This window comes from Vicia villosa, linkage group LG6 (assembly GCF_029867415.1).
Source record: "Vicia villosa cultivar HV-30 ecotype Madison, WI linkage group LG6, Vvil1.0, whole genome shotgun sequence".
In the NCBI taxonomy this organism is placed as follows: Eukaryota; Viridiplantae; Streptophyta; class Magnoliopsida; order Fabales; family Fabaceae; genus Vicia; species Vicia villosa.
This window is the reverse complement of record NC_081185.1, coordinates 76,958,521-77,030,609: the sequence shown is the minus strand read 5'-3', so window position 1 is coordinate 77,030,609 and position 72,089 is coordinate 76,958,521. Positions and strand designations below refer to the sequence as shown.

General features: G+C 37.1%; 2 protein-coding genes and 2 long non-coding RNA genes across 5 annotated transcripts; 2 read left to right on the top strand and 2 right to left on the bottom strand.

Moving 5' to 3' along the window:
* Positions 1-26,050: 26,050 nt before the first annotated feature.
* On the top strand, positions 26,051-31,467 carry LOC131613913 (G-type lectin S-receptor-like serine/threonine-protein kinase At1g11330). The gene is made up of 8 exons (XM_058885550.1): positions 26,051-26,192; positions 28,103-29,341; positions 29,424-29,528; positions 29,613-29,818; positions 29,894-30,107; positions 30,314-30,551; positions 30,924-31,074; positions 31,159-31,467. Exons 1-8 carry the CDS (start codon positions 26,051-26,053, stop codon positions 31,465-31,467), a joined length of 2,604 nt encoding a protein of 867 aa, XP_058741533.1.
* Positions 31,468-49,086: 17,619 nt separating this feature from the next.
* Positions 49,087-62,022, top strand: LOC131609254 (uncharacterized; the record flags this gene model as incomplete). The annotated part of the gene is made up of 3 exons (XM_058880936.1): positions 49,087-49,912; positions 49,991-50,337; positions 61,840-62,022. Coding segments are annotated over exons 1-3 (1,317 nt in total), but the record flags the coding sequence as incomplete, so codon positions are not given.
* Positions 50,797-52,819, bottom strand: LOC131609258 (uncharacterized). Its single transcript, XR_009286043.1, has 2 exons — positions 52,474-52,819; positions 50,797-52,388 (listed from the first exon to the last, which is right to left on the bottom strand). It is a non-coding gene; the product is annotated as an uncharacterized LOC131609258 (long non-coding RNA).
* LOC131609257 (uncharacterized) lies at positions 58,664-60,686 on the bottom strand. Of its 2 annotated transcripts, XR_009286042.1 has the most exons (3): positions 60,341-60,561; positions 59,752-60,255; positions 58,664-59,053 (listed from the first exon to the last, which is right to left on the bottom strand). It is a non-coding gene; the product is annotated as an uncharacterized LOC131609257 (long non-coding RNA). The 2 variants fall into 2 exon arrangements; XR_009286041.1 differs by having other exon boundaries at positions 58,664-60,255; positions 60,341-60,686.
* Positions 62,023-72,089: the final 10,067 nt, after the last annotated feature.

Below are 72,089 nucleotides of genomic sequence, written 5' to 3'. Positions count from 1 at the left end.
AAGAGAAGAAGGAAAACCTAAGAGAATAGAGTGCAGGAAGCCATGGTGATCAGTGCATTTTGATGCACGTTCTTCCATGTTTGTACTCAAGCATTTCTTCGGTTTATTTTATTTATTTTTATGATTTAATATGTTTTTATATTTTATTTTATTTTTGCACTTATTTGTTTTTCGTATTAATTTTTCAGCTTTAGCAGTCTGCACGGAAACGATCATAACTGGAGCTCCGGGAATCCGATTGAGACGTTCTAATAATCGCCGGAAAGCTAAGAGAAAGAGCTACAACTTTCGTGTTGGAGTCAAAGTCAGATTCGGAGCACATTTTTCCAGAATTTTGTTTGAAGCTGCAGGCACTAGTTTTATAAGTTTTGGGTCGTTAGTTTTGGGTCTGGGTGATGTTTGTTTGACCCAGTTGGGTTATGACCCGAATTCCCTTTTGTCTTCTCTTTAGTCTAGGTCTGGCCGTACAACGGAATATCACCATACACTATTCACGATTCATTTTTTGAAACTTTTGGCTTTTACGAACCGTATGGATAGCAAAGTTCTTCAGAGTCAATCTGGTGTAATCGTGTTCCAACGCTTTGGGGTTTATACTTTATCAATTTAATTCGTTTCTCTTTCAATACTAATCTATGAATTGCATTTGCTTAATTTGTATATACATGGAATTGTGTTGATTAAATTCGTAAGATTGCATCCCTAACTTTTATTCGCCGTTACGTCGCTTTGTCGTTAATTCGCGTTTGTAATTCGTGTTTGCTTAATTCACGAGGGCTTAATCCGTTTGCTTAATTCGGAATATAGGAATGTCAATCTAGTTTATGTCTTTTGCGCTTGCCAATTGATATAGAAATCGAATAGAGATCAAAGCCGCTTAGGGATTTGGTAAGTTAGAAACCTATGATAAGCCGGAACCGAAAATAGTAGATTGACTTAATTTTATAATCACTTATTTTTAATCTCTTAATTCTTTGTTCCTTAAAATCGATCCTAAAACCAAACCCCCCATTAATTGTTACTGTTAGTTAATATAATACAAGAATCCTTGTGAGAACGATATTCGAGTTGTCGTTACAAGCTAAATTACCGTTTTACAAAATACTCGTTTTTGATGCGTGCGCGACAGTGGATCACATGGCAAGAGCTTGAGGATTCCGAAAACATAAGGTTAGGGGTGACTATTCTTTATTAAATAGTATTATAGTTTTGATGATGGTAGAATAGATTAAGAGTTGAACCTCTATTTAGGATGTTAAGGTTTATGAGATTCTGACACTGACATGCCCAATTTGATGAATATGATGCAATTGGTTTGTTATAATTGATGGATGATAGGTATATTGCATTGTTGATGTATTAGAATCATGAAAACTGATGAAAATTGGTCACTATAATATGTGGGTTCGTATTTGATGTTGATAGTGGAAGTAGGAATGAAGAAAAGTCATAAAATTGGAGTTTTCTGCTACAGCAGCGTCAGGAACCGGTTCCCAGGTGGGAGGAACCGGGTTCCCATTGTAAAAACCCGAAACGAGGAGATTTTGTTCAGCAGGAACCGGTTCCCAGATGGGGAGGAACCGGGTTTTATAGTTTTTTTCTTAAATTTCACTTAACTTTAAAAGCTCCTAATTTTCAAATCGTAAGTCCGTTTTAGACGCCGTTTTGGACGTTGTTTCTTAAATTAAATACTCTACGATATAAAGTAAAGAAAACAGCAATAACTTGATTTTATTTTGAAAATCTTGATTTATTTTGTCTATGGCGTGTTTTGGACATTGTGTGCATGATTTGGTTAATGTGACAATGTGGTGATGTTGTAATGATATAACTGTAATTTTGACATTATATGTGGTGTGAATTATATATGATATAATTGCAGATGGTGTTGAAACCGAATATATCATTCGGTGTTGCTTTTGCTGAGTTATTGGTGATGACATTGTTCATTTTGATCCAGTGGTGATGTTGTGACAACATGATTATAATGTTGATAAAGTGTGTATAACGTGATCATCTGGTGATTGTTTTGATCGTATGATGATGATTGATTTGTTTTGAATGATGCATGATACATGTACATACTTGTTGGTGATAACTATGTTGAGTTATGTGAGACTATGTTGTTCATCGGATCGGTGATGTTGTAAGTATGACATATGTGTGCATTCATTCATACGCATTTTGGTGATGGATCCCGGTGATGTTAAGGATCAAATGGTGGGCATAATTCCCATTGTGTGTGTGAGATATTGGATCGAACTCTAGTATGGTCGAAAGGTAGCTTCTTGGTTCGACAGGATTAAGCATGAAGTCGAAGGTTGTTCACATGCTTGTGTCGAAGATGCTAGGGTTGTTAGCATGTTAAATTAGGTTTTAGTGTAAACCCTAATTTGTTAAGTTAGCTTGTTTATTAAGTTGGCTTGTATAATCGGCCTTGTGGAAAAAGCCCATTAGTTAGTATGTTAGGTTTTATTATAAATAGCATACTAGTCTCTCATCATTGCTAAGCTGCAAATCCTAATTTGGGGTGAGAGAGGTTATTTGTTATTCTTGTAAACTTGTAATCTTGTTTTAAGAGAAAGTAAAAGAATAGCAGTTATAACCAATCTTGTGTTCCTCTTCTTCCTTGTCCTTTATTCATCCCTTATTTTATACTTTGTTCGTGGCATTGAATTCACAACAAATTGGTGCGGTGAGCGTGGAGAAGATGCCTTCAACAAAGTATGAGATTGAAAAGTTCACCAGAGTGAATGATTTCTGTCTGTGGCGCTTGAAGATGAAAGCCCTATTGGTTCAACAGGGTTGTTTGGAAGCGTTGAAGGGAGAGGCAGCCATGAATGCAGAATTGACGGCAGCGGAGAAGACGAATATGATCGAGAAAGCACACAGCACAATTTTGTTGAGCCTTGGTGATAAGGTTCTCCGGCAGGTATCAAATGAGACGACGGCATCAGGGTTATGGGTGAAACTTGAAAGTTTGTATATGACCAAATCGCTGGTAAATCGACTCTACCTGAAGCAAGCTTTGTATTCATTCAAGATGATTGAAGACAAAGTATTGGCTAGGCAGTTGGATATGTTCAACATGCTGATTCTTGATCTTGAAAATATTAATGTGAAGATCGATGATGAAGATCAAGCGCTGTTACTATTGTGTTCTTTGCCTCGATCACATGCTCACTTTAAAGAAACTCTCTTGTATGGAAGGGAGTCCCTGACGTTTGAAGAAGTTCAATCAGCCTTGTACTCTAAGGACTTGAATGAACGAAAGGAGCATAAACCTTCGACTGTTGGCGAAGGTTTGGCCGTTAAAGGAAAACTCTTACGAAAGGATGGTAAGTTCGACAAGAAGAAAGGAAAAAGCCAGTCGAAGTCTTACAGTGGCGAAGCATCTGGCATTCGATGCTACCATTGTAAGACGGAGGGTCACACAAGAAAGGTGTGCCCTGAACGCCTGAAATATCATAGAGGTAAGGATAATGGCAACGCTGCCATTGTTCAAGATGATTTCGAATCATCTGATGTTCTTGTGGTTTCAAGCACTGACTCTAAGAAGGAGTAGATTATGGATTCAGGTTGCACTTGGCACATGACTCCAAACAAAGACTTGTTCGAGGAATTATGTGATCAAGATGGTGGATCAGTATTGCTGGGAAACAACAAGGCTTGCAAGATTGCAGGTGTTGGATCTGTGAGATTCAAGCTTCATGATGAGTCAATAAGGTTGTTGACTGAAGTCAGGTATGTTCCTGATTTGAAGAGAAATCTGCTTTCTCTTAGTGAATTCGACAAGAAAGGATATGTTTTCCAAGGAGAGAAAAGTATCCTAAGAGTCATGAAGGGTTCGAAGGAAGTCTTGAGAGGCGTGAAGAAACAAGGCTTGTATACCCTTGAGGCTGAAGTTGTAAGTGGTTCGACAAATGTTGCATCCACAAAACCTTTGTCGAAAACAGAAATCTGGCACATGAGATTGGGCCATGTCAGTGAAAGGGGTCTGGTCGAATTAGGGAAACAAAATCTGCTTGGTGGAGATAAAGTCGAAAAGCTGAAGTTTTGTGAACCCTGTGTACTTGGAAAATCTTGCAGAGTGAAGTTCAACAAAGGCAAACAAAGAACACATGGATCCCTTGATTACATCCACGCTGATCTTTGGGGGCCTGCAAGGTGTCCATCACATTCAGGAGCAAGGTATTTTCTATCCATAGTAGATGATTATTCCAGAAAATTATGGGTATTCATCCAGAAGACTAAGGATGAAACTTTTGAGAATTTCAAAAGTTGGAAGACTCTGGTTGAAAATCAGCCTGGCAGAAAGGTCAAGAGGTTGAGAACTGACAATGACCTTGAATTTTGCAATGAGGCATTCGACAGTTTTTGTGCTGCCTCTGGTATTGCAAGGCATAGAACTACTGCAGGTACTCCACAGCAAAATGGTTTGGCTGATAGGTTTAATCGAACTATTTTGGAGAGAGTCAGATGCATGTTGACTAGTGCGGGGTTAACGAAGGTGTTCTGGGCTGAGGCTGTTTCGACAGCAACATATCTGATAAACAGATGTCCTTCGACAGTGTTAGATATGAAGACACCTGAAGAAGTTTGGTCGGGACATCCACCAGATCTCGACATATTGAGAGTATTTGGCTGCGTAGCCTATGCTCACATTAGGCAAGACAAGGTCGAACCTAGAGCTCTGAAATGCATGTTCATGGGATACCCAGAAGGAGTCAAAGCTTATAGGCTATGGTGCCTAGAGCCAGGTCATAGGAGGTGTATCACCAGTCGAGATGTAGTTTTCAATGAAGCTGAAATGGCTTTTAAGAAAACTGATGATGTTGGTCGAAGTACAGAAACATCTGACGAAGAGCTGGAACAGGTAGAGATTCCTGTTGAGGTGGAGCATGTTGATGCTGAATCGCATATCCCTGATGAAGTCGAAGAAGAAGCAGAAGATGCTGAGGAAGTTGAGGAAACTGACGATGACTACCTATTGTCGAGAGATATGTCGAGAAGAGTCATAAAGGCACCTCAGAGGCTTGGGTATGCAGATCTTATAGCTTATGCCTTAATCTCTGCAAGTGAGGTTCTAGACGAAGAACCTAGAGACTACAAGGAAGTTATGAGGAGTCGAAATAAGACTGAATGGCTGAAGGCCATGGATGATGAGATGAAATCTCTTCATGATAATCATACTTGGGAACTGATCAAGAAACCTGTTGGGGCAAGGTTAGTTAGCTGTAAATGGATTTTCAAAGTTAAGGAAGGAATTAAAGGAGTAACGTCGAAAAGATACAAGGCAAGGTTAGTTGCAAGGGGTTTCACTCAGAAAGAAGGTGTCGACTTCAATGATGTGTTTTCTCCTGTTGTGAAGCATAGGTCCATTCGAATGTTACTTGCCATGGTAGCACAGTTCGATCTTGAATTGGAACAGATGGATGTGAAGACTGTGTTCTTGTATGGTAATCTAGATGAAACGATCCTGATGAGGCAACCTGAAGGGTATGTCGAAAAGGGGAAGGAAGACTATGTGTGCAAGTTAAAGAGATCTTTGTATGGGCTGAAACAATCTCCTCGACAGTGGAATAGGAGATTCGACAAGTTCATGGCACGCATAAGTTTCATTAGAAGTCAGTTCGACCACTGCGTTTACTTCAGATTTCGACCTGGTAATTCATTTGTTATTTTGTTGCTTTATGTGGATGATATTCTCATAGCAAGCAACAATGTTGAAGATGTGACGAAGGTGAAGGCTGAACTCAATAAGGAGTTCGATATGAAGGATCTGGGAGTTGCTTCCAGAATTCTTGGAATTGACATTCGAAGAGATAGAAAGAAGTCTAAGTTATGTTTATCTCAAGAGGCATACCTACGGAAGATTCTTGAAAAGTTTGGTATGTCGAATTCGAAGCCAGTTGTGACTCCAACAAACCCTCAATTCAAGCTGAGTATTGATCAGTGTCCCAGTACTGATGTGGAAAGAGCCTATATGAATAGCATCCCATATGCTAATATAGTTGGTTCTTTGATGTATGCTATGGTCTGTACTAGACCCGACATAACATATGCAGTAAGTCTTGTAAGCAGGTACATGGCGAATCCTGGAAAGGCTCACTGGCAAGCATTGAAGTGGATTTTAAGGTACATAAATGGGTCTCTTAAAAGAGTCCTAATTTATGGTGGAGCCTTAGGTGAAGATGGTAAAGCAGCAATTGGAGGATATGTCGACTCTGATTATGCAGGTTGTATGGATTCCAGAAAATCTATTTCTGGATATGTTTTCACTATGTTTGGCACAACAATTAGTTGGAAAGCAACACTTCAAAAGGTTGTTGCTCTATCAACCACTGAAGCTGTGAAAGAAGCATTGTGGCTTGAAGGTTTTGCGAAGCAGCTGAAACTTCAAGGTCGAGGTATCACTGTTAAATGTGATAGTCAAAGTGCAATACACCTGTCGAAGAATTCAGCCTATCATGAGCAAACTAAGCACATTGACGTGAGGCTGCATTTCGTCAGAGGAGTAATCGAGCGTGGAGAAGTCCAAGTGCTGAAGGTTTCGACTGAAGACAATGCTGCTGATATGATCACCAAGACATTACCGAGTTGCAAGTTTTTCCACTGTATGCAGTTGCTAAAGCTGCATGAAGAAAGCTAGTTTGTTTCCTTGACATTGTAGAGTTAGGTCCAAGGTGGAGATTTGTGAGATATTGGATCGAACTCTAGTATGGTCGAAAGGTAGCTTCTTGGTTCAACAGGATTAAGCATGAAGTCGAAGGTTGTTCACATGCTTGTGTCGAAGATGCTAGGGTTGTTAGCATGTTAAATTAGGTTTTAGTGTAAACCCTAATTTGTTAAGTTAGCTTGTTTATTAAGTTGGCTTGTGTAATGGGCCTTGTGAAAAAAGCCCATTAGTTAGTATGTTAGGTTTTATTATAAATAGCATACTAGTCTCTCATCATTGCTAAGCTGCAAATCCTAATTTGGGGTGAGAGAGGTTATTTGTTATTCTTATAAACTTGTAATCTTGTTTTAAGAGAAAGTAAAAGAATAACAGTTATAATCAATCTTGTGTTCCTCTTCTTCCTTGTCCTTTATTCATCCCTTATTTTATACTTTGTTCGTGGCATTGAATTCACAACAGTGTGGAATTTGAGCCGGTTGGGCTGTATCTCGGTGATGAATAGATCAGTCGGATGGGTTTAGCCCATGTTTGGTACCACATGCATAAGAGTCTGCATGGTCTTTGTATAAATTGTGACATGTGAGGATGAAATCCGGTGTTATGATTGTGTTGTGTTATTGGTGCATACTTTTGACTTGTGCTTGTGATTGGTATGAATTGATAAATCTGAATATGCTAAGTAGGGTGGATAATTGCTTATGAATTCTATATCTGACGATTTATAATGCTATTTAATTTATGATGTAGTCTCACCCTTACTTTGATGATTTCAGATTGAAGTAGCGGCGTAATCGATCGGTGAGGATGACTTGTAAAGTCATGTCTTTAGTTTTAATAAATAGGTGTCGGTGTCATGCTCTGAGACTTGTAACAATGGGGAACGCTTGATTGAGAGTTATTTATGCTCTATTATTTCATTTTGATTGTTTGGATAATAATTTATTTGAAACTAAGGCATGTGACCTTACGAATATTATTTTATGTGGTTTTAAGAATTATCTAAAGTTTGTTTAATTTCCGCTGTGATAAACATGAATTCTATTCCAATCAAATGCTGTTTCTCAGTAGAGAATGACCATGAATGTAGAATTTAATTGTAAATGAATTTGTGACGCCCTTTTATTCATGTTAAACTCTGATTATTTTATTATTTATGCGGGGAAATTAGAAGGGTGTTACAATAGTGGTATCAGAGCAGGTCGGTCCGTCCGACCAAGTGTCGAGTCAGTTGAGTTACGCGACAGTTGAATACTGTCGGCGTATTATCCCTTGGTACGTGACATGTGAGTGAATCACTGTCGATACTTGTTTTTGTGTTGTAGGAGTTGGTTGGAGCGAAGTGGGGGGAGAAGCCTTGCTTCTCGAAAGAGATTCAGTTGCAAGTTTGCAAAGAGAGTTGCTGTCGTGATGTTTCAGAAATCGAACTTCGGCGATGAAATGTATTGTTCAAGTTATAAGAAGTTTGGAAGTGAAGAGATATGATAAGGGGATGTTAAGAATGTGATTGATTTGAAGAGGATGAGTTTTGGAGCGGAATTTCCGTAAGCAAAACGCAGGAAAATTGCTGAATCGTTATGAAACTTCGAAAATTAATAACTGGAGTTCTGGACATCCGATTTGAGTTTCGTTTGAAGCGTCGGAAAGCTAATGAGATGAACTTTGTTATAAAAATGGTTGCAGCGGCTGTAACATATTTAATTGTGACATGATAATGTTGGAAAGAGGTGAAGTTGCGGTTACACTTGTTCTTAGAACTAGACTTGTTTGTTGTTACTGCACGGGATGTTAGTGTCAGAGTTGAACGAATGGAAGAAATAATTGAAAGGTTTGTCTCTCGGATGTGTTGTTAGTATGTAGAATTTGGTTCAAGGTGATATTTATGGTAAGAGTGCAAACATTATTGAAGCGACGTTGTTGCGAAACGGCGAGAGTATGGACTCATGAATTCGTATCGGTCGAGTTTCAGATGTGCATGGATTATGGACGGTGAATTGATTGAGAATGAGGAATTATTCCAATGGAAATGATAGTTGATGGATTAATTATGTAGATGGTATGTCTTGAGTATATTTGGATTATAGGCAGGTGATTTCTGTAGTTGGATGAAAAGAAAGGATGTTGGTAGATCTTGGAAGCAAGGGGAGAGATGGAACTTATGTTCATCAATCTCAAGTTCTGATTTTTGCAATCATGGAGCAGCTGTCAGTATAAGGGGCATAACGTTTTACTTGTGATTCAGATTGAAGCGATTATGGAATTTTTGGAAAGCTTACAAATTCCCCTACAGTTTGCATATAAGATTTGTCATTAAGAATTTCGTAAAGAGGGAGAAAAGTGCGTTTTAATATTTGGGTCTGATGCTTACTTTTTGGAAAATTCCGCATACGAGAATTTTAAACCAGTCCCATTGCAAGGATGATAACTTTTTACTCGTAACTCGGATTTGAGCGATTCTTGATGTTCTGGAATCTACACGAATTTCCCTTCATTTTGGAATATAATTTTGTTCTTGTGGGTCTGTATTGGAAGAGATAATTGTATTTGAAGTTGGGTGATTCTTGCTGAAAATTGAAAAGGTGAAGAAGAATGTAAAATATTGATGAAATATTGGTATCTGTAGGAATACGACGGTATTGAAAAATGCATTGAGATGCAATTTATGTTGAATGAAAATGATTATAGTAACGATGTTATGAGATGGTAATGTTGAGAGGAGAACAAGTTCAAGAGAGATCGCGATAATAATGTTGAGTTGTGAATTGAATGAGGCCAAGTGTGAAATTAGGTGGATTATAAAGGTTATGAGAATAAAAGAAAGACTATTGGTTGGTTAGCATGGTTGAAATTCTTAACTTGGATGAAAGTTGCAATTGGAGCGAACCGAATTGGATTGTACTTGATGTAGTAGCAACTCCCGATGTTAGAAGGATGTTTAATTGATAATTGTGTGGTGCTACGAGCGTGTATAAGAATGTGTATTGGATTTTGAATGTTTTTGTATCATTGGCGAGGTTGGAATTGAGGAAACTAAGAAGACGTTGATAGGTCTTATAGAATTGGCGGAACATTATGCTTACGGACTTGGGCACAAGTTGAAGTATGCTATTGTCGTTGGGTAATGATTATTTATGCCACTGTTATGGTTATCGGCTGTCTATTGGCAAATTGAGGAACTGATCACCCTTAATCTATTGTTGATAGTAGACGGAATCATAATTGATGGATAGATATGTCATGACAACTAGTATAGTATGTATGTCGAATTGGTTGAAGTCAAGCCAAGCGCTTGTGTATTATTTGATTTGTCAGTGCTTGTTTTTAAAGAATTGTGTGTGTTGATATACGATATGTTGTGGGTAGCCTCATGGAGGGAATCCTAGATTGTGGAATCCATTGTGAATTGTGGCCTTTTGGAAAATAAATGCATTGTCTAAATTAAAGGTAAATGCATGTTAATTGTGAATGAGTTCGTTGCAGTTTGGCGTAATTGATGTGAATGTATGTGGATTATATGTGAGAGCATGAGATGAATGCATGAATATATATTGTGAATATGTATGCATTTCAAGAGTGTCTTGAGTCATTTTGCATGTGAAGCATCATGATGTACATTCTTGTGTTGTGTGATTCTAATGAGAATCTGGCGTAACATCGTGTGCCCATGTGGGGTGTGAGCGATGATTACAAACAATTGTGTGCCCATGTGGGGTGTGAGCAATCGGATTGTGTGCCCGTGTGGGTGTGAGCAATGGGTGAACATCGTATGCTCGACGGGGAGTTACATTAAGTAACGAACGATGGTTCCAATAAGTTCTTGAGTGAACTTGAGATGATTGAGTCGGTACCGCATTGCATTTGCATAGATTTGTGAGTCGGTCTCTATGATTTGCATTTATCACCTTTGTATTCGTGCATTGATGAATGAACATGAATATGTATGTTTATGTTGAATGTTCCGAGGTGTTGTCTTACGGATCTAAGTTTGAAGTATTTGGTAATTACGAGAGCGTAGAATACCTGTTGGAACAGAACTTTCGAAGAGTTAAGTCGAAAATCTTTGTTATGTCTGTTTTGGTGATTGGAAGTTGGAGTAAACCTGGCAGAGTTGTTACTTTACAAGTAATCAGAGTGCGCAGCGAATGCATGGTGTATTGGAGTTGTTCAAACGTGAGTAAAATGATGTTGGTAGGTTGGTTGCGTTGATGTCATGTTTAAGTTGTGTGTTCTTATGTTGCTGTGCTCTAGATCTTAAACTGGAGAATTCCTAAGTTGGTTACTCTTTGTGTTGTGATGTTAAGTTGTAAAATGTGTTACTTGTGTAGCAGTCGTGTTGTTTTCGCAATGGATGTTATGAATTGTTATATCATACGTGGGGTTGCCTTTCGGAGATGATAGTTGATTAGTTGGATGGAATAAGTAGTTAGAGTAGTTGCATCAGATAAATTTTTTAGGACGAAAATATTCTAAGTGGGGGAGAGTTGTAACACCCCAAATTCTAGACTAATTATTTTAGCGTGATGCTTATGTGTTAGTGTTAGTGTTATCTGTGATTTCGTGATATTTTGAATACCTGGGATAAGGGTAGTTACCTTAGAATTTATAAGGAATGAATTTAGATGCTTTGGTGTGGGGTGGTGTCTTAAGATTTATAATAATTAAGGTCTTGTGAAAGATTAGTTGGACTTGAGGTGTGTTGAGAATATGAAGTGTAGTTGGAGAATAATTACTTTATATTAATTATTATTAGCAAAATAATAGAATGAATATTATTATAATAATTATTTAATTTATTTTAATTAGAGAAGGGCATTGTTGGTATTTTGATTTAAGGGTATGTTGGATAAAAGAAGAAAAATAGAGAGAATAGGTTTTATTTTTGATGGATCGTGAAAACAAGAGGAAGAGGCAAGAGAAGAAGGAAAACCTAAGGGAAGAGAGTGCAGGAAGCCATGGCAAGAGCTTGAGGAATCCGAAAACATAAGGTAAGGGGTGACTATTCTTTATTAAATAGTATTATAGTTTTGATGATGGTAGAATAGATTAAGAGTTAAACCTCTATTTAGGATGTTAAGGTTTATGAGATTCTGACACTGACATGCCCAATTTGATGAATATGATGCAATTGGTTTGTTATAATTGATGGATGATAGTTATATTGCATTGTTGTTGTGTTAGAATCATGAAAACTGATGAAAATTGGTCACTATAATGTGTGGGTTCGTATTTGATGTTGATAGTGGAAGTAGGAATGAAGAAAAGTCATAAAATTGGAGTTTTCTGCTACAACAGCGTCAGGAATCGGTTCCCAGGTAGGAGGAACCAGGTTCCCATTGTAAAAACCCAAAACGAGGAGATTTTGTTCAGCAGGAACCGGTTCCTAAATGGGGAGGAACCGGGTTCCACAGACTTTTTTCTTAAATTTCACTTAACTTTAAAAGCTCCTAATTTTCAAACCGTAAGTCCGTTTTAGACGCCATTTTGGACTTTGTTTCTTAAATTAAATACTCTACGATATAAAGTAAAGAAAACAGCAATAACTTGATTTTATTTTGAAAATCTTGATTTATTTTGTCTATGGCGTGTTTTGGACATTGTGTGCATGATTTGGTTAATGTGACAATGTGGTGATGTTGTAATGATATAACTGTGATTTTGACATTATATGTGGTGTGAATTATATATGATATAATTGCAGATGGTGTTGAAACCGAATATATCATTCGATGTTGCTTTTGGTGAGTTATTGGTGATGACATTGTTCATTTTGATCCAGTGGTGATGTTGTGACAACATGATTATAATGTTGATAAAGTGTGTATAACGTGATCATGTGGTGATTGTTTTGATCGTATGATGATGATTGATTTGTTTTGAATGATGCATGATACATGTACATACTTGTTGGTGATAACTATGTTGAGTTATGTGAGACGATGTTGTTCATCGGATCGGTGATGTTGTAAGTATGACATATGTGTGCATTCATTTATACGCATTTTGGTGATGGATCCCGGTGATGTTGAGGATCAAATGGTGGACATAATTCCCATTATGTGGAATTTGTGCCAGTTGGGCTGTATCTCGGTGATGATTAGATCAGTTGGATGGGTTTATCCCATGTTTGGTACCACATACATAAGAGTCTGCATGGTCTTTGTATAAATTGTGACATGTCAGGATGAAATCCGGTGTTATGATTATGTTGTGTTATTGGTGCATACTTTTGACTTGTGCTTGTGATTGGTATGAATTGACAAATCTGAATATGCTAAGTAGGGTGGATAATTGCTTATGAATTCTATATCTGACGATTTATAATGCTATTTAATTTATGATGTAGTCTCACCCTTACTTTGATGATTTCAGATTGAAGTAGCGGCGTAATCGATCGGTGAGGATGACTTGTAAAGTCATGTCTTTAGTTTTAATAAATAGGTGTCGGTGTCATGCTCTGAGACTTGTAACACTGGGGAACGCTTGATTGAGATTTGTTTATGCTCTATTATTTCATTTTGATTGTTTGGATATTATTTTATGAGGTTTTAAGAATTATCCAAAGTTTGTTTAATTTCTGCTGTGATAAACATGAATTCTATTCCAATCAAATGCTATTTCTCAGTAGAGAATGACCATGAATGTAGAATTTTATTTTAAATGAATTGTGACGCCCTTTTATTCATATTAAACTCTGATTGCTTTATAATTTTTGCGGGGAAATTAGAAGGGTGTTACACATAACACACCAACACAGTTCCATTATTATGACCACCCAACACCTTAAAATCACTTTTTAATAAACCCCCCTTTTTGTTCACATTCCCCTCCATATTGACATTTTTCAACTTCCTGCCTCTAATATTCGCCTTCTCTCCTATATGAGTTGCACCAACTTTTTTGCTATTATTTTTACCTACACCTCCCATCTCACTAAGCTTCTTCCACCTAATTTTTTTCGCCCTTGTATCGCCTAGACCTGCCACCGAATTAATCAATGAACATCCCACCACCGAACCTGCTACAGATTAAGTACTCCCAGAAAACCCTCCCACCGATACAACATTTTTACAACCCAAGCCAGGATCCACACGTACCCTAGAAAGGGCCTCGTCGAAGTTTCCTTCTGCTGCCTCTGTTGCAATACATCTCTTGCTAAACCAGAGAAATAATCCACAACAACCCCTGCATTAACGAAATCGTTTTTTGTTATTCCCTTATGTTCCACATTACAGCAATCAGTTCTCCTATTGAATTCCCCCACTGAAGTATGAACTAAAAACTGCTCAATACTATCATCAGAGCAAACGGTCCTAAAATCATCACCCCTTTCCAAACTAACACCACAAGCTAATGCATCCGATTTGGAAGATACAAAAGAAAGAGACTTGGTATTACCTGCACCAAGACGAAACTGGCCCATAGCGCCTCCCTCACCGTTAGAGTGAAAAGCTTGTTATTGATACACGCCGTCACTGAGTCTGGATTAATAAATGCTAATGTCATTTTCACCATTAACCGAGCCACATCATACGCTTGACCCCTAACAGTGTTATCATCTACGCAAATAAAGGATCCACACACCTTTGCCAATGCTACAAAGAAATTTGAACGCCACGCGTGAGCCGGAATGCCATATACTCTAAGCCACACATCCCTATATCCATCAACTATCCCTTCTTCCAACTTTTTGACCTCACTGAACCATGTTTTCCACCATGTTTCCTCCTCCTCGATGAAGTTCTCGATGAATCTCTCCTCCAACTCTTCCATTAAGCACATATTGCCCCCCTAACGAAATGATTTTTATAGAGTATATTCCCTCCATCTCCATACGAGTTTAAATGTCATAAGCGACGCCCGGTATTAAAGCAGTACCCACTTACGCCTTCTGCAGCTTCTGAATTCGTTCAATATTCGAATTAAAAACAAAATGAAGTTGTTTTAAATTGGCTGTATTTTGTGGTAAAACATTCTTGATGTTTGTATGTGGAATTATGCAGGATTGTGTGTCTGAGCCAATACAACTGTTCAAATGGATGTCTTGCCTGATGTCTTGATATTGGAATCTAACAGAAGTAGTTGTCATCTTTTAGTTGTGAAGTTTCCTTTTTTTTATCTCAAGATCTCTTTTTAGGAAACTATATATTGTGCGATGCTTGTTTTGTGCTAAAATCTATTGAATCACAACATATGTGATCATCTTGATGATGTGGAAATTAGGTTTACATGGGTAACCCTAATTTATGTATGAAAGGCCCATGGCCCAAGTCCTTCTGCCAGCTGACTATGTATCGACTGCAAATCCTACTTTCAGAGGCAGAGTTTTTCAGCATGAAAGATTATTAAACTCTCTGTGTTTCCTTCGTGTGTGTTTCTTGTGATCCAAATAATTATCATGTTGATAATTGTTGTGGAGTAGTTTATCTTTGACTGTGTGTTGTGAAGAACTGTTGTTCTGTTTTTTGTCTTGTGTGATCCACGCTATTGTCTTTGATGATCGTGTTAAAATTAGTTTGTGTTTTTGTAATGTCACTCTAAGATTTTAAGCACGAGTGTGTGTCTCTTGATTGAAGCTTTTAAGCAGATCAAGGTGTGTTTTTGAAGAGTGTCTTCTATCTGTAATTGTTTATTGTTTATGTGTAATCACTACTGTGATTGAGGGGGAGTGCAATGGAGATATTCCATATCTAGGTAGAACCTAGGTAGAAGGGTCATTGGGTAGTGATTAAGTGAGAAGTTGTAAACTGAGGAGTTTAGCTTTTAATTGATACTACTGATAGTGGACTTCATCCCTGGCTTGGTAGCCCCCAGAGTAGGTTGTTTGAACCGAACTGGGTAAACAATTCTGTGTGTTCTTTACTGTTTTATGTTGTTTTGTTATTACTGTCTGTGCTGCATAATTGTGGATGTCATAACATCCAGTTTGACATCGAGCGTGTGTTACTAGAATTTACACGAAAGACTACCTTCGCCCACATCTTTGTTCTCTGCTACCTTGGATTTATCCCCCACCACAGACGCAAATGATCTCCTATCTCTTCCCGCCTCCGTTCCACCTCTTAGACCCCCACCCCCTGTTTGAATTCTCTAGTTCCACTCTTGTTGTCGAAATTGCTGGACACCCCAATCCACCTTCCTTGCCTCCTGTCCCCTCTGAAACCGAGGGAGGTTCACATGAAGTTTCTTCCCCCCGATGATAATGTTATCTAATCGGACACCGAGCATTCTGCCGTCGTCAACATCAACGAAACGCACAAATCCGAACCTTTTGCCTACCTTATTCCTCCATGGCGTGATTGAGACCTCTATAACTTTCCCAACACAACCAAAAATATCGAACAGATCCTTAGTTGAAGAAAACTCTAGGAACTCCGAGACGTAGAAAGACGTTACCTCTGTGCTTTAAACTAGTTGATTTCGGCTTCTTCCCCCTAGTGGAAAGGAGTCCCACCGCTGATAGACAATCCTAGGCTTGCGATTGTGAGAAACCCGCTTCCAACCATCCCTTAGCTCTTCCAATTGATGATTACTCATGGGTTGAGGCTAAAAAACCCTAACCCACTTATAGAGAGGTTAGAGAGAAACAACTAGAGAAAAATTGGTATTTTGTTAAAATTTTGATTTGATAACTTAGTTTTACAATTTGTTTTTTGAAAAGCATCTTTTATTTATGAATTTTCAAAATAAAGAAAAGTAGTAAATTTTATTAATGACGAATTTATAATATTTTAAAATTTATTTTTTAAGATGAAGAATCATATTGTTGTAAGAAAACACATGTGTTAAAATTGCAAATAAATTGATAAATAATATTTCAATTTTTTTTATATTTATTATTTTTATATTTTTATTCATCTTTATAAAAAAATATATTTTATATTTTAATTTTATTAATTAATATTATTTTTGTGTTATTCAACTTGAAGATTTTTTATAAAAAAATGTTTACAGTTTCAAACCAAAAACAATAAGAGCAATGTTATTTAAATTAAAAAAACTAATACAAATTCACCACCGTAGAAAATATACAAAAAAAAATCATTTATAACCAAATGAAATTGAAATACAAATTAAATTTTTTGACTTATTTGTATCTTTATATCTGTTGAATATTTTTAAATATTGAACTATTATACATACTTATTAAATGAACGATGACATTAAACTCATATTTATTTGATATTTATAAATATAGTGTATTTGCTCAATACACTACAAGAAAAGTGTGATATAGCCACCTAATTTTGCGACGTGATTATCACGTGGCTCAAAAAAGTGAGTTGCGACGTGATAATCACGTCACTATAAGTTTTTAATATTAAAAAATTAAAATAAACGTTAGCACATGGGGTGTCAGAAATATTATTTTAAAAAAATATTTGCGAAGTGAAAAACACGTCGCAACCACTAAATAAAATAAAATAAATTCAAAACAGGTAAAGTAGACTGACAAATAGGGGAATTTCAAAGGGGGGAATTTCAAATTTTCATTTTTTTTGTTGCGGAGTGTATATCACGTCGCAAGCATTTTTAGAATACCACGCCAAGTCATGTGTGCAGTCATGTGTGTAGTTGACTGACACATTTATTACTGTTAGGATGTTGCGACGTGATTTTCACTTCGCAACCTAGACACTTGAAAATCACGTCGCTAAAATTAATATACCCATTCGCGTACAGCTCCTCTTCCTAGAACCCCCATTTCTGTTTCAATCTTCATCTTCCCCTAAACCCTCTTCCTCTCCTCCCTCTTCAACCCTCCTCCCTCTTCAATCCACCATTTTCAGTCTCAAATTTTTCATACAATCCCCCATTTCCAGGTATGCAATCAATCTTCACTTGTTCTTGTCCATTTTTTTTTTAATTTTTTGCTAATAATCTGATTTTGATTTAATATGTGTAGGTGAAGAATTTCTGATTTTGATTCAACTATAAGAGCTCACTAAATATTGTTCAATTTCATTGAGGTATTATTTTTCAATTTTATTTATCTAATTTTTTAGATTTTTTGATGTGATTATATATATATATATATATATATATATATATATATATATATATATATATATATATATATATATATATATATATATATATATATATATATATATATATATATATATATATATATAGATTAATTTGATATATAATTTATTTTTTGATGTGATTATATGTTATAGGTTAATTTGATATATAATTTATTTTTTGATGTGATTATATGTTATAGGTTAATTTGATATATAATTTATTTTTTGACGTGATTATATGTTATAGTATGTATTATTTATATGTTATAGTATGTAATATTTATATGTTATAGTATGTATTATTTATTTTTTAATGTGATTATAGGTTAATTTGATATATAATTTATTTTTTGATATATAGTTATTTTTATATGTGATTATTAGTTAATATATCTAATTAGAAACATATATAGATTTAATAAAAATAGATTTTATGTTATAATTTTTAGAATATATATATATATATATATATAAACAGAATATTAGGATGTTATTATAATTATAGAATATTAGGATGTTATAATTTTTAGAATGTTATAATTATAGATTTTATATAAACGAAAATATTTTATATAATATGTATTATTTTTATAGAATGTATATAATATTGTTAGAATGTTATAGAATGTATATATTGGTAGAATGTATATATTGTTTAATTATTGTTACGAAAAAGAGAATGATTGGATGTATGTGCAGTATGGAATATTATTTGTATTATCGTAGTTGGATGTACGATATAGTGGAACTAGGAAGACATGCACTTAAACCCAATTTTATAGAAGGAGTTAACGGGTTTATCACGTGGGCGTTTGCTCAAGAATGTTGTCGAAGCGAAGGAGGAGTTAGGTGTCCCTATCTTAAATGTGAATGTAGACCTATAATTAGTGACCTAGATGAAGTGGTCAGGCATTTGTATAGAAGGGGTTTCATGGGAAATTATTGGGTTTGGACGTTTAATGGTGAAAAATTGCCGAGTAACGTACCAGAGACTAGCAGTACGCATGCTTCAAGTAGTCGTCCGTCAATGGAATATGAGGAAAGACCGCCTATTAAATATGAGGAAAACTTTAATCAGATCGGTGACATGGTTGAGGATGCTTTTGGTGTGAACGTGACCTATGATCAACCTGAAGATTGTGATGAGGAAGAGAAGCCGAACGAAGAAGCGCAGAGATTTTATCAGTTGTTGAATGAGATGAATACGCCGTTGTTTGACGGTTCGTCTGACTCCAAGTTATCAATGTGTGTGAGATTATTGGCCTCCAAGTCAAATTGAAATGTTCCTGATCAGTGTTTGGAATTCTTTGTAAAAATGATGTTGGACTCAACTGCAATGAAAGACGACTTACCTACAATATTTTATGAAGCAAAGAAGTTGGTGTCGAAGTTGGGCTTAAGAGTAAGAAAGATTGATTGTTGCATTAATGGTTGTTTGTTGTTTTATGACAATGAGTTTGGTACTCAAGATGGATTGTTGGAGGAATGCAAATTTTGTATGAGTCCAAGATATAAAGTTCGCAGTAGAGCCATTAACACTAATCAAGACCGTGTAGCAGAAAAGTCCATGTTTTATCTTCCGATAATTCCAAGGTTAAAAAGAATGTTTACTTCAATGCACAGTGCAAGTCAAATGACATGGCATCATACAAAACAAAACAAGTCCAGGCACTATGCGGCATCCATCTGATGGCGAGGCATGGAAACACTTTGATCGAATACATCCTGATTTTGCCGCAGAACCTAGAAATGTCAAGCTTGGATTATGCTCAGATGGTTTTGCTCCTTATGTTCAAGCGTCGGGAAGTGCGTATTCTTGTTGGCCAGTTATTATAACCCCTTAAAACCTCCATCCCTAGATGTGCATGACAAAACCATATATGTTTTTGACGTGAGTCATTCCAGGACCTTCGAGTCCAAAAGCCGGAATTGATGTCTATTTACAACCTTTAATTGATGATTTGAAGAGGTTGTGTATTAGTGGAGAATGGACTTATGACATATCACGTAAACAAAATTTTATTCTGTGAGCTGCCTTGATGTGGATCATCAACGACTTTCCAGCATATGGCATGTTGTCTGGTTGGGGTACACATGGTAGAATGGGTTGTCCGCATCGTATGAAAGAGACCAAGGCGTTTACGTTGGATAAAGGGGGGAAAAGCTCGTGGTTTGACTGTCACCGCATATTTCTACCAAAAAATTATCCGTATAGAAAGAACAAGACAAATTTCATAAAAGACAAACAGGTAACAGATATGCCTCCGCCCCGATTGTCACCAGGTGCTGTATGGGACAAAGTTTGTGGGCTAACAAAAATTACAGATACTGGAAAGGCATGTAGAATTGAAGGATATGGGGTCGATCACAATTGGACAAAGAGAAGTATATTTTGGGACCTTCCATATTGGAAAGATAATTTGTTGCGCCATAATCTAAATGTTATGCATATTGAGAAGAATTTTTTTGATAATGTATATAACACCGTGATGGATGTTAAAGACAAGACGAAAGATAATGAGAAGGCTAGACATGACATGGAAAAATGGTGCAATCGAAAAGAGTTGGAGTTGAAGCCTCAACCAAATGGGAAATTATTGAAACCGAAGCCTTGTTTTAGTCTGACCTCCCAAGAAGGTAAAGCGGTTTGTCGATGGTTAAAAGAATTGAGAATGCCCGACGACTATTCTTCAAATTTAGCAAGGTGTGCTGACGCCAACACTAGGAAGTTGCATGGTATGAAAAGTCATGATTGCCATGTTTTTATGGAACAATTGCTACCAATTGCGTTTGGTTCTCTACCTAAACATGTGCTTAATCCACTGACTGAAATTAGTCAATTTTTCAGAGATATTTGTGCTTCAGCTTTAAAAGTAGATGACTTCATTAAGTTGGATCGAAATATTCCAGTCATTCTATGCATGTTGGAACAAGTATTTCCGCCTGGTTTTTTTGACTCCATGGAACATCTACCTGTGCATATCGCCTATGAAGCTTATCTTGGATGACCTGTTCAATATAGGTGGATGTATCTGTTTGAAAGGTTCATAGGTGATTCAAAACGATCAGTGAAAAATAAGGCTAGAGTTGAAGGATCGATATGTGCACATTACTTGCATCGAGAAACATCACATTTTTGCAGTCACTATTTCAAGCATTTGATGTTAACTCCAAGAATCATTCGAAATCCTGTCAATGTTAGTGAAAGGAGTCAATTCACTTTATTGGTCTTCGGGCTTCCAGGCCGTCCATCTGGAAAAAAGGGTGTGCATTGGTTGACCCAACAAGAAATGCAATCTGCCCATGTTCATGTCTTAATCAACTGCGTTGAAGTTAAACCATTTCTTTAGTAAGTATACATACCCCTAACTTTTAATTTTCTTTACAATCATAAAACTCATTACTCTGAAACTTATAATGTGTTTCTTTTTAGGGAATTCAACAACACCTATTTTCATACTACCGGTGTACAATCAACATCTGGTGTCATCCATGCTCAATTTCCAACATGGTTTAAGGAGAGATTGTATAGCATTGTTGCATCGACTCCCGAAATACTCCATTTGAGACACTTGTCTCAAAGCCCTATTCAAAGCGCAAATGAATGGCACACATACTTCGTGAATGGATATAAATTTCACACTCATACATGGACTGAAGGGAAAAAGACCATAAACAGTGGTGTTTTTGTGAAAGGAGTTACAGATGGTGGTGAAGATGACTTCTAAGGTTTTGTCAAACATATCTACGAGTTGGTGTACACTTACTTGGACTCGGAAAACAAAGTTGTCTTGTTTTATTGTGAATGGTATGATCCAACTAGAGGCACAAAAATATATAAGACATATGGTACTGTTGAGATTCAAATGGACCGGAGGTACAAAGAGTATGACCATTTCATAATGTCACATATTGTTACGCAAGTTTACTATGTTCCTTATCCTTCATTTGTGCCACGTAAACGAGGGTGGTGTGTTGTCATAAAAACAAAACCAATGGGTCATGTTGAATCTGACGATCTAGTGGAAGAAGATCTTGCTTTCCAAGTTGATGAAGTGGAACAAATTAATGATGTGATTGCAGATGAACAAATTATAAGTTTGTCTGATATAATGGTTGAGGGGCATCTAGTTGATTCGTCTATATTGGATGAAGAGCATGAAGATATTGCATCTGAGGACAATATCACATCAAATGATGAGAATGATGTGGATGACGAGCACGAAGATTTAGAATAATGAATATGTGTTGTTGAAAATGTATTTTTATAATTTCACTTAATGAACTATGTATTGAATGTGTTAATGACAACCAGTTGTTGAGATTATATTTTTATAATTTTACTTAGTGAACCATTTGTTGAATATATTTATATTAATTGTGTAATCTGTATAAATAGGTAAAATGCCACCCCGATCTGATAAAGGTAAGGGTGTAGCTGATAGTGGTAAGAAGAAGCACCAACGCCCACGAGTAGTAATATGTCAGTCACCTCAGTTGGCCACATGTCCTCCCCCGTAGAGTCAGGTTAATCATATGTCCATGGCCAGTACTCAGGGTTTTCTGCCACTACTCTCCTCTCCGTATCCATATGACAGTCCGTCTTTTATTACCACACCACCACCTGGTTACCCATCCTTCCAGCAGACACAGATGCCCCCTTCCTTCCAGCAGACACATGTGCCCCCATCCTTCCGGCAGACCGGAGGATTTGGTTTTCCACCTCCCACACAGATTAGTCCCTCATCTTTCCAGCAGACTGGAGGATCTAGTTTTCCACCTCCCACACAGACTAGTCCCTCATCTTTCTAGCAGACTGGAGGATCTAGTTTTCCACCTCCCACACAGACTGCTCCCACCCCACCATCTTTCCAACAGACTGGTCGCACCCCACATCCCCCACATGTGCCCCCACAGGATGATGATCAGGCGGAGGATGAGACTGCGGATGATCAGTTGGATGGGAGCGATCTTCGAGGGGATGATGATACGAGTCAGATTCATATCATTGACGGGAGATTTTTTATTAGGCCCGAAGGAAGCTCATAAGTTTCTTATTTATCAATTTTTATTTAAGTATACGTTTCCATTTTTTATAACTTTATAATTAATGTTAATTCAATTAATGTTGTTTAAATTCATGCCGAGTCGGACTGCTGCCAAAGTTATAAGTTATATAATTCAGCAGAATTATAAAAAACTTATAAAGACTTTTAAAGATGTTAAGGGCGATGATAGAGAACATTGGTTTACGCATTTTCAGGTGTACTTAATTTATTGTTTAAGTTATTGTTATTTAAATGACTTTTTCACTACAGTTATCTAACTTTTATTTTATCTACTTTTATTGCAGTAAAAATGTGTGTGGGAACCAATGAAAGAGAGACAAATTAAAAAAAATTATTATGGCAGAACTGCAAGACGACTTTCTGACATGCTACGACGTGTTAGAAAGCGTTGGGAACTTCATGGCATCCGTCCCAGTTGGATATGAGAAGAAATCTTTCGGGAACTTCTTAAATATTGGGAGAGTGATGAGTTTGCGGCCAAATCTGCAAATGCAAAGAAGATGAGAGCATCTGAAAAGGGTGGTTCCCTTAATGCTGTTGGAAGTATAAGCACTGCTGAGCATGTTCGACGCATGGTAATAATTATTACCACTTCTTAAAGTTATAATTTCAATTAATAATTGATATTATTAATTATAGTTTATTTTTTATTTAGACTAAGGAATTAAATAGACCACCACTTATGACCGAGCTGGTTGCGAGGACTCGGAAAAAGAAAACAAGAGCTTTTGTTGACAATCGTACACAAAAAGCTATGGTAAGTTATTTAAGCTATCAGTATTATTTTTTTAAGCTATCTGTATTATTTGGTTAAGTTGGGTATTATATTTGGTTAAGCTATCGGTATTATTTGGTTAAGTTGGGTATTATATTTGGTTAAGCTATCGGTATTATATTTGGTTAAGCTATCGATATTATTTGGTTAAGTTGGGTATTATATTTGGTTAAGCTATCCGTATTATATTTGGTTAAGCTATCCGTATTATTTGGTTAAGTTGGGTATTATATTTAGTTAACCTATCGGTATTATTTTTTTAAGCTATCGGTATTTCTGTAAGCGATGAATTGTGATGTATTTGGTGGTGATTGTGAAGTGCCGATAAATTGTTGATATATATGAATTAAATTGGTGATAAAAGTGCCGATTCTGAACTGATGTAAATGCTTATGTATGGCATAAATGATAATGTATCCTCTGCCGTGTGCATATATATATATATATATATATATATATATATATATATATATATATATATATATATATATATATATATATATATATATGCTTATGTGATGATTGATGATATGATCGGTATATCCGAATGAATATTAACCTGATGATGCAAAAAATATTGCAAAGTGGAAACCATGAATATGTGATTCCTTAATCTGTTGATGAAGTTTTATTATTCTGATTTATTAATTAATTCCGACAGGTAGAATTGGGGTGTTATAATTTTCATGTGGCATGTGAGATGTTGTGGCGTGAAAATCATGTGGCAACTAAATTTGTGGCGTGAAATTCATGTGGCAACTAAATTATATTTAACTTTTTTTTGTATGTGTAGGATGATTATCAGGCATTGCTTGTACACTTTATGACTGTTAATCCTCAGTATACTCCAAGACCAGGAGAGCCGCTTCATCCGGATGTGGATTTTTATCTTTGGAGTAAAGTCATTGGCGGCAAGGGGCCTAACGGGAGTTTTTTTGGTGGTGGAAATTTGGCAGGCACCTTGAGACTTAATGATAGAACTCTATATCAAAGAGTTCTCGACGGGGAAGGAGGTTCACGTCCTGTAACTTTAACAGATGAACAGAGAGAAACCGTAAGACAATTGGCGGTAAATGAGGTGAGGCGGCGGAACGTGAAGCGGCACTGAAAGCCCAAATGGAGGCCCAAATGATGGTAATGCGGAATGATCATCAACAGGAAATGGAGGTCATGGCGAAAAGACAATCGGATATGGAGGCACAAATGCGACAATTTATGCAATCCTTTGGTGGAAACCAAAATACGGGGGGTTCTGCGCCGACTGATCAGGAAAATCTAAATGAGGATAAGTTTCCCGACCCGGACTGATTGTTGATTTAATTTATTTTTTATTTTGTTGTTACTTTTGATTTTGAATTTGTGTAAACTATTAATTAAATTATAATTACATTATTTAGTAATATTAGATTTATAATTTTAGTTTCTTAATTTTAGTATATTTAGTTTATTGAATTAATTTATAAATTTTATAAATTTTAATATATTTAGTTTATTAATTTAAATATATATATATATATATATATATATATATATATATATATATATATATATATATATATATATTTGGTTTTTGAAAAAAAAATATTAGTGACGTGATTTCCATGTCACTAGGTAGTGACATGTAAATCACGTCGCAACTTCACACATATAATTGCGCTTTTACATCTCCTCTAGGTAAATTTAGTGACATGATTTGCATGCCACTAGGCAGTGACATGTAAATCACGTCACTAATAAAGATGCTTTTACTGACCCAATTCTGCTACGCCTGCTCTGACTGAAAAAACATTAAACTCTGGTCCAAATGTTGCGACGTGATTTTCGTTTCACTAAATAGTGAAGTGAAAATCACGTCACTAAAAGTTGCCACCTTGCCTCCTGCGACGTAAATGATCACGTCACAAATAATGATTTGTGAAGTGTTTTTTTGTTTGTGGCGTGATTTTCATGTCACTACTGAGCTCCTTTTTTTGTAGTGATAGTCATAATGTGGATATAAATATAAAGATAATTATTATAAAATATAGTGATTTAAATGTTAGTATGATTATTATAATATCCACCCCACATATATAAATATAGTTTATTTGAAAAATATTTTACAATTAAATTTAATATGATAAGTGTTATACATAAATTTAAACCAGGAAACTCAGCTATAAATAGAGAGGTGCCATATCATTGTAATATACATGAGAAATTGAGACTTACAAAGAAAAGCAGAGAGTTACTATGCAGATCAACACAAATTCTTCTTCCTTTCTCCCTATCTAAAAAACTTAATATCTAGTTTTTTTTCTTCTCATATTTTTGTGTGGCGGAATCATCTTGCAATTAAGGTGTGGATGATTCAACCGAATGAATAGTGGAGAACAAAATGAGTGATCAATCAGAAAGATTGATTCTTGTTCATCAAGATTGATTCGGATTATCTCCAAGATTGGGGTTAATTTCAATGTTTGGTATCTAGCGCACTGATTGCAATTTTTGAGAACCAAACACAATGAATAATCCGAAAGAGCATTTTCCAGCAAATCTTCCAATCTTGAAAGATAAGAATTATGAGAATTGGTGTAAGCATATGAAGGTTTTCTTTTTCTATCAAGATCTTTGGAATATTTTGAAAAATGGAGTAACACCAATTGGTAAATATTCTACGGATGATTCATCAATGCGTTCATCCAGACAACTTTGAGAAAGTTGGTGATGTAGACTGCGTGGGACATCCTGGAGAGATGGTGAAAGAGGCGAGGTTATAAACTCACAAAAGAACGTATGAATTGCTTCACATGAAAGAAATTAAAAGCGTAGCTGGTTTCATCACTAGGGTTACGAAACAGGTGAATAAAATCAAGATGTGTGGATAAGTGTTGACATCAAGATCAGTTGTTGCAAAGATCTTGCGGTTTTTAGCTCCAAAACTAGATCATGTGGTAGTAGCCATAGAAGAATCGAAAGATTTGTCAAGTGTGACAAAAGAATAGCTTCAAGAGACGCTTGAATCTCATGAACAAAAAAAGACTTATGGATCTGCAAGCAAGGCAAAAAGTGATATAGCTCTGTAGGCGCAATCAGGAAAAGAAAACAAAGTTAAATGAGAATGGATTGGAAACAAAGGGAGAAAAGGTTACAACAATTCTACTGGTGGAGGTAACCAACAAGAAAGAAACTGGTCTAACCAGAGAAAACCCTCAAACCAGAGCAACTAAAGAGGTGGGGTGTAGGTAGAGGAAGATGTGGTAGAAGAAAACCTGATAAGAGTTACATTCAACGTTACAGTTATCAAAATTATGGTCATTTTTCTAGTGATTATCCTGAACACAAAAGAAATCAAGAAATCGATGCAAGACTTGCAAAACACGAAGATGAAATGTTGTTGATGGTCACAATGAGAGAATAAGAAATATTCAAGGACCAGTGATACTTGGACTCAGGATGCTCGTCATACATGAATAGAAGGAAAGATCAGTAATTTCCAATGTATTGTACATAACAGGCACAAAAAGTAATTTACTTAACATAGGGAAATTAATCGAGAAAGATTATGAGAGCTCTCAAATCAAGTGGTAGATTAACTTGAAGGCACCTATGTCTCAGAACATAAGTTTCAAGATTGAACTTAATGTGATAAAGCACTAGTGTCTGGAAACTGCAGCTTGCATGGAATGATGGATATGGCTCTACAGACTTGGTCATCTCAACTTTAAATACATCAGAAATATAAAGAGAAGGCACATGGTTTCAGGTTTATTAGAAACCGACCTTTCAAATGAAATGTGTGTGAAGAATGTGTTTAGGAAAATCATCACAAGAATAACTTCAATAAAGATGCAGAAAGCAAGTCGAAGACAATCCCTGAAGTGATATACATTGATGTGTGTTGTCCTATTCAGGTATATTCGATTGGAATAACAAATATTTTGTCATATTCATAGATGATTTTAGTCGAAAATTATGGACATACCTATTCCGGAAGAAAAGTGACGTGCTAAAGGTGTTCACAAAGTTTATTATTATTATTATTATTATTATTATTATTATTATTATTATTATTATTATTATTATTATTGTTCACAAAGTTTATTATTATTATTATTATTATTATTATTATTATTATTATTATTATTATTATATGTAACTATATATATTAAAATTTTTTTTTTCTTTGAGGTAAAGATTCAAATCAATCCTAGTGCAACGGGTCATATATCTAGTGCTTTTCTAAATATGCCGTGCGCATTAGTCAAAAACGAGAATATTGAATGTTCAAAACAAGAAAAGTATTTGATATATATATATATATATATATATATATATATATATATATATATATATATATATATATATATATATATATATATATATATATATATATATATATATATATATATATATATATATATAAAGAGGAGAAAAATAATGAACATAAATTCTCTTTTTTATTTTAACAAAATTTATTCATTCCTACAAATGAGTTTAAGCAACTTTAAAAATTTGATCTCAGTTTTCAACTTCATCATATTATTATTATTATGTTGTTCTTCATTACATTTAGTTCTTGTTGTTGCAACAAGCAACACCATATCATCATCATCATCATCACAACAACTCATGAAAGACAATGAAACTCTAAGCTCAAATAATGGAAATTTCACCTTAGGATTCTTCACTCCTCAAAACTCCACAAGTCGCTATGTAGGAATTTGGTGCAAAACTCAAGACTTTGTTGTATGGGTTGCTAACAGAAACAAACCATTGGTCAATGATTCTTCTGGAGTTCTTACAATATCCAATGATGGCAATCTTGTTGTATTGAATGGACAAAAACATGTTATTTGGTCATCAAGTTTGACCAATGTTACATCAAAACTCAATTCTAGTTTCACACTTTCAGATTATGGAAGCCTTATTTTGTCTGTAACAACAACAGGAGATAAATTATGGGAGAGTTTTCAACAACCTTCAAATGCATTATTACCAACCATGACGTTTACAAGTAACATGAACTTCACATCATGGAAAACCCTTTCTGATCCATCGACCGGAAGCTTCTCTATCAGAATCAAACGGTCGAAGATTCCAGAAGTTTTCATTTGGAACGGAACTAGGCCGTACTGGCGAAGCGGTCCATGGAATAATCAAATCTTTATAGGGATACAAGACATGGGAACTCTTTTTCAATTTAACGGTTTTCATTTTAACAGAGACAGTACGAGTGGAACCGTTGATTTGTCTTTCGAAGCAGACGACTACGGACTTTTGATCTATGCCTTGAATCCACAAGGTGAACTGCACGAAAACTCATGGAGTACTGAGGAAGAGAAATGGAACGATACATGGACTACTCATAGATCAGATTGTGATGTTTATGGTTTCTGCGGTCCATTTGGAATTTGTAATTCAGAAGGGTCACCAATTTGTAGCTGTTTGGAAGGGTTTGAGGCAAGAAACCTTCAAGAGTGGAATAAAAAAAATTGGACTAATGGATGTGTTAGGAAGAAACTTTTACAGTGTGAAAATGCCAAAAATCAAAGCAACAGTTCACATGGTAATAAAACAGATAGTTTTTTGAACTTGAGTACGGTAAAAGTACCCGATTTTGCAGAATTGTCATCTAATGAACAAGATGAATGCAAAAACCAGTGTTTGATGAATTGCTCTTGTACTGCATATACGTACGTGGCTGGTATCGGTTGTATGTCTTGGAATGGAAATCTAATTGATATACAACAATTTCAATCCGGAGGAACTGATCTATACATTCGCGTACCCTATGATGAACTTCAAGTATCAGGTAATATTAGTTGTTATGTTAGTATATTCTCCTTTATCATGAGACCTTATTGTTTTAGCATTTTATCGATCGCTTATTACAGATAAAGGGCATAAAGGAACAATCATCATTGCAGTTTCAGTTTCGATAGGAATTATCCTTATTGTGATTGTTGCTTATTTCATTTGGATAAAGGCTTCAAAACCAGGTAAGTATCATTGTTGTGGAATATGGAATAACACATGTTTAATTTTTGCCACTCCTGCTAAACTGTGATACTTGAATGATTCAGAGAGAGAAAACAAGCATCATACGATTTTTCATTTCAACAAAATCGAAAAACCTGAGGAACACTCAAGTGAAAATGTAATTGGTGAATTGTCACAAGCTAAGCTACAAGAGCTATTGCTGTTTAATTTTGAAAAGCTTGCAACTGCTACGAACAACTTTCATTCATCAAATAAACTTGGACAAGGAGGTTTTGGACCTGTATACAAGGTATGTAAAATCGAGAAAAGTTCATATTGTTTGAAGTCATTAGTTGCTTACAAGTTTTTATGTATTCTATTATAGGGAATACTGCAAGATGATGGTAAAGAAATAGCGGTTAAGAGACTTTCAAGATCATCCGGACAAGGGTTAGAAGAATTCATGAATGAAGTAGTAGTGATTTCTAAGCTTCAACATCGCAATCTTGTAAGACTTTTAGGATGTTGTATCGAAAGAAATGAAAAGATGTTGATGTATGAGTTCATGACAAATGGAAGTTTGGATGTATATATTTTCGGTTAGTTCTTTTGAAACATTTCGTAATTTACTTTATTAATCGTGAATAATTTTATTTTACAAAAGAATTCACAATAGTTTCACCTCTAGTGAGTTTTCTTAAAAGTTTTTAACATAAGTTTTTAACAATAGATTCTAGCCAGAAGATTTTGATGCATCTTCAGATAAGTTCTAAGTAGTATGTTGTTATGGTTTTAATTTGTATAGATCCTTCGAGAAATAAACTATTGGATTGGGAGAAACGATTCAGCATAATTGAAGGAATCGCTCGTGGACTACTCTATCTACATAGAGATTCCAGGCTAAAAATCATACATAGAGATTTGAAGGCAAGTAATATCTTACTAGATGAGGAAATGAATCCAAAAATATCGGACTTTGGTATGGCCAGAATCTTCGGAGTGAGTGAAGATCATGCCAACACACAAAGGATTGTTGGAACATAGTAAGTTTTCCTTCTTGTTTATCAGTCATTATACATCAACTGTTAGAATAATGATCCCACTTTAAGAGAATAATGATTCGAAAAACACAAACAACGAGTGCACAATGTTTGATAACAAAGTTTAACCAATTGTGTCTGTTAGAATAATGATCCCACTTTAAGAGGATAATGATTCGAAAAACACAAACAATGAGTACACAATGTTTGATAAAAAGTTTAACCAATTGTGTCTGTGTCTCCGACAAAAGACCGCTTCCAGTCCATTTATATTATTTCGAGCCTAGCATTTACTTTGTACAACCAACTAGTATTTAAATACTACTGTTCATATTACAACATTAACCATGACTCAATTTTTATATTTGAATGCAGCGGTTATATGGCTCCAGAATATGCAATGCAAGGAGTATTTTCGGATAAATCAGATGTCTTCAGCTTTGGAGTTTTGCTGATAGAGATTATTTGTGGAAGAAGAAACTCAAGCTTTTATGAACATGAAAATTCTCTGACTCTCTTAGGATTTGTAAGTATCTACTAATAGATATACTTCTTAATATTGAAATCATATTAAAACTAACTTCAATTGGACATTTGCTTTTGATTTTAGGCATGGACTCAATGGAGGGAAGGGAAAATTTTATGTTTAATGGAACAAGAAATATATGATGATAGTAATCATAAGGATATTTTGAGGTGCATACATATAGGACTTTTATGTGTACAAGAGTCAGCTGTATATAGGCCTACCATGGCGACAGTGATTTCTATGCTTAACAGTGAAATAATGGAACTTCCTCCTGCAAGACAACCTGCATTCCTACTGATGCAGAATATGATGAATACAGTGTGTTCTGAGGAAAGAAATGAAGTCTACTCCAATAATGCTGTGAGTATTACAGATCTTCATGGAAGATAGAACATTGAAGCTTTGTGTAAAAGACTCAATTTGTATATTCATATTTTTTTGGTCAAGTCTAGAACTTTGTATATTTGCAATAGGCATATAACATAATTACTTTATTCATGTTTTCTTTATATACATTTAAAATCATTCTCACTGCAATTGGAATCTTCTAACAGAATGTAGAAAATGAAAAAAAATACTGAGAATGTGGAATATTTGTCCAATACTCACATCAATGCCACTACACTATATCGTGGGAGTCGAAGTTGTCCAGGAGATGGCACGGGCTATCAATACACTTGATTAGGGCGGAATCACGTATTTTTAATATTAAAATAATATGTATAACGTAAATTTTCATAAAAAATATTTGCAATGTGGGAATAACGCCGCAACCATTAAACATTAAAAAGGCAGCGACGTTTACATGGGGAAATTGAATATTTTCAAAATTTTAGTTGTGATGTGGGAATCACGTCGCAAAAATTTAAGAGGGAAATGGTCTGACTTGAGATATTAATTATGACCATTGGCATGGTTGTGACGTGAATATCACGTGACAAGGTTGCGACATAATATTCACGTCGCTGATTGGCTTATATAGATAACGCGTTTCACTTTCTCCCATAAGCTATTTGTTCCCAGACTTCTTTCCCTCTTCTCATCTTCTCTTACAATCTCATATCAACCATATCTCATACATTCAAATCTCAATTTTTTTTCATAAATTTCTTCCAATCTTTTATCAAAGGTAAATTACATCAATAAATTTTTATAATTTCATTTTTATAATTGCATCAATTAATATTTTTGTTTTTTAATTTAGGATTTAATTTTTTTTAAGGTTTTGAAGAGAAGAAGACTGAAGAAAAAAAGAGTTGAAGGAGAAGAAGGTTGAAGGAGATTGAAGAAGAGGTATTTTTTCTTCTTTTTTTAATAAATTTAATAGAATAATTGGGATTTTTGTTTAAATATTATGTTTTGTTTTTGATTAATTTAAAATGAAATTATATATATATATATATATATATATATATATATATATATATATATATATATATATATATATATATATATATATATATATATATATATATATATATATATATATATATATATATATATATATATATATATATATATATATATATATATATATATATATGGCACACATACTTCGTGAACGGATATAAATTTCAGACTCATACATGAACTGAAAGGATATAGACCATAAACAATGGTGTATTTATGAAAAGAGTTCAGATGATGGAGAAGATGACTTCTATGGTTTCGCTAAACATATATATGAGTTAGTATACAAATACTGGACTCAAAAAATAAAATTGTCTTATTTTATTGTGAATGGTATGATCCAACTAGAGGCACCAAAATAGATAAGACATATGATACTGTTGAGATTCAAATGGACCGGAGGTACAAAGAGTACGAACCTTTCATAATGTCACATATTGTTAAGAAAGTTTATCATGTTCCTTATCCCTCATTTGTGCCACGTAAACGAGGGTGTTGTGTTTTAATAAAAATAAACCCATTGGGTCATATTGAAACTGGTGATCTAGTGAAAGATCTTGCTTACCAAGTTGATGAAGTTTAACAAATTAATGATGTGATAGCAGATGAATAAACTACAAGTTTGTCTAATACAATAGTTGAGGGGCATTAAGTTGATTTGTCTATATTGTTGGTTGATAATAATATGGACGAAGAGCGTGGAGATTTTGGATTCGAGAACAATGTCACATCAGATGATGAGAATGATATGGATGTCGAGCTTGAAGATTTTGAATAATGAATATGTGTTGCTGATAATTTTCTTTTGTAATTTTACTTAATGAAACATCTATTGAATGTGTTAATGAATATGTGTTGCTGAGAATGTGTTTTTGTAATTTTACTTAATGAACCATCTATTGAATGTGTTAATGAATATGTGTTGATGAGAATGTGTTTTTCAAATATATTATATATTAACTTTGTATTCTCTATAAATAGGTATAATTCTACCCTGACCTGATAAGGGTAAGGGTGTTAGTGACAGTGGAAAGAAGAAGTTTCAACGCCCGAGGATAGTAGTACGTCCGTCACCTCATTTGGCCATGTGTCCTCCCTCGCAGAGTCAGGTTGATCCTATATCCATGGCTAGTACTCAACCTTTTATGCCATTACTCTCCTCTATTCCTATGTTCCCATCTAGGAGTATGTCTTTCATTAGCCCAGCTGGGGGACCATCTTTTGTTAGGTCACCTGGTTTTCCATTCTAGTAGACACAGATGCCCTCATCCTTCCAGTAGACACTGATGCCCTCGTCCTTCCAACAGTCACATGCCGTCATCCATCCAGCAGACACAGATGCCCTCATCCTTCCAGCATACTAGAGGATCTAATTTTCCACTGCCCACATAGACTGCTCGTATCCCACATCTCACACATGTGCCCTCATGCTTCCAACAGACCGGAAGATCTATTTTTCCACCGCCCACACAAACTGCTTGCACCCCACATCCCACACATGTGCCCTCATCCTTCCAGCAGATCGAGGATGATCATACTGAGGAAGATCATGAGATGGGTGGGGACAATGACGAGTTAGATGAGAGCGATCTTCGAGGGGATAAGTTGTTATTATTTATCCCTACTATTTGTATTTAGTTAAGTTGTTATTTATGTCTTTTCTTCATAATTCTTTTAATAAAATATTTTCATTATATTTAGTCGTACAGAAGTATCTTTGAAGAAAGAGACGTCTACAAATTTTTTTACTGACGCACAAGAGGAGAGATCGACTCTTGGACCATCAGATATTCTGGTGTATGAATGGATATGAGGGTAGCATGCACGTGTATACTTGATTGGGTTTTCCCACTGGTGGGACTGAGGATTAGAGGTTTTATTGTGAGACAGACAACTCTCAAGGCCGCTTCAAGTAAAGTGGTCAAGCATGAGAAAACGTGTTCCAACAATCAACATGCTTTCATACCATTTGTCTTTAACACTTTTGAGTTTCTAGTACCAGAAAGAGTGGTTCTTTTACAAAGAGTGGAAAGGGTCATGCATAACAATATTATGTCGTCTAAGATGATGAATGTAGTTTTAAAGAGATTGGTTTTTCCATTCTAAAAAAGAATACCGATTCAACTTGTTGCCCGTTTGCCTGCTAGTTATATATAAATAGCAATCTATCAGTGAATTTTATAAGCTGAAAAAAGTATTTATATATAATCTTAATGTATCAATGAATTTTATAAGCTGAAAAAAGTAATTAAAAAAAGTACTGGTCAACAAACCTATGCCAAATAATTTAAGAAAATTTCTTTACCCACCTCCCTATGGGGGTCACCCCCAGCGAAAACCCAAAACTGCCCCTGCTTCGGAGATGAATCTCCGAAGTTATTTTTTTTTGATTTTTTTTTTACTTCGGAAATGCATCTCCGAAAACACCAAATTTTTGATGTTTTCGGAGATGCATTTCCGAAGTCAAAAAAATTCAAAATCCGTGAATATTTTCGGAAGTTCATTTCCGAAACTGTTGCTGCATATACAAATTTCCCTCCTTCACTATTTCATCATTTTTCTCCAAAACTTCTCAAAACCCTCTCTAAAACCCAATCAATCTCCATCAATTTTTCGCCCTAAAATCAAGTTTCAAACCGTTGATCACGTTAAAGGGAGCATAGAAAGCTACAATTTCAGGTAAACATCTCTCATTTCATCCCCTATTTCACTACATTGATTCAACAAATTTATGCTGAAAACTGATATGGTTCGGAAGTTCATTTCCGAAATATATCACCTAATAAATTTCGGAAATGAACTTCCGAAATATGCCCTGGCAGTTAAAAAAACAGTTTTGGCCAATTTTGCTAATTTATTCATTTGTTAGGTATAGTGCATCCGGACAACATTGTGCAAGCCGATGACGCAGTAGTTCCCGTAATCGTTAGCGTTAATAACGATCCGGTTATCGACGTTAATCCTATGATCAATGCGGTTGATGTTCGGCAAGAATTTACAAATGATCGGAGCTTCGGTAGTCGCGAACAATTGATTGATTGGGTTCGGAAGGAAGCTAACAAACTTGGATTTGGAATTGTTATTTTAAGGTCGGACAACGGAAATAGTAGGCGGAAAGCTTTTGTTGTTTTGAATTGCGAACGGGGTGGTAGTTATGTACAATCAAACTGTGTGCTAAAACACGAGGACACGGGATCGAGAAAGTGCGGTTGTCCGTTTAAGTTGCGTGCCACTCGGAGGGTTGATGATATGTGGCGGTTAACCGTAATTTGTGGAATTCATAATCATGCCTTGGATGTCAAGTTACACGGGCATCCAATGGCGTGTCGTTTGTCCCGCGAAGAGAGGAAAGTGATATCGGACCTAACGATAGTCAAAGTGGCGCCTCGCAACATACTTGCCGATTTGAAGCGTAAGAAACCGGATAGCGTTTCAAATATCAAGAAAGTTTACAATGAACGACACAATCTCAAGGTTTTAAATACGGGCCCTCGGTCGGAAATGCAATAACTTTTGAAACTTCTAGGCGATAACAATTATGTTTCAAGCTTCCGAACCTCCGAGGACAAAGTTACGGTGCGTGATATTTTTTGGACTCATCCCGAAAGTATCAAATTGTTCAACACATTTCCAACCGTTCTAGTCATGGATTCGACGTACAAGACAAACAAGTATAGACTTCCTCTTCTAGAGATCGTCGGTGTGACCTCGACGGACAAGACTTATTCGATGGGGTTTGCTTTTTTGGAGTGTGAAAAAGAAGACAACTTTACGTGGGCCTTGGGAATTTGCAAGTCTTTGTTAGTTGATCAAGAGGTTATGCCAAACGTCATTGTCACCGATCGAGACAATGCTTTGATGAATGCGGTCGATACCGTCTTCCTGACATCTACCGCTTTACTTTGCCGGTATCACATAACTTGCAACGTGAGAAGCAAGTTGAAACCCGCGGTTGGGACAAAAGATAGGCCGGATGAAAATGGTAAAGTTGTCAAAGCCGGTGTTGTGGTTGATAGGATAATGGCGGCATGGAGGGGAATTTTGGATGCATACTCCGAAGAGGATTATACCGAGAAATTGGTACACTTTAGGTCTTTGTGTGGTTCCATTAAGACTTTTTGTCATTACGTCGAATCCACCATTCTTGACAAGGTTAGAGAAAAAGTCGTGTGCGCTTGGACAAATCGGGTTAGACATCTTGGTTGCACCACGACTAACCGAGTTGAATCCGCACATGCGGTCTTCAAGAGGTGGTTGGGTGATAGTGTTAGCTGGAGATTTCGTTTAAGAAGTTGATCTTCGAAGGTTTTAAGTTCGAAGAATGATGGTTACTGACGACCATCTTCGAAGATTTAAAAAATGGCTACTGATGGCCATGCTTCAAGAAAATGTCTAAGTTGAAACGAAGGAGAGAAGTATCGAAGCTGACACGGAAGATATCTTTGCCAAGACTTAGACATTTCGCGGAAAATTACATAAAGTACTGAAGCTTAATGTATTTCCGTAACATTTTCGAATATAACTATATGGCCACATGTCGAAAAGGACTTGAGCGGGAAGGTTTGAATTGCGAAACGGTTTATGTAACTGCACATAGACAGATGGCATCCCCAGAGTTCTCGTGGATAACGTGGCATTAGATTATTGTATGACCGTTAGGGTCAAATTTAGTATAAATAGGAGTCTTAATGATAGGATTTCGTGTGTTCATTTTGTACAAATCACTCACATATCGCTCAAGTATCAAGTGTTAAGAGAAAGAGTTCGCTGAGAAATGTACGTATGACACCACCAATTTGAATACATGTGTATTTAATTTTATCAAATATCTTTTACTTTCTTTACTTTCCTTGTTTAAACTTTTACTTTCGAAGTCATTTAATTTCATGCACATTACTTTCCTGCAATTTATATTCTTGCAACTTACATTCTTGCATGTTAATTTTCCTGCAATTTACATTCTCGCAATTTACATGTTTTCTTATTACGATTTATGCTTCGAAGTTACACTAACTCATATGACCAGCGTTATCTCGAATGATTAGTCATTTGAACATAAATTTCTCGAAATCAACACAAACAGGTATGAACCAAATCACATCAATAAACCTTTCGTTTGACCATGTCCTAGGATCAATCTAGTCGATCCTGCGAGTAACCAAATCATATTTATTATAGTTTTGAGGACTAGTGGTTGTTTACCGGAAATCACCGTAAACAAATTGGCACGCCCAGTGGGACAGTGTCAAACTAAGTGTTATTAATTGATTGTTTTGTTTTGTCTAGAAATTGTCAAGACCTTGTATGAACCTTAGGAACGGTAAATTAACCAACAGTGCAAATCCAGTTCCTAAACGAAGGTACAACAAGAAAATGGTCGTAGCGGCCAGTGCAGGGGGCGAAGAAGATCCCCCACAAGGATCAGGAACAGTAGCGCCAAATGCGACGAATGTTTCGACTTCCACTCAAGGAGCGCAGCCCATACTGGTTTCGACAAGATCTGAACCAGCGGGTAGTTTGCAAGCCATGATTGAAAATACTTCCACATCAACTGGGACTATCCCAATTTCAGTATTGACCACCGCTCCTCCGTTTGCAAGCACAAGCGAGATACCACCCGTATCGACGAACGCTGCAAATTATTTATCTACCCCAGGACCATCATTCGCTGCAGATGGTTGGAGACAAAATATGCCATACGGGATGCCATATTCATACATGGCAGGACTACGAGTAATAGGGCCTACATACACTGCAGCCAACCCAACGGCGTTTTCACCAAACATGGGTTCAGTATGTAACACCCCAAATCTACCCGGTAATTATAATAAAAATCAGAGTATAAATTCCAAACAACATTCATTTGAGGTATCACATATTCGTCATTCAAAAACAATTATGGCTTATTTGCCTTCATATAGATACATAGCACGTAACTTAAAACGGACAATTAAATCATTATTCAAAAATCACTTTGTTTCAAATTAAATAATTAACTCGCAGCGGAATCATCAAACTTCATAAATATTCAAATCAAGTCGTAGCATCATTGCACGGTAACTTTAAGTTACAATTTAAAACATAACTCACTTAAAAATTCAGCAAACAAAATAATAAATAAAACAATCGCTTTATCCCCCCGAGTGCTACGTATCAGAGCAAGACACCAACTCGAATAACAGCAATTAAAGACTTCATAAAATCACTTCAAATTTCCATCGCTATCTTGAGTACCTGTCAATTTCCCATGGTAGGGAAACATCATTCAGAAGGGGTGAGATATCGAAAAATTATAAACAAAAGTATGATAATTAATATGTTAGAATTAAATCATACAAAATTATCACTTTACAACTTTCAGACGACAGCTATAACAACAATTTAAAATTGTACAGATATAATAACAAAATCAACAACAACATAATAATAGTTATAACAACTATTTTTCATCTTCCAGACGGTACCTGTCACAACAAGTCATTAGCATAACAACTTATAATTACAACTTCACATTATCAAAATTCACTTCACATCGTCATATTCAACAACAACTCAAGTCACATTACGTCACAATTAAATCACACTCATGCCACAAATAATGAGACTCTACAACTGCACATGCATGTGGTACCCAGGGCTTCAGCCCCCATCGCCAATTGCCAGTTAATAGAGGCATCAAGGCATAAGCCTTCATCGCTAATTTGCCAATCCAGGCCGTCACCAAAAATGCATATGTATATGAATGCAACAAACACACACAATAAACAACATCATCGTCACAAAGGCATAAACCTATATCGTCGCTATACCAATAAATAGAGGTATACATTGTCACTGAAACATCCTGCAACTTCGCTTAAAACAACAACAATATACACGTCGCTCAGAAATCACACAGAAATAACAACACAACGTACTCATCATAATTCACAAAACAAGCCGATCACAATCACCTACTAGCATATACGAACTACCTCTACAATTTTCATTTAATTCCGGAAAACTAAATACACCCTAATCCCACATACAATCATCATATTCCTGGTTATATAATTCGAACCACACCCTTACCTTGGTAAATATGGACTCTTTCACCATAGCTCTAAGCTTTTCTCCAAAAGAAATTCTTTCTAACATCAATTGGAGACACGCCTAAAAACCAGTTCGGGAATCAGCTTATCAGACGAACTTAAAACCCTCAAAATCAAAATCGCTCCGGTCAGAACTTACCTCTATGAGTCAGGAACGTTGTGTCCAAGTACCGCAACGATCCAACGGTTGGATTCAGAGATATGCCCGATTTGCCAAGGTGACTCTATGCTGAAACTTGTTGCGAAAATTAAGGCTTCCTCCATAATTTTCTTCTTCTCTCAAGTGCTACTCCCTTCTTTCTCTTCTCTTTTCTATTTTTCCTTTCTCCCCAAAAATAAGTTATGAGACTCCAACTCTAAAACCCTAATTTTTTACTCTTACTATCTCTTTTCTCTTAATGGGCTTAACCCATAATCCATCTATTACGTTTCTACTACTAAGGCCCAATTGACTATATCTCTCATACAACTTAATCAACCCAAATAACACAAACACACATACAATTAAATATTTCAAATAATTACTATATCACATAATAACTAAATAAATAAATAACTATTAAAAATACCAAGTAGTATAATTACTAATATAATTAATAAAAATATTAATAAAATCGGGATGTTACAACTCTCCCCCACTTAGAATATTTTCGTCCTCGAAAATCTATACGACATCACCATACTTAACACATCCTTCACATCCAATCCTTCGATCAAATGACAACCCGGTCAGGGTTTAAATCTAGTACTTATACCATCAATCTTCTAATATGATTGCAACATAATCCTTACTAACTTGCCAACCATTTTAGCAATATCTTGAAACATCTTACAACGTAGCAATAGCTACCACTTGCTTACATCTGGCTATACAATCTCACTTCATCATCCCTAGCAACTTATTCAACACCAAACGCATACGCAATTCTTGTTTCCATATTCAGGTGTCCTTCGCTACCGAAGCACCAACAACTTACAACCGAATCATAACCGAGGAGTACAGCTTCTCCCTAACTTAGTTCCAAACAAACTCCTGCAACAAGCAATCAAAAACAGCAAGTACCGACAGTGTTGTACACACTTATCACGTACTAAGGGATAAACAACAATAAGACAACTCTGGTCGGACAGACCGACCTGCTCTGATACCACTAATGTAACACCCCAAATCTACCCGGTAATTATAATAAAAATCAGAGTATAAATTCCAAACAACATTCATTTGAGGTATCACATATTCGTCATTCAAAAACAATTATGGCTTATTTGCCTTCATATAGATACATAGCACGTAACTTAAAACGGACAATTAAATCATTATTCAAAAATCACTTTGTTTCAAATTAAATAATTAACTCGCAGCGGAATCATCAAACTTCATAAATATTCAAATCAAGTCGTAGCATCATTGCACGGTAACTTTAAGTTACAATTTAAAACATAACTCACTTAAAAATTCAGCAAACAAAATAATAAATAAAACAATCGCTTTATCCCCCCGAGTGCTACGTATCAGAGCAAGACACCAACTCGAATAACAGCAATTAAAGACTTCATAAAATCACTTCAAATTTCCATCGCTATCTTGAGTACCTGTCAATTTCCCATGGTAGGGAAACATCATTCAGAAGGGGTGAGATATCGAAAAATTATAAACAAAAGTATGATAATTAATATGTTAGAATTAAATCATACAAAATTATCACTTTACAACTTTCAGACGACAGCTATAACAACAATTTAAAATTGTACAGATATAATAACAAAATCAACAACAACATAATAATAGTTATAACAACTATTTTTCATCTTCCAGACGGTACCTGTCACAACAAGTCATTAGCATAACAACTTATAATTACAACTTCACATTATCAAAATTCACTTCACATCGTCATATTCAACAACAACTCAAGTCACATTACGTCACAATTAAATCACACTCATGCCACAAATAATGAGACTCTACAACTGCACATGCATGTGGTACCCAGGGCTTCAGCCCCCATCGCCAATTGCCAGTTAACAGAGGCATCAAGGCATAAGCCTTCATCGCTAATTTGCCAATCCAGGCCGTCACCAAAAATGCATATGTATATGAATGCAACAAACACACACAATAAACAACATCATCGTCACAAAGGCATAAGCCTATATCGTCGCTATACCAATAAATAGAGGTATACATCGTCACTGAAACATCCTGCAACTTCGCTTAAAACAACAACAATATACACGTCGCTCAGAAATCACACAGAAATAACAACACAACGTACTCATCATAATTCACAAAACAAGCCGATCACAATCACCTACTAGCATATACGAACTACCTCTACAATTTTCATTTAATTCCGGAAAACTAAATACACCCTAATCCCACATACAATCATCATATTCCTGGTTATATAATTCGAACCACACCCTTACCTTGGTAAATATGGACTCTTTCACCATAGCTCTAAGCTTTTCTCCAAAAGAAATTCTTTCTAACATCAATTGGAGACACGCCTAAAAACCAGTTCGGGAATCAGCTTATCAGACGAACTTAAAACCCTCAAAATCAAAATCGCTCCGGTCAGAACTTACCTCTATGAGTCAGGAACGTTGTGTCCAAGTACCGCAACGATCCAACGGTTGGATTCAGAGATATGCCCGATTTGCCAAGGTGACTCTATGCTGAAACTTGTTGCGAAAATTAAGGCTTCCTCCATAATTTTCTTCTTCTCTCAAGTGCTACTCCCTTCTTTCTCTTCTCTTTTCTATTTTTCCTTTCTCCCCAAAAATAAGTTATGAGACTCCAACTCTAAAACCCTAATTTTTTACTCTTACTATCTCTTTTCTCTTAATGGGCTTAACCCATAATCCATCTATTACGTTTCTACTACTAAGGCCCAATTGACTATATCTCTCATACAACTTAATCAACCCAAATAACACAAACACACATACAATTAAATATTTCAAATAATTACTATATCACATAATAACTAAATAAATAAATAACTATTAAAAATACCAAGTAGTATAATTACTAATATAATTAATAAAAATATTAATAAAATCGGGATGTTACAACTCTCCCCCACTTAGAATATTTTCGTCCTCGAAAATCTATACGACATCACCATACTTAACACATCCTTCACATCCAATCCTTCGATCAAATGACAACCCGGTCAGGGTTTAAATCTAGTACTTATACCATCAATCTTCTAATATGATTGCAACATAATCCTTACTAACTTGCCAACCATTTTAGCAATATCTTGAAACATCTTACAACGTAGCAATAGCTACCACTTGCTTACATCTGGCTATACAATCTCACTTCATCATCCCTAGCAACTTATTCAACACCAAACGCATACGCAATTCTTGTTTCCATATTCAGGTGTCCTTCGCTACCGAAGCACCAACAACTTACAACCGAATCATAACCGAGGAGTACAGCTTCTCCCTAACTTAGTTCCAAACAAACTCCTGCAACAAGCAATCAAAAACAGCAAGTACCGACAGTGTTGTACACACTTATCACGTACTAAGGGATAAACAACAATAAGACAACTCTGGTCGGACAGACCGACCTGCTCTGATACCACTAATGTAACACCCCAAATCTACCCGGTAATTATAATAAAAATCAGAGTATAAATTCCAAACAACATTCATTTGAGGTATCACATATTCGTCATTCAAAAACAATTATGGCTTATTTGCCTTCATATAGATACATAGCACGTAACTTAAAACGGACAATTAAATCATTATTCAAAAATCACTTTGTTTCAAATTAAATAATTAACTCGCAGCGGAATCATCAAACTTCATAAATATTCAAATCAAGTCGTAGCATCATTGCACGGTAACTTTAAGTTACAATTTAAAACATAACTCACTTAAAAATTCAGCAAACAAAATAATAAATAAAACAATCGCTTTATCCCCCCGAGTGCTACGTATCAGAGCAAGACACCAACTCGAATAACAGCAATTAAAGACTTCATAAAATCACTTCAAATTTCCATCGCTATCTTGAGTACCTGTCAATTTCCCATGGTAGGGAAACATCATTCAGAAGGGGTGAGATATCGAAAAATTATAAACAAAAGTATGATAATTAATATGTTAGAATTAAATCATACAAAATTATCACTTTACAACTTTCAGACGACAGCTATAACAACAATTTAAAATTGTACAGATATAATAACAAAATCAACAACAACATAATAATAGTTATAACAACTATTTTTCATCTTCCAGACGGTACCTGTCACAACAAGTCATTAGCATAACAACTTATAATTACAACTTCACATTATCAAAATTCACTTCACATCGTCATATTCAACAACAACTCAAGTCACATTACGTCACAATTAAATCACACTCATGCCACAAATAATGAGACTCTACAACTGCACATGCATGTGGTACCCAGGGCTTCAGCCCCCATCGCCAATTGCCAGTTAACAGAGGCATCAAGGCATAAGCCTTCATCGCTAATTTGCCAATCCAGGCCGTCACCAAAAATGCATATGTATATGAATGCAACAAACACACACAATAAACAACATCATCGTCACAAAGGCATAAGCCTATATCGTCGCTATACCAATAAATAGAGGTATACATCGTCACTGAAACATCCTGCAACTTCGCTTAAAACAACAACAATATACACGTCGCTCAGAAATCACACAGAAATAACAACACAACGTACTCATCATAATTCACAAAACAAGCCGATCACAATCACCTACTAGCATATACGAACTACCTCTACAATTTTCATTTAATTCCGGAAAACTAAATACACCCTAATCCCACATACAATCATCATATTCCTGGTTATATAATTCGAACCACACCCTTACCTTGGTAAATATGGACTCTTTCACCATAGCTCTAAGCTTTTCTCCAAAAGAAATTCTTTCTAACATCAATTGGAGACACGCCTAAAAACCAGTTCGGGAATCAGCTTATCAGACGAACTTAAAACCCTCAAAATCAAAATCGCTCCGGTCAGAACTTACCTCTATGAGTCAGGAACGTTGTGTCCAAGTACCGCAACGATCCAACGGTTGGATTCAGAGATATGCCCGATTTGCCAAGGTGACTCTATGCTGAAACTTGTTGCGAAAATTAAGGCTTCCTCCATAATTTTCTTCTTCTCTCAAGTGCTACTCCCTTCTTTCTCTTCTCTTTTCTATTTTTCCTTTCTCCCCAAAAATAAGTTATGAGACTCCAACTCTAAAACCCTAATTTTTTACTCTTACTATCTCTTTTCTCTTAATGGGCTTAACCCATAATCCATCTATTACGTTTCTACTACTAAGGCCCAATTGACTATATCTCTCATACAACTTAATCAACCCAAATAACACAAACACACATACAATTAAATATTTCAAATAATTACTATATCACATAATAACTAAATAAATAAATAACTATTAAAAATACCAAGTAGTATAATTACTAATATAATTAATAAAAATATTAATAAAATCAGGATGTTACACAGTAGGTCGAAGTGCACACAATATTGGTTTGTCGGCTCAGATTCCCCCTATGACCACTAGTACTCAAGCAGCATTTCGACAAGAAATGGATGCAAGTAACCAGGATATGGTAGGACTCCTTGCTAGAGAGTTAGGAACAATCTTTAACCCAATAGCAGCAAGCATTACTAGGTCTAGCCAGGATAGTGCAGAAACATACCAAAGGTTATCATCGCAATTGGGACGAATGGCGGATTTTTTAGGAGTCCCACAAAATAGACGAAGGAATAACCAGTCAACCTACCAAGAAGAGGATCCAATTGTCGAACAAATACGAAACATAGTACCCCCACCAAGGCCAAATCCAGTCGCACAGAATCCAGCGGTCAAATTGGGAACTCAAATCGAAACGACTGAGACTGGCCAACAAGCTATTCCTCGACAACAGCCCAGACTAGTTATGGTAGGGAGAGACGAACATCCTGACGAAGTTGTCCACAGAGTCAGGAGAAATGATGTGGCAACAGAAAATAATCTTACTGCCATGATAGAAAGAATAATGGCTAATAACGGCTTTAATACTGGATTTCGACGTCCGAATTACACATCTCCCATACCTGAATACATCATGCAAAGTGAATTGCCAAGAGGTATTAAAGTACCCAAGTTTACCAAATTTGCAGGGGATACTAGTGAATCGACGGTGGAACACATAGCCAGATATTTAACAGAGGCAGGGACGTTAGCAGGGAACGAAGATCTAAGGGTCAAGTATTTTCCTAGTTCATTAACGAAGAATGCTTTCATTTGGTTTACTACTTTACCCCCAAACTCCATAGATACATGGACACAATTGGAAAGATTGTTCCATGAACAATTTTACATGGGTCAAACCAAGATAAGTTTGAAGGAATTGGCTAGCATTAAAAGGAAATTCACAGAGCCTATTGATGATTACCTAAACAGGTTTCGTTTGTTGAAATCAAGATGTTTCACAGTCGTCCCAGAGCACGAATTAGTCGAAATAGCCGCTGGTGGTTTAGACTATTCGATTAGAAAGAAATTAGATACCCAATATTTAAGAGACATGGCCCAATTGGCAGATAGGGTTCGGCAGGTCGAACGGCTGAAAGCAGAAAAGGCTAAAGTGAACAAGAGTTACAAGAAAGAAAGAATATCCTATGTTGAAGTCGAAGACACTGATAGCGAAACCTTCGATGACTCATATAGCATAGAGGAGGTCGAAATAGATCTAGCTGAATTAAAAGAAGCACCGCCTTATGCTTGCAAATTACTTACCCCTGCCAACGGGAAAAATCCAGTAGAAAATGATAAAAGCGATAGATTTCCTAAGAAAACCTATACATTCGATGTCACCAAATGTGACGAAATATTCGATTTACTAGTAAAAGATGGCCAAATGATAGTGCCTCCTAACTCTAAAATTCCTCCGTTAGAACAACGGAAGAAGCGAGGCTTTTGTAAATATCATGGTTTTTTAGGCCATAAAACCTCACAATGTTTTCTTTTCAGGGATCTAATTCAGAATGCTATCAAGGATGGTCGTTTGAAATTCGCTGACAAGACCAAAATTCATATGAAGGTCGATACCAACCCCCTGAACATTGCTGATACCAACCTGTGTGAGCCATGTGACATCAACATGGTGGAAGTGTCTGAAGTCGAATTTGCTGAACCAGAAATGATGTCTAAGGGAAAGCAGGCTACTGAAAGCCTAAATGATGACGCGGTCTTCAATACTGATGTTGAAGGATCCCTTGACCCAAAAATGACCGACAATCTGGAAGAAAAAACTAGTGAGGCCACTGAAGACCTCGGGATGAAACTTCAGCAGATACAAATTTCTGAAGCTCCTCCAGCAGTTGTCAACATGGTAAGTGCTAGACGACCTTTGTCTGAAATCGAAGAGCTGGAGGAATGGTTGACAAGGCAACAAGGAAATGTGGATATTTCACCAAAGGGCGAAACTTTGAAAGATTACCTTTGGAATTGCCACGAGAAGAATGGAGGAAAAATGCTGATGTGCCCAAGATGCTGTATAATGCTGAATCGAAGAGTCCAAGCTAACTTCGAGAGGACCCTGAGAGAGAGATTGGAGCAGCCTTGGAAAGGCGGAAACCTACTGCTAAAGATATACCCAAGAACCGCGGAAAGTTTGGTGAGTTTCTTGGTCAGATGCCACAAAGCAAATACAGAAGTGGTGTTATGTCCCAGGTGTGGAGCAGTGTATGATGAACTCCTAGCGCGTTCCCTCGAAAGGAGTTATTTTATCATGAATCGAGAAACCCAAGGTCTCCGTCCTAATATATATACGTTCGACAATCGAACTTCATATAAGAGGCCTGACACTCCTCACCCTAAGGCACGAAGGGTCACATTCAAAGTCCCTGCAGATGCACCTAGGGACAGATGGGTGCAAGCTGGCGCAAGAACCAATAAGTGGAGAAGTTGGGACCAAGGAGGAAGAACTGCGATGGCCTATAGGAAGCAATTCCAGACCTCAAATCGAGAGATGCATAGGCTTGAGAATTACAAAGGTAGAAATCCTAGGTCCAGATCCCAATGGAGACGGCACCAGAGAATGAAGAAGGCCCAAAGAGAATACAAGCCAAGAGAGATTGGAGAGTCTAGTAGCAACCAAGTCCAACACCAGGGGGCATAGGTAAGCAAACCTCCGGTAGAACGCAGACTCTTCCAAGCTGAAAAATATTTTAGAAGAAGAAGAAAAGATGCGTTCCAGTCTGTTACCCTAGGATTTCGACTTACTAAATAAATGGGCGACTAAGGCCCAAAATTGGCAATTGGGCCTCAATTTGGTGAGAAGACCCTAAATTGGTAATTGGGCTTCACTTGAATAATTACATTGCCATTTGGGTCGAAGTGGTTCGACCAAATAACGCTTAGTAGTCGAAGCTGTTCGACTAGAAAGATGATCAGAGGCTCCAGCGTTCGACCAAACCAAAAGGATGCGAAGACTTAAGGATTTTTGGCTGCAGAAACTGAAGTGGAGGTCGAGAGGCAGTAGAAGTTAAGAGGCAGTTCCAGGCAGTTTTTCTGGCAGTTCTCACAGGACGCGTGGAAGTCTCACAATTGAAGATCTTGCATGTCGAAGACACGTGTTGACTGATAGCCAGTCGACCGTTAGTAGCAGTTATTTTATTTTTCTATTTAAGCAAGTTTTATAGGAATAGTTAGAGGTCCGCATTTTCTACATAAACACAAGTAAAACTCAAATCTCTGCGCAATGAGTAACGAGTGCAACCTTGGAATGTACGTATGCGTACCAGTTTAATTAAATGCAATCATTTTACATTACATTTTATCTTTCAGTGCACATTTACTGCCTTCTTTTTTATTGCTTTGATTTACTTTAAAGCCTTTAATTTCAGTGTTTACTTTTACGTTAAAGTCACTATTTTACATTTAATACAAATCAGATACACATAACATAACAAAATAAAGCAATCAGTCCTGGAGTATTCTAGTTGACTCCGCAAAGTAACCTTTAAAAAGGAAACTAGCGCTTGTTTACCATTTTTCTGGGTAAACAAATTGGCACGCCCAGTGGGACCCGTCGATTGTTCTTTATTTTTCTTTAGTTATGAATGATATTAAGAAGTGGTCGGAAATTAACTAACATGGCTGAAGTTAATACAAATAATTCTGATCTTTCTGGAAATCAAGGAGGTGTTCTGAACGGAGGAACACCACAAAATGCCGCAGATTCGTCCCCAGTTGGAACAACAAATACTGGTGGATCGACGACAGCAATAATGGTATCATCACCAACGAATGTACGGTCACCGTTGAATCCATTACGACCGCCGTTTCATGGAATGATGCCTCCACCAGGTTTTAACCCTCAGTTTGGAATGCCCACGTCTATGATGCAAGGTTTGCACACAAATCATTCATTATATTCTGACAGCATGATGGCTACAAGCACATCAAGTCTGGGGGGTCGACCTATAGGCATAGGATATAATCACCAGGTTTTGCCATCTTTAAGTACTACGTCAATGTTGTCAATTCGACAACAAATGGACGAAAGTAATCATGAAATGGTGAATGCCCTTACTCAACAAATGGGAACTGTTTTTACTCCCATGATAAATAACACGAATCAAAGTTATGAAATATTGGCGGGACAAATGGCCAGAATTGCAAATTTCTTTGGAGCGCCCCCACAACCAAACCTTTCGACTACTCAAGGGTCGAATGTGAGAGGGGTCGAACCTATAGGACAAGGAGATCAAATCGAGCAAGAGATCCCTAGAATAGTACAAAGGCATCAAGATGCTGACCAGGTTCTTAGGAACATCCAGCAAGATGTCAATGTTGGACACAATAATATCTCTAATGTAGTCGAACAAATTTTAGTCCAAAATGGGATAAATGTAGGTTTGCATAGACCGAATTATGTTTCTCCGTTGTCAGAATATGTAAGGCAAACAGAATTGCCTAGGGGGTGGAAAGTCCCAAAATTCACCAAATTTGCTGGTGAGACTGGCGAGTCGACGGTCGAACATATTGCTAGGTTCCAGACAGAGGCTGGAGAAATAGCAAACAATGAAAATCTAAAGATGAAATATTTTCCAAGTTCTTTAACGAAAAATGCATTTACATGGTTCACGACCTTATCTCCCCAATCTTTGTTCTCATGGAACCAATTAGAACGATTGTTTCATGAACAATTTTATATGGGACAGTCGAAAATTAGCTTGAAAGAATTAGCAGGGGTTAGACGAAAGGGTACAGAACCAGTCGATGACTATCTAAACCGTTTTAGGTTACTGAAAGCTAGATGTTTTACACAAATTCCTGAACATGAGTTAGTCGAAATGGCTGCAGGTGGGTTAGATTATTCCATAAGGAAGAAATCAGACACCCAACATTTGAGAGACATGGCACAACTGGCAGATAGAGTACGCCAGGTCGAAAGGCTAAAGGCTGAAAAGGCTAGGGCTAATAAGTATCATAAGAAAGAGAAAATAGCTTATGTTACTACAGGTGAGTTCGACTCTAATAGCGACGATGAATACGAAGAGGGAGAGGTTAACGTGGCTGAATTAAAGCCAGGACCACCTTATATTTGTAAATTGCTTAGACCTTCAAAAGATAAAAATCTGGTTGAAAGTAAAAATGAGAAATTCTCTAGTAAAACGTATTCATTTGATATAACGAAATGTGATGAAATATTTGATTTGTTGGTTTCTGATGGGCAAATCATAGTACCCCCGTGTTGCACCCCAAAATTTGCCCATCTGATTTTATCCTAATTGGCGTAAGCTTTACATTTCATACGCATACTTTCATTAGGTCTTTCACATAACACATGCATCATTAATCAACAATTGACATTGGGATCAAGGATTTTGGATTATTAAGGTTTCATATTGATTTTGAGGTGTACATATCAAACAAAGACTGATTCATTTGGTTCTCCTGTGCGATTTGAACTGGAACTTAAAGAGTTTACGATTGTTCTTGTGGATTAAGGATTTCGAAGAGTTGGAATTTTACTATTGTTTCTAGGTCCTCATTTAAGGTAGATTCAAACTATTTCTGCATCATCCAAATTCTATATTCTACATCATTCGTCATTGTAAAAAATGTAAACACGCTCATTGGTTCAAATACTAGCATTATCCACCAACCATCATCATTCAAGTGTCCAAAACACGCATCCATTACGAAAAAATTCATATCATACTTTAATCATTCACATTACATCAAAGTCCACACATTTCAAATACCATATTATACACAGCAGGTCCACATACACCAGTACAAAAACCTATTACTAATACAAGCCTAAGTCTAAACCGCAGAGTCCTTCTTCCCATTCCATCACCCTTCAAGTCCAATGCCATATACTTGCTGCAGTCCTGCATACAAAAAAGAGAGAACAACATCACTATTTAAATCCACAAACAGCCATATACAAAATCCATCAAGCATACAAGAACATCCTTGCATCAGTTCAAAAAAAAAAAAGGGAAAGAGATTACTCATCAACAGCAAACATCAATGACTCACAGTCGACATTACTTCAGCAACAGCAGCTATTAAAAACATCCCTGCAGCATTCCAAAAAAACAAAAAATGGCATTCAAGCAGTTCTAATTATCAACCCAGCAGCATTCCATTAACCAACATCTCTAACCACCTATTACTATCACATAAAAACCTACAACAGCCACATTCAAAACATAACTATACAAAACCAGTTCCAATACACTCAACCACACAATGACCAATCACATTACAAAACCAATAAGAAAAACCAGAAAAAATCACTGACAGTTCCAAGCTAATTCACACAATTAACAGAATTTAACTAAATTCCCTAACTACCACTTCCTAACCAATTTCAGTTTTACAGGTAACTAACCTATCCTAACAACCTAACTATTTCTAACTAATTCTAACCTATTTTTGTAACAAACTTTTCTAACCTATAACAGAAAATAGAATCGGTTATCAGTCTAACTACCAGAACCACCCTCTAACACATAACCGAATCAGTTATAAACCTTAACTACTTGCCAGCTTCATAACAGAATCAGTTACTCAATAACTAACCTAACCAAGTCATAACCATCCTTTAACTAACTGTCAACTCAGTTTCACCCTAACATTGAACAGACTATCCCAAACTACTTAACAGAATTCTAACTACCTTGCAACCAACTAACAGCTCACTAACCGATTTGATAACCGATCCTAACTGAATCATAACAAAAACTCCAGAAGGAAATTGGGAACAGAACAAAACCTGAATCTCTATATAAGCAGAAGCCTTGGCCATTCTTCAGTCTCTCTTTTTCAGTCGCTCACTCCACCATTTTTTGCTCACCTTCACCCTTATCACACTCCACCATTTTCTTCATTCATCTTCTCCCATTCTTCATCTCTTTCTCTAACCTTCTCCATCATCTTCATCTCTGAACCACTCCCTTCATCATTCATCATCTTCACTTTCACTTCCAGAACCTCCATCATTCTTCTCCATCTTCAGAGACACAATCAACCAGTTTCTGGATCTTCGCAGCTTCTTACATCATCACCTTCATCTTCAACAATCCACATCGCCGGTCTTCAATAACCTGCAACAACACCACATCAAACTCAGAAACATCAATAAAGAACGCATTGCTTCGCATCTTCATCATCATCTTCATCCTTCAATCACCAGATTCTTCAATCTTCAACAACTTCCGCAACCTCTAATCGTCATCGTTCTTCACAAATTCGTCATCTTTCAATCAACAGCAATCATCTGAAACAAGAAAAAGAAAGAGATTGGAGAGAAGACAATGTCAAACGAGAGCAGATAACGGATTGAGGGAGAGCCAAAGACGGACGATTTGAGAGAAGGATCGAATGAGTTTGAATCAAGAAGTTGAGCCGAAGCGGAGTTTGTTCGCCATAAAGACGGAGGCTCGCCAAGAAGGTTGATCGGAGAAGACGATTCCGTGCACCGCCGCCGTATTTGCGTGAAAAGGGAGAAGGATCCACGAGCAATTTCAACCGTCTCAACTCTCAAGAGGTAAACCTAAAATCCCAATTTAATTTTCCCTTTTTATTTTTATTATTATTCATTATTCTATTTAATTGTTTTTTTGAATAATAATGGTAAACTGGATCAACAAAGAAAATATCCGTGGGCCTATCGCTATTCACACACCCCCTGTGGCCCATGCTGTGCCGTTTTGGCCAAACAAATCTGAACAAAAACGCCCCTGGGCCTTAAGCTCTATGGGCCATGTGCGCCCTGCTTTTCACACCATGTAATTCAGGATTGCACCCCCTATTTCCTTATTTTATTGTTTTCTTTTAGATTTTAATTAGATTTTTGTCACTTCTTTTAGTAATAAAAATGCTAATTTTTCTTGTTGTTTTTAGACCTTTAATACTGATTTTTGACATAAAAATGATCATAAAAAGATGTTAGTTTAGGACTAATTTTCTTTTAATTTCTAATCAAATTTTCTTCATAAAACCAACAAAAATAATAGTATTTTAGTCCACTTTTTGTACTATATTTTTGACTTGCTATTTCATGCTTGTGTGTAATTTTGCACCATTATCACTCTCAATTTTGACTTCTAATCTTGCCTTAATTTTCATGTATCTCTTTCTCTTAACCTTAGGTAGAAGCCATGACAACATTAGGTAGAAATCCCTTTCATACTTAGGCTAGTTTCTAGGCTAGTTCTTTTTCTTTTCAACTTTAAAACACTTAACAACTACTTGACTTAATTTCCCATAAAAAATACCAAGAAAACACCTAAAAAATGACTAATAAATACTTTGACTAATAAAAAGGGAATGGAAGCTTGTAACTTCTCTTGCTTAAGGGATGTTCGAGTGCTTGGAGCTCCCTTGCTTAAGGGTTCCATTCAGGCGTAAGTTCCCAACCACTAAAAAACACAAAAACAAATAAAAACTAAAGAGCCGAACTACGGCGCTCTGATTCCTGAAAAGGATACGTAGGCATTAGGTCGCGGGGCCTAAGCGAGCACAACTATTTATAAACCTTATTTTCCCCGTGTTTCTTTTGTATTCATTTGCATGCATTCCCTTAGTAATTAAGCTTTAGATTTATACACCCTTTAGATAGCAACATACATAGGTGGATACCATCGAGTACGATGGGCGTGAGGGGTGCTAGTACCTTCCCCTCGCGTAACCGACTCCCGTACCCTATCTCTGGTCGAAAGACCTTTTCTTATCCTTTCTTTATTCCAGGTTTTCTGATATTCCTTTCCCTTTATGGGATAAATATATTGGTGGCGACTCTGTCTGATTTTCGCGAGCGTGCGACAGCTGGCGACTCTGCTGGGGATACCTAAGCAAGTCGATCCTAGCCTTTGTTTGTTTTATTTACTGGGTGTTTACTTGTTTTATGTCTATACCTTGTATATATGTTTGTGTGCTTATTCTTCGCTTGCATATCATGTTTATTTCTGTTTGCACATCATGCATATGGATTATATTCTGTGTTCCTTGGGGTCTTCTGTTCTGTTTTGCAGGTGGGGGGTTGTGTGAGGTAAAAGGCCCACTACCCAGGCCAAGTGACACATAGGATTAGCGTGGATGCTCATGTTGACTACCGTAGCGCTTGCTATGGATGAGTTCAATATGGGGTACCACAACTGGGCGAGGTTCTTTCATGGAACACTGTGTCTGGCACGCTTGTTGCCTCAAACACTCTGTACCCCATGGGAACTGTAGACCCTGGTGACCATTAGGGACCACTTGTCCGTGTCTAGACTACATACCCGTGAGATTGGGGTGGGACAGGAAACTTGACCTCCATCATACCCGGATTTCTGCTATTCAATAAAAGGCGTCGAACCTTTGATCCTGGGACATTTGACTTATACAGAAGTTCTACATTAGTTATCTATCAACGTCGAACCTCTGAATCTGGAGGTTTGACCTTATTTGACTTATGCAAGGGTTATCTATCAGAATCAACGTCGAACCTCTGAATCTGGAGGGTTCGACCACCTTTGACTTATGCACAAGCTGTTTATCCAGAAAGCAACGTCGAACCTCTGAATCTGGAGGGTTCGGCCATATCTTATTGACCATGAGAAGTTGTTATCCAAGAGGCCTTGATCCTTGATCCTGATACATTTGCATCATCATTAACATTTTGCATTCATACATTTGCATCCATGGTTACCAAGACTCTTACCTCCTACCTCTCCATCAGATCAGACAAGACGATTCCTCGACGCCAATATCTGACAAAAGCTCACAGAAGAAGAATCATGGGGAATTACAAATAAGATCAAGCTACCATCAGAAGACTCCACGCCCCCTAAAGGGGGCACCTTCCACCAAAGGAGCCTGGAGACTTTGTGTTTGTCAGAGAACATCTCATTTGCATCAGAATAAGGCTAATCTTGCCATTGTCTAGACTTCTCAAGTATTTTCAACTGTATTACTTTTGTTGTTATCAAGTACTTCTCATTGTAAGAAACTCATTCTGTTTGAATAAATAAAAATAATGTAATATACATGTTTTTCTCAAATCATTTCATCTTTGTCATTATGTTCATTGATATTCAACTCATTTGTCTTAAGCAATTAAAAAAGGAGAATGATGAAAAATCAAAAACACATGAATCACTAATTGTATGCTTTTGGAACAAGATCCTGCTGACGATGTACAGGCATTATTTCAATTCCTAAACACTGGAGTTATAAGGGAGTGAAACCTTCGTTAACCCCTTTGAGCCTAAGGAGTAGTAGTTTCTTTTCAAAATTACAAAACCCTCAATCTTAACCAGGGGCAGGGTAGTCTTCAGTTAGTGCGACTGAGCGTTCAACTTTCAGGTATTCCATCAAAGGATCAATCATATCTCATATCTCACAACAAAAGAGCACAATCCACAATGGATGTCTCTCATTCACTAAGAAGAGGGCAGTCACAACATTTTCTTCAAGTCAATTACAAAAGCCATACAACTTGTTCCCGAACGAGACAAAAAAAGAATGAAAATAAAGCTATGAATCATGATAAAAAGAAACAATAGCCCGCTAAGTCAAAAAAGAAAGAAAAGCTTTGAAGCAAATGACTTAGGCAAAAAGTGGGGCATATCCCGCTGGACAACAAAAACCAAAGTCAAAAGAAACTTTCTGTCCAGGCAAAAGTTAGGGAAAGCAAAAGACAAGAGCAAAAGAACAAAAATCCTCCGAGGAACAAGTTGTTGTGATCATCAACAAAAGCATCAAAGGGTGACTGCCACCTCCATCAAAGTCATAAAGGATCCCCATCCATCACAATCCTTCCTGAAAGGCGAACACTTGTGTCAAACTAACTGAACGTAGGACTGGAGAACATCACGAAGTGGGGTGGGTTAAGTAGAACTTGAGCCTTTATCCTTTGTTTCTTAAACCGTGAACCCGGCCACGTTACAACCCTCAAAAGTCCTAATTGAGGCATTGTTCGTTCCGAAATCATACAAACTGTAAAATCATGTCAAAACTGACTCCTAATGTTGCTGTGTCATTTGTGTTAGTATCAATACAACATTTTGACAAATAGAACTTTTTCTTTGAGATTAACATGTGCATTACATTTCTCATTATCTCTTGCAAATCAGATTTGTCTCTAATCAGAAGGTAAGTACTTGATACCAAGGAAAGTTTAACATCGAAAGTCAGTCAAGTAATCTTACAAAGGCAAAGGTTGGTCATCCACAAAGCAAATCTCTGAAGCACCCATCTGGTGGAAGAGTTCCCTTCAATCTGGAGCATTCATCCCTTCATCCACACTGGGGCAGACCATCGTACATCTCCATGATTCAAGCATATCAAAGTTTTATCTCAAAAGATCATACAAGCTGGGGCAAACTAGTGATAATTCATTTTTCTCATCCCCAAGCAAGCGCCAGATATCAAGACAAGTGTCGAGGAGTCCAGTCAACACCTCACCTTCACAAGTTCTATTCTTCAAGCTACAACCTTCCACAAGGGCATACTCCATCCACTCCTGGTATCTTGGAGACAATCATTGCACTCATAATCATACAATCATCATGCATATCATTGCATTTTCATTATCATTTCACCCGCATGATCCGATCATCAACAAAGCAGGGCCATCCACCCCATCTTGAATCAAGCAGAGTTTCAAAACTCCACCTAATCTATTCCACATCAAAGCAGAAACCCTGAACAATCCATTAGTATACTGCATATAGAACTCATTGCATTGCATCTCCAGAAGTGCACAAATAAATCAAACATTTGCATGTGAAGCATAAGCCAAGTTACTCATCAGATGGGTTCTCTACAAGCAATCAATTGATATTCCACTGGGGCACTCAGAGTTACCATTGTGGTGTCATCTCCTAAAGTCAATCACGTTCATCTTTCTTCAACCCAGAGTTGATGTTTTTGTGTTCAACCCAGAGTTGACTTTCCTTTCATCTTTTAACCCCGAGTTAATTATCTCTTCCCACTCACCCAGAGTTGACGGTCTTCCTTTATTCAACCCAGAGTTGACCCTTATCTTTTTCCCACTCACCCAGAGTTGACGGTCACCTTTTATTTCAACCCAGAGTTGATCCTGGTTTTCTTCCCACTCACTCAGAGTTGACGGTCACCTTTTATTCAACCCAGAGTTGATGTTTGTCTTTTATTCAACCCAGAGTTGATGCTTATCTTTTTCCCACTCACCCAGAGTTGACGGTCACCTTTTATTCAACCCAGAGTTGATGTTCACCTTTTATTCAACCCAGAGTTGATGCTTATCTTTTTCCCACTCACCCAGAGTTGACGGTTACCTTTTATTCAACCCAGAGTTGATTCTTGTTTCTTTCCCACTCACCCTGAGTTGACGGTCACCTTCTATTCAACCCAGAGTTGATGTTTGTCTTTTATTCAACCCAGAGTTGATGCTTATCTTTTTCCCTCTCAACCCAGAGTTGATGGTTGTCCCTTATTCAATCCAGAATTGATTCCTTTCCCACTCACCCAGAGTTGACGGTCACCTTTTATTCAACCCAGAGTTGATGTTTGTCTTTTATTCAACCCAGAGTTGATGCTTATCTTTTTCCCACTCAACCCAGAGTTGATGGTTGTCTTGTTTCTTTCCCACTCACCCAGAGTTGACGGTCACCTTTTATTCAATCCAGAGTTGATGTTCGTCTTTTATTCAACCCAGAGTTGATGCTTATCTTTTCCCACTCAACCCAGAGTTGATGGTTGTCTTGTTTCTTTTCTCATTCAACCCAGAGTTGATGGTTGTCTTGTTTCTTTTCCCTTCTCGATCCAGAATCGATGTTTACCTTCTCTCAACCCAGAGTTGACTTCCCTTTATTCTTTGACCCAGAGTTGCCTCCCTTTTCTTTTTCAACCCAGAGTTGATGTTCAGTTCATTTCTAACTCAGAGTTAATTTGATCAATCCAGAATTGATACATTCTTCCTCAATGGAGTTGACACCATCTTTTCCTCCAGTGGATTCCATCTTCCTTCAAGCAAATTTTCAGGTTCACTTGGTATTTAATCATCTTCTACCTTGAATGTTCGAAAGGCTAGCGCCAATCTCACCTTCAAGATTAAGACGATTAAATAGGGGCAGCTGTTGCACCCCAAAATTTGCCCATCTGATTTTATCCTAATTGGCGTAAGCTTTACATTTCATACGCATACTTTCATTAGGTCTTTCACATAACACATGCATCATTAATCAACAATTGACATTGGGATCAAGGATTTTGGATTATTAAGGTTTCATATTGATTTTGAGGTGTACATATCAAACAAAGACTGATTCATTTGGTTCTCCTGTGCGATTTGAACTGGAACTTAAAGAGTTTACGATTGTTCTTGTGGATTAAGGATTTCGAAGAGTTGGAATTTTACTATTGTTTCTAGGTCCTCATTTAAGGTAGATTCAAACTATTTCTGCATCATCCAAATTCTATATTCTACATCATTCGTCATTGTAAAAAATGTAAACACGCTCATTGGTTCAAATACTAGCATTATCCACCAACCATCATCATTCAAGTGTCCAAAACACGCATCCATTACGAAAAAATTCATATCATACTTTAATCATTCACATTACATCAAAGTCCACACATTTCAAATACCATATTATACACAGCAGGTCCACATACACCAGTACAAAAACCTATTACTAATACAAGCCTAAGTCTAAACCGCAGAGTCCTTCTTCCCATTCCATCACCCTTCAAGTCCAATGCCATATACTTGCTGCAGTCCTGCATACAAAAAAGAGAGAACAACATCACTATTTAAATCCACAAACAGCCATATACAAAATCCATCAAGCATACAAGAACATCCTTGCATCAGTTCAAAAAAAAAAAAGGGAAAGAGATTACTCATCAACAGCAAACATCAATGACTCACAGTCGACATTACTTCAGCAACAGCAGCTATTAAAAACATCCCTGCAGCATTCCAAAAAAACAAAAAATGGCATTCAAGCAGTTCTAATTATCAACCCAGCAGCATTCCATTAACCAACATCTCTAACCACCTATTACTATCACATAAAAACCTACAACAGCCACATTCAAAACATAACTATACAAAACCAGTTCCAATACACTCAACCACACAATGACCAATCACATTACAAAACCAATAAGAAAAACCAGAAAAAATCACTGACAGTTCCAAGCTAATTCACACAATTAACAGAATTTAACTAAATTCCCTAACTACCACTTCCTAACCAATTTCAGTTTTACAGGTAACTAACCTATCCTAACAACCTAACTATTTCTAACTAATTCTAACCTATTTTTGTAACAAACTTTTCTAACCTATAACAGAAAATAGAATCGGTTATCAGTCTAACTACCAGAACCACCCTCTAACACATAACCGAATCAGTTATAAACCTTAACTACTTGCCAGCTTCATAACAGAATCAGTTACTCAATAACTAACCTAACCAAGTCATAACCATCCTTTAACTAACTGTCAACTCAGTTTCACCCTAACATTGAACAGACTATCCCAAACTACTTAACAGAATTCTAACTACCTTGCAACCAACTAACAGCTCACTAACCGATTTGATAACCGATCCTAACTGAATCATAACAAAAACTCCAGAAGGAAATTGGGAACAGAACAAAACCTGAATCTCTATATAAGCAGAAGCCTTGGCCATTCTTCAGTCTCTCTTTTTCAGTCGCTCACTCCACCATTTTTTGCTCACCTTCACCCTTATCACACTCCACCATTTTCTTCATTCATCTTCTCCCATTCTTCATCTCTTTCTCTAACCTTCTCCATCATCTTCATCTCTGAACCACTCCCTTCATCATTCATCATCTTCACTTTCACTTCCAGAACCTCCATCATTCTTCTCCATCTTCAGAGACACAATCAACCAGTTTCTGGATCTTCGCAGCTTCTTACATCATCACCTTCATCTTCAACAATCCACATCGCCGGTCTTCAATAACCTGCAACAACACCACATCAAACTCAGAAACATCAATAAAGAACGCATTGCTTCGCATCTTCATCATCATCTTCATCCTTCAATCACCAGATTCTTCAATCTTCAACAACTTCCGCAACCTCTAATCGTCATCGTTCTTCACAAATTCGTCATCTTTCAATCAACAGCAATCATCTGAAACAAGAAAAAGAAAGAGATTGGAGAGAAGACAATGTCAAACGAGAGCAGATAACGGATTGAGGGAGAGCCAAAGACGGACGATTTGAGAGAAGGATCGAATGAGTTTGAATCAAGAAGTTGAGCCGAAGCGGAGTTTGTTCGCCATAAAGACGGAGGCTCGCCAAGAAGGTTGATCGGAGAAGACGATTCCGTGCACCGCCGCCGTATTTGCGTGAAAAGGGAGAAGGATCCACGAGCAATTTCAACCGTCTCAACTCTCAAGAGGTAAACCTAAAATCCCAATTTAATTTTCCCTTTTTATTTTTATTATTATTCATTATTCTATTTAATTGTTTTTTTGAATAATAATGGTAAACTGGATCAACAAAGAAAATATCCGTGGGCCTATCGCTATTCACACACCCCCTGTGGCCCATGCTGTGCCGTTTTGGCCAAACAAATCTGAACAAAAACGCCCCTGGGCCTTAAGCTCTATGGGCCATGTGCGCCCTGCTTTTCACACCATGTAATTCAGGATTGCACCCCCTATTTCCTTATTTTATTGTTTTCTTTTAGATTTTAATTAGATTTTTGTCACTTCTTTTAGTAATAAAAATGCTAATTTTTCTTGTTGTTTTTAGACCTTTAATACTGATTTTTGACATAAAAATGATCATAAAAAGATGTTAGTTTAGGACTAATTTTCTTTTAATTTCTAATCAAATTTTCTTCATAAAACCAACAAAAATAATAGTATTTTAGTCCACTTTTTGTACTATATTTTTGACTTGCTATTTCATGCTTGTGTGTAATTTTGCACCATTATCACTCTCAATTTTGACTTCTAATCTTGCCTTAATTTTCATGTATCTCTTTCTCTTAACCTTAGGTAGAAGCCATGACAACATTAGGTAGAAATCCCTTTCATACTTAGGCTAGTTTCTAGGCTAGTTCTTTTTCTTTTCAACTTTAAAACACTTAACAACTACTTGACTTAATTTCCCATAAAAAATACCAAGAAAACACCTAAAAAATGACTAATAAATACTTTGACTAATAAAAAGGGAATGGAAGCTTGTAACTTCTCTTGCTTAAGGGATGTTCGAGTGCTTGGAGCTCCCTTGCTTAAGGGTTCCATTCAGGCGTAAGTTCCCAACCACTAAAAAACACAAAAACAAATAAAAACTAAAGAGCCGAACTACGGCGCTCTGATTCCTGAAAAGGATACGTAGGCATTAGGTCGCGGGGCCTAAGCGAGCACAACTATTTATAAACCTTATTTTCCCCGTGTTTCTTTTGTATTCATTTGCATGCATTCCCTTAGTAATTAAGCTTTAGATTTATACACCCTTTAGATAGCAACAAACATAGGTGGATACCATCGAGTACGATGGGCGTGAGGGGTGCTAGTACCTTCCCCTCGCGTAACCGACTCCCGTACCCTATCTCTGGTCGAAAGACCTTTTCTTATCCTTTCTTTATTCCAGGTTTTCTGATATTCCTTTCCCTTTATGGGATAAATATATTGGTGGCGACTCTGTCTGATTTTCGCGAGCGTGCGACACCCCGGGACTTAAAAATCCTCCTCTTGAACAAAAGAAAAAAAGAGGATTTTGTAAATTTCATAATTTCTTGGGTCATAAAACTTCTCAATGTGTCCTTTTCAGGGATTTAGTGCAAAAAGCTTTGAAAAAAGGAAGGTTACAGTTTGGAGAAAAGCCAAAGTCATCAATGCAAGTTGATACTGATCCTTTGCAAGTCGAAGAGGCTCACTATACTGAGCTTGCTGATGTGATGATGGTCGAAACTACTGATGGTTTCGTTAGAAAGCAAAGCGGCGCTACTGATGGCAAAGTTTTGAACATGGTTTATCCTGAACCAAAAGAGAGTCTTTTGAAATTTCTCGAGAGATGCCACAATAACAACTCTCAAGTTGGATTATATCCAAGGTGTGATGATGTTTTTAATGTCGATGCTGCAAATAAAGTGAGGTTCGACCCTTGTCGAGGCAAAAATCGTCAATTCATGTATACAGGAGAAAACAGTGGTCGAAAGGCTAGAGAATACAGGAAGATGTTTGAAAAACCAAGGACTTTCCGTCCCAAGACGGATGTCCCTGAAGACAAATGGGTGAAACCCATTAACTTCAGAGGTAAACGTCCAGAATGGCAGATTCAAGGCGATGGAACCAATGCTGAAGGTTCTTGGACTGATAGTGGATCTAAAAGAAAAGATTACATATCTCCAAACTACAAAGGAAAGAACCCCATGACTCGAACGCAATGGAGGCGTTACCAAAGAAGCCACAAGAATGGACAAGAGGGTTCAAAAATGGTGCAGGCAGGATTTTCTCACTATCAGGCAAAACCCTTTCATAGGAAGTTGACTGAGGAGCAGGCTAAAATAGCAAATGAAAGATTAGCTGCTGGGATGATCCTAGGAAAGAAATTGATCAAAGAATTGGTCGACGATGATGCTCCAATCCCAAATACAGAAAAAGAACCTGAGTATTCTCCATTGTCAGACGAAGAAGTCGATGATAACTTTGACATAGAGTCAGATGAATTGCTAATCGACTGTGGGATTGTTTCTGTACTCCCGGCTGAGTTCGACAGAATCTCTGAGGTATCTGAAAATGAAGATGACTTTCTTCCTGACGAGGATGTGGAAGAAACACCTGTTTGTTACTACGTGATGGGAAAAGGAGTGGTAGAAGAGCAAAAGGCTGTGTTTGAGAGGCCAGGTCGAGGAATGATGTATCATTTGAAGCCTTTATTCATAAGGGCGAAAGTGGATGGTGTTCCAATAAACAAAGTGTTTGTCGATGGTGGGGCTGCTGTAAACTTAATGCCTTATTCTTCACTTCAGAAAGTGGGAAAGTCGGATAAGGACTTAAGACCCCATAATATGGTACTGTCAAATTATGAGGGCAAGACAAGTGGAATACTTGGAGTAATTCAAGTAAAACTAGCTGTTGGTTCGTCTGTCAGGTCAACCGTCTTCATGGTGATTGCATCGCAGGCAAATTTTAAACTGCTGTTGGGTCGAGAATGGATCCATGGTATTGGGGCAGTTCCTTCCACCTTACATCAGCGTGTGGCCATTTGGAGGTCAGATGGTATAGTGGAGAATATTGAAGCTGACCAAAGTTATTACAAAACTGAAAGTGGTCGCAAACACTTCGACCAGCATTTGGCAAATGTAGCTCCTTGCTACAAAGCAGAAGATGTATATCCTTCTGATGAAAGTGTGTCTAAGTATCTGAACTTAGACCCAAATAATGGTTTCATTTGGAATAAAGAAGATCCTAATGAACCATTGAACCATGAAAGTCCTCCAGAGCAGAGGACAACAATCAAGGACGATGACCACTGAGTCAGAATACCTGGCTCGAATAATGGCCTATTTGGCCGAGAACAAAGAAAAAGCGGCTTTAGAAGCCGAACTAGAGAAAAATATGACGATTGAGGCCATGATAGTAAAAAGTGAAAACGATCAAGAAGTCGATTGCCAAGTCGAACGACTCGACGGGATATACGATGACGAACCTTTAGGTTTCGAAATGGATCCATCAGGATCGGTAAAAAGGATGCAAGCTCAAGATCCTCTTGAGGAAATTAACTTAGGTGATGGAGTCATTAAAAAGCCTACTTATGTAAGTACAAGGCTTACAAGTGACCTAAAGACCAAGTTGACTCGACTTTTGAAAGAATACAAAGATTGTTTTGCATGGGATTACAATGAAATGCCTGGATTAAGTCGACAGGTGGTGGAGCATCGACTACCATTAAACCCAGGGAAGAAACCTATCAAGCAGCTTCCTAGAAGATTTGCGCCAGAGGTTATGGAAAAAATCAAAATAGAAATTGAAAGATTGCTGAAAAGCAAGTTTATTCGAACTGCGAGGTATGTCGAATGGTTAGCTAATATAGTGCCTGTCATAAAGAAAAATGGTAGCCTTCGTGTATGCATAGATTTCAGAGATTTAAATAAGGCTACTCCTAAAGATGAATATCCCATGCCAGTTGCTGAAATGTTAGTCGACTCTGCAGCCGGATTTGAATATCTCAGTTTATTGGATGGATATTCAGGCTATAACCAAATTTTTATAGCTGACGAAGATGTACCTAAGACGGCGTTTCGATGCCCAGGTGCTTTGGGAACTTATGAATGGGTGGTAATGCCTTTTGGTTTAAAAAATGCTGGAGCTACTTACCAACGAGCCATAAATTCCATGTTTCATGATTTTATTGACAAGTTTATGCAGGTTTATATTGATGATATTGTAATAAAATCTAACTCTGAAAATGGTCACTTAGACCATCTTCGACAATCTTTTGAACGTATGAGGAAATATGGACTCAAAATGAACCCTTTAAAATGTGCTTTTGGTATACATGCAGGGGATTTCATAGGCTTCGTGGTTCACAAGAAAGGTATTGAGATAAACCAAAATAAGACGAAAGCCATCTTGGAGCTAAAGGCGCCAGAAACAAAGAAACAACTCCAGTCATTGTTGGGGAAGATCAATTTCTTGAGGAGATTCATCTCAAATCTAAGTGGCAAAACGAAGATATTTTCACCACTTGTGAAACTCAAGAACCAAGATCAATTCAAATGGGAACAAGAACATCAACAGGCGTTCGACCAAATAAAAGCTTATTTAACTAAGCCTCCTATTTTGTTACCCCCCAATAGGACAAAGAGTATGAAATTATACATAGCTGCATCAGGCTCGACAATTGGGAGTATGTTAGCCCAAGAGGATGATAATGGCGTCGAAAGAGCCATATATTATCTAAGTCGAACCCTAGTAGATGCTGAAACTAGGTATAATGATATTGAAAAATTATGCTTATGCTTGTATTTCTCATGTAACAAACTTAAGCAATATATAAAGCCTGTTGATGTGTATGTGTCCTCTCATTTTGATATTATTAAACATATGTTGTCTAAACCAATTTTGCATAGTCGAATTGGTAAGTGGGCCTTAGAGCTAACTGAATTCTCCTTAACATATGTTCCTTTAAAAGCTATGAAAGGACAAGTTGTGGCTGATTTTATAGTCGACCATGGGTTAGTCGAATTGTCTGTAAATCAAGTCGAGCAAACTAACTGGAAATTGTTTTTTGATGGGTCTAGTAACAAAAATGGGTCAGGCATTGGAGTCCTAATTATTTCCCCTAAGGGACTTCCAACTAAGTTCCATTACAAAATGAAAGAAGTATGCTCTAATAATGAAGTCGAATATGAAGCCTTGATTACTGGTTTAAAAGCCCTAATAGATTTGGGGGCAACCCGGGTTGAGATTCGAGGTGATTCTGAACTAGTGATTCGACAAATCAAAAAAGAGTATAAGTGCATTAAAGAAAATCTAATAATGTATTATGCAATCGTGATACGCTTATTAGAAAGCTTCGAGCATGTTGAGATCTTGCATGTACCAAGATCCAACAATTACATTGCCAATGAATTGGCACAAATTGCTTCTGGGTATAGAGTTTCTAAAGACAAGTTGGAAGATATGGTCGAGATCAAGAATAAAGAAACTCATGAAGTATTAAATAAATGGGGTCAATTGTCGACGTCAAAATTCGAGGGGGTAGATGATGATGTTGAAATTAAAAATTTGTATGCATTGGAAATTTTTGCCATCGACAATATGACTAATGCTGAGGGTGTATTGTTTAAAATTCACATAAGAAAATAAAGGACCAAGAGACTATGTTAAAATGGCTAAATCGAGCCAATCATTACAAAAAGTTCTTAATAAAAAGCATTGGCAGACATTACAAAATATAGCCAGTCAGTCGAAAACGAAATTACAAAGCAGGGAAATTGTTCCTAAAATAGGCTAACTTGGTTGACTCAAAATCAATTTTAGAGTCAAGTCGAGACAGGTTTTGTTTAAGCTGGCGAATGTTACTTTCCAACTTGAGTGCATTCTCACCATGACCAAGTCCTTTCAAGACTTCTTGGTTAATAGTTTCAGGCGAAGGGACTTCTTCAGTTTGAGCCAAACTGATTTTCTTTTGCTCAAGATGCTGAATCTTTTTGTTGAGTTCATCAATTTGAGCTTTGTAGTCAGCAATCTTATTGTCGATCTCTCTCTGCTTATCAGAAAACTTTAAAGTTTTCTCCTGAAATTCTTCAACCTTTTTGGTCGAAGCTGCACTGGCGTCCCATTCTCTCTCCAGTTCACGCTCTTTGTTCTTTGCCTGAAAGGTAATGTTCTTCTTCGTCATAAGGTCTCTCCAAAGTTGGTCGAAGTACGCCTCAAAATCAAAGAAAAATTGAACAATAACTGGTGGAAGAGAACCTTTGATCAATAAATCTAGGATTTTGCGAATTTCTCCACCAAGATGTTCAGAACTCTCAAGAACAACGAGAAATTCAGGTTCATCCAGATGGGCTTTCAGTCGGCATATAGCTTCGACAAAGGAGGCATCAATCTCAGCATCAGGATTGGTCGATTGAGCGGGAATCTCAAAAGAACTTGGTCGCAGCTTTTGAAGTCGAAAGAGAGCTTCCACAGGATTAGTCTTCTTCAAGTCCAGAATTTCTTCCTGACTAAGAGAACTGTTGGAATTAGTATCATCAGCAATAGAATGTGGTCTCGACTGAGAAGCTGCATTGGGTTCTGGTCGAGGAACATCTTGAGTATTTTTTATGGCAGATGATTGTTCAACGATGGGTTTGTCCTGAAGATCTGCTCGACTTCGACCTGGAGTGTTAGCCGAATCAGTGTTGCTTCCAAAAGCGTCAGTCCTTTGAGGGCTAAAAGGATTGGAGTCAAGAGTGGCTTCAGCAGTTTTCTCAGCAATTTCGACAACTTTCTCCTGAGTGTGGTCGACAGTTGGTGCATTCTATTCAAGAAACACGTTAGAAAACAGAGGTATTGAAAGAGATATGTGGGAAAAAATGATAAGCTACCTCAGTAGGAATTTGGGATGAAGAAATTGTTGGAGCTGTTTGAGGTTTGACAACCACTTTGGGAGTGTCCTTTACAACTTTTTGTCTTGTTGGTGGAGTCAGAGGCGGGGGTCGTGAAAAGATCTCACTTTCCTGATTTGGTGGAGATGTGGTTTCGTCTGATTCAGTGGGAATTGCCAACTGAAAAGGAAGAATAAAAATCAATTAATGTTAAGGTAGATTTGACAAGATTAAAGATCAAGTTAAGTACCTTTCTAACAGTTTTGTTTTTCTTGATGGTGGTGTTGCTCGATGTGCTGGGGCGCTTTCGACCTGGTTTAGGAGTAGAAGCTTCGTTTTGATTGGTAGGATCAGGTCCTGAAAGGTCTAAAATTGAGATTAGAATAGTGCCATTGGTAATAAAAAAAACGAAAGTAAACATAAAACTTACTTGTAGTAAGTTGATCCTCCAGTACTTTGAATGCAGTGTTCAGCTTCTTGACGAAAGAATCCCCATCAAACAGTTGATAATATTCAGATCACCATTCATTGAATTCTTTGGTTGTAAAATAGGAGTTTTGGAAAGTGAAAGTGGGATGTTCCAAGGATTGTTTGTTGTGAAACTTCAAGCAGTCGAGGTGTTGACGGGCTGTGAACGGTCGACCAGAGTAGCAAATATCACCATCATGGGAATATAAGCTCTTGGGCAGCATCTGGCTCAAACCAAACTGTCGAGAGACCAAGTTTGGTTGATAACCCACAAACCCATAGCACTTACCAGTCGACTCAATACGATGAGAAAGTAATGTTGGGGTAAGAAAGGCAGCCCAAATTGCATTTAATTGAGCTCGAAGAGTAGGAGTATTCCCAGGAAAAATAGCTTTGAACCAAGTTGGCCCAAAGCATCGGTTGGAGAAAGGGGCCATGGAAGCAATAAATGTTTTACATTCAGAAAATAACCTCACATATTTAAGGAGGTTGGGTTTGTTAGACTCATCTTGAGGAGTTTGAAAGGCAAGCTTGATGCCTTCGACCCTCCGGTCATACATGACCTCTAAAATGGATCTGGAAACAGTATAACCTATATATGACTCGAAGGTGGCATTCAACCAATGTTGTAAGAGCCAATAAGGTCCCGACAGAGAGAGTTGTTTTGGAGTCTCATGCAGGCGTTTGATCCTTAAAGATGCTATACCTAAGGTATGATAAAGATAAGCTAGGAGCAACTTACTTAAAGAGACCTTTCGACCTTCATGAATATGAATAGCCAAAGGTATGTAAGCTTTAGCAATCTGAACTGATCCTGGACAAAACAGATAATATGAGAGCCAGTAGGTGAGGAAAGCAACATGCTCTTCGTCAGAAACTTCTTCTGTCGACTTGTCATAATGATCTTGCATATACTTGGTGATGGTAGCGTTGGTGAAATTGAAATTCATTTCTGTGGGGAGAGTTGGGTCGAAGATTTCACCCAATGGCGAAAGCCCTGTGATGGCAGCCACGTCGAAGAGAGTGGGATTCATCATTCCACAAGGAAGGTGGAAGGTGTTAGTCGAACCTTCCCAGAAGAAGATTGAAGCAAGTAGCATGGGGGGACAAACTCTATGACCAGTCCGGGATAGTTGTATGGCGTCGAAGATGCCCAATTCCTCCCATCTTTGTTGTTTTTTCGCTTGAACTTTGTAAAGCCAAGCCAAGTATTCCTTGTTGCCAGGAGCTGGAGTCGAACGGAAAACCCTAAGCGAAGGATCCATAAACTTCAGATCGAGGACACGTGGTTTGTCGAAAGCTATAGGCATGGTGATTTGGAAGCAAGGAAAGAAACCAGTGGTTTGCTCTGGGTGGTAACGGTGGTCTGGTAATGGCCCTGAAAAAGCCATTAATTTATCAGTAATCTAAAAAGGGATTAACATCTGGTTTTGCCAAATGATGGCTTTGGCCTCAGTAAGGTTGGGTTGAGGAATGAAATCTAAGCCTTGTTCTTCTTCCTCACGAGACATAATAAACCCTAAAGGGTTCGCACCCGTATCGTACACAGTGGTGTTGGTGGTCGTAGCTGCCATTGTTGTGTATAAAAGGAGGAAAAGAAAATGGGTAAAGGTTAGAGGAAAAGAGATGGTTCTTTCTGAAACATTTGAGAGGAGAAATAGAACGAGGAGGAAGAAAGAAAAAGGAGAAAGAAGCTGTATATATATATATGCAAGCTGTTGATGACGTCATTAGAAATCGTGTAAAGAGGAAGTTGTAAAATCAAAAGTCACGTCAAGGAAATGCTTTGAAAGCTGGGTTCAGAAAGTGGGAGCAGTTAATAGCCCATTACCTAGCGTTTAGGTAATAATTAGTGCCTGGGAAAATGAAACGTAATCATGGCGTAATGGGAATTAACAAAAGTCGAAACCCAAGAAAGAACTGAAACGACATCTTTCTCTTTCCTAAAGACAGTCGAAAGAAGTCGCTTGGAGGGGCAATTTGTTACCCTAGGATTTCGACTTACTAAATAAATGGGCGACTAAGGCCCAAAATTGGCAATTGGGCCTCAATTTGGTGAGAAGGCCCTAAATTGGTAATTGGGCTTCAATTGAATAATTACATTGCCATTTGGGTCGAAGTGGTTCGACCAAATAACGCTTAGTAGTCGAAGCTGTTCGACTAGAAAGATGATCAGAGGCTCCAGCGTTCGACCAAACCAAAAGGATGCGAAGACTTAAGGATTTTTGGCTGCAGAAACTGAAGTGGAGGTCGAAAGGCAGTAGAAGTTAAGAGGCAGTTCCAGGCAGTTTTTTTGGCAGTTCTCACAGGACGCGTGGAAGTCTCACAATTGAAGATCTTGCATGTCGAAGACACGTGTTGACTGATAGCCAGTCGACCGTTAGTAGCAGTTATTTTATTTTTCTATTTAAGCAAGTTTTATAGGAATAGTTAGAGGTCCGCATTTTCTACATAAACACAAGTAAAACTCAAATCTCTGCGCAATGAGTAACGAGTGCAACCTTGGAATGTACGTATGCGTACCAGTTTAATTAAATGCAGTCATTTTACATTACATTTTATCTTTCAGTGCACATTTACTGCCTTCTTTTTTATTGCTTTGATTTACTTTAAAGCCTTTAATTTCAGTGTTTACTTTTACGTTAAAGTCACTATTTTACATTTAATACAAATCAGATACACATAACATAACAAAATAAAGCAATCAGTCCTGGAGTATTATAGTTGACTCCGCAAAGTAACCTTTAAAAAGGAAACTAGCGCTTGTTTACCATTTTTCTGGGTAAACACAGTCCTCCCCCACGAATTCAATCAAGAAACTGAAGTTGAGGAGTGTGAAGAAACTGACATCGAAGAGATGACAAAACACAGACCTGTGTGTTACTACGTGCTAAACAACGGAGCAGTTGAGGAGCAGAATGCTTTCTTCGAAAGGCCTGATGAAGGCATGCGAAATCATCTGAAACCACTCTACATAAGGGCTAAGATTGAGAACGTTGGCATTAACAAAGTTCTGGTAGATGGAGGGGCGGCAGTGAATCTAATGCCCCAATACATGTTGAAGAGAATTGGTATGTTTGACACAGATATAAGGCCTCATAACATGGTTTTGTCAAACTACGAAGGTAAAATTGGGCAGACTCTGGGAGTTGTTCAAGTAAATTTAACTGTGGGTTCCGTTACCAGACCAACTATGTTCATGGTAATACCGGCAAAAGCAAATTATAACCTCTTGTTAGGAAGGGAATGGATCCACGGAGTTGCTGCGGTGCCTTCAACTATGCACCAAATACTAACCATTTGGAGACAAGATGGCATAGTGGAAAACATCGAAGGAGACCAGAGTTATTATATGGCTGAAGTTAATCAAGTCAACAAAACTAGCTTCGACAGGAACCTGGGAAATATAGGACCTTGTCATGTTGCGGAAGATATATACACTCCAAACAAGAATGCATTATATTATCTATCTTTACACCCAAATGGCTTCCAGAGGAATAGAGAGATAATGGACGGTCCAGAGGATGTCGCATCAAGAGAGAATTATCCAACGATACGGCCAACAGGCTGGGACGACGACGTTGATGATGTCTAAGTCCTCCTTCTTTGAGAAGATTTCGGCTTATATAGCCGAGAACAAAAGAAACACGACTCTCGAAGCCGAGTTATCAAACATGACTGTAAATTCGGTTTCAGAAAATAAGGAGATATCAAATTCAAGGTTACATGCGTCCTCTCAATCCTTTGAAGATCCAGTTCGAATGGTAAACACCACAGAGGAAGAACTTACCCAAAAACTGGACGCAATTTACGACGAAGAGCCTCTGGGGTTCGAAAAAGACCCTATGGCCTCAAATATTAAAATGTTAGCCCAAGATCCACTTGAAGAAGTAAATCTCGGGGAAGGAGATCGGAAGAGGATAACGTATGTTAGTGCAAAGCTGGAACCAACTCTAAAATCTAAAGTCATTACGTTGCTGAAAGAAAACAAAGATTGTTTTGCGTGGGATTACGACGAAATGCCTGGTTTGGGACGAGACTTGGTCGAACTAAAGTTGCCAATCAAAGAAGGGAAAAAGCTGATTAAGCAAACTCCAAGAAGGTTTGCACCCGAGATCCATTCGAAGATCAAAGCAGAGGTAGAAAGACTCCTGCGCTGCAAATTCATCCAGACCACGAGGTATGTTGAATGGATTGCTAATATTGTGCCAGTTATTAAAAAGAATGGTTCTTTAAGAGTATGCATAGATTTTCGTGATCTAAACGCAGCAACACCTAAGGATGAATATCCTATGCCTGTGGCAGAAATGCTGGTAGATTCAGCCGCAGGTTTCGAGTATCTGAGTATGTTAGATGGATACTCTGGATATAACCAGATTTTCATTGCAGAAAAAGATGTATCTAAAACAGCTTTTCGTTGCCCAGGGCAATAGGTACATACGAATGGG

Bases quoted from the DNA above. Each gene is read 5' to 3' on its own strand.
- LOC131613913 (XM_058885550.1), top strand. From the start codon at position 26,051: ATGAATAATCCGAAAGAGCATTTTCCAGCAAATCTTCCAATCTTGAAA. The intron at 29,819-29,893 runs GTATGTAAAATC...ATTCTATTATAG, and splicing joins GTTTTGGACCTGTATACAAG to GGAATACTGCAAGATGATGG. The intron at 30,552-30,923 runs GTAAGTTTTCCT...ATTTGAATGCAG, and splicing joins CAAAGGATTGTTGGAACATA to CGGTTATATGGCTCCAGAAT.